Source organism: Macadamia integrifolia, chromosome 6 (assembly GCF_013358625.1).
Source record: "Macadamia integrifolia cultivar HAES 741 chromosome 6, SCU_Mint_v3, whole genome shotgun sequence".
Classification (NCBI taxonomy): domain Eukaryota; kingdom Viridiplantae; phylum Streptophyta; class Magnoliopsida; order Proteales; family Proteaceae; genus Macadamia; species Macadamia integrifolia.
This window is the reverse complement of record NC_056562.1, coordinates 22,952,114-23,022,015: the sequence shown is the minus strand read 5'-3', so window position 1 is coordinate 23,022,015 and position 69,902 is coordinate 22,952,114. Positions and strand designations below refer to the sequence as shown.

General features: G+C 37.1%; 8 protein-coding genes and 2 long non-coding RNA genes across 12 annotated transcripts; 8 read left to right on the top strand and 2 right to left on the bottom strand.

Moving 5' to 3' along the window:
• The first annotated feature begins 4,922 nt into the window (after positions 1-4,922).
• LOC122082361 (RGG repeats nuclear RNA binding protein A-like) lies at positions 4,923-9,669 on the top strand. Its single transcript, XM_042649866.1, has 7 exons — positions 4,923-5,374; positions 6,151-6,460; positions 6,578-6,643; positions 6,815-6,941; positions 8,301-8,459; positions 8,553-8,609; positions 9,309-9,669. The coding sequence occupies exons 1-7, from the start codon at positions 5,188-5,190 to the stop codon at positions 9,489-9,491; spliced, it is 1,089 nt and encodes a 362-aa protein (XP_042505800.1). The 5' UTR covers positions 4,923-5,187; the 3' UTR covers positions 9,492-9,669.
• A 2,841-nt stretch (positions 9,670-12,510) lies between these two features.
• On the bottom strand, positions 12,511-17,379 carry LOC122080735 (GTP-binding protein YPTM2-like). Its single transcript, XM_042647551.1, has 8 exons — positions 17,138-17,379; positions 15,269-15,341; positions 13,772-13,819; positions 13,640-13,687; positions 13,480-13,551; positions 13,225-13,380; positions 13,027-13,130; positions 12,511-12,848 (listed from the first exon to the last, which is right to left on the bottom strand). The coding sequence occupies exons 1-8, from the start codon at positions 17,149-17,151 to the stop codon at positions 12,752-12,754; spliced, it is 612 nt and encodes a 203-aa protein (XP_042503485.1). The 5' UTR covers positions 17,152-17,379; the 3' UTR covers positions 12,511-12,751.
• Positions 17,380-24,714: 7,335 nt separating this feature from the next.
• LOC122081384 lies at positions 24,715-26,041 on the top strand. 2 transcript variants are annotated; one of them, XM_042648489.1, is made up of 2 exons: positions 24,715-25,204; positions 25,751-26,041. In XM_042648489.1, exons 1-2 carry the CDS (start codon positions 24,955-24,957, stop codon positions 25,909-25,911), a joined length of 411 nt encoding a protein of 136 aa, XP_042504423.1. In that variant the 5' UTR covers positions 24,715-24,954; the 3' UTR covers positions 25,912-26,041. The 2 variants fall into 2 exon arrangements, with proteins under 2 accessions (XP_042504423.1, XP_042504425.1); XM_042648491.1 differs by having other exon boundaries at positions 24,718-25,204; positions 25,754-26,041.
• A 70-nt stretch (positions 26,042-26,111) lies between these two features.
• Positions 26,112-29,680, bottom strand: LOC122081385. Of its 2 annotated transcripts, none has more exons than XR_006141071.1 (5): positions 29,402-29,680; positions 28,054-28,130; positions 27,794-27,909; positions 26,354-26,965; positions 26,112-26,247 (listed from the first exon to the last, which is right to left on the bottom strand). It is a non-coding gene; the product is annotated as an uncharacterized LOC122081385 (long non-coding RNA). The 2 variants fall into 2 exon arrangements; XR_006141072.1 differs by lacking the exon at positions 29,402-29,680 and adding an exon at positions 28,730-28,932.
• Positions 29,681-30,916: 1,236 nt separating this feature from the next.
• Positions 30,917-33,625, top strand: LOC122082138 (disease resistance protein Roq1-like). Its single transcript, XM_042649622.1, has 3 exons — positions 30,917-31,182; positions 32,341-32,506; positions 33,419-33,625. The coding sequence occupies exons 1-3, from the start codon at positions 30,917-30,919 to the stop codon at positions 33,623-33,625; spliced, it is 639 nt and encodes a 212-aa protein (XP_042505556.1).
• A 670-nt stretch (positions 33,626-34,295) lies between these two features.
• Positions 34,296-34,656, top strand: LOC122081392. Its single transcript, XR_006141073.1, has 2 exons — positions 34,296-34,439; positions 34,531-34,656. It is a non-coding gene; the product is annotated as an uncharacterized LOC122081392 (long non-coding RNA).
• A 2,192-nt stretch (positions 34,657-36,848) lies between these two features.
• On the top strand, positions 36,849-40,122 carry LOC122082137 (2-oxoglutarate-dependent dioxygenase 21, chloroplastic). Its single transcript, XM_042649621.1, has 3 exons — positions 36,849-37,323; positions 37,398-37,660; positions 39,510-40,122. Exons 1-3 carry the CDS (start codon positions 37,174-37,176, stop codon positions 40,120-40,122), a joined length of 1,026 nt encoding a protein of 341 aa, XP_042505555.1. The 5' UTR covers positions 36,849-37,173.
• Positions 40,123-58,297: 18,175 nt separating this feature from the next.
• LOC122081561 (mavicyanin-like) lies at positions 58,298-59,444 on the top strand. The gene is made up of 2 exons (XM_042648740.1): positions 58,298-58,725; positions 58,916-59,444. Exons 1-2 carry the CDS (start codon positions 58,572-58,574, stop codon positions 59,323-59,325), a joined length of 564 nt encoding a protein of 187 aa, XP_042504674.1. The 5' UTR covers positions 58,298-58,571; the 3' UTR covers positions 59,326-59,444.
• An 895-nt stretch (positions 59,445-60,339) lies between these two features.
• Positions 60,340-61,424, top strand: LOC122080926 (stellacyanin-like). Its single transcript, XM_042647818.1, has 2 exons — positions 60,340-60,789; positions 60,922-61,424. The coding sequence occupies exons 1-2, from the start codon at positions 60,636-60,638 to the stop codon at positions 61,281-61,283; spliced, it is 516 nt and encodes a 171-aa protein (XP_042503752.1). The 5' UTR covers positions 60,340-60,635; the 3' UTR covers positions 61,284-61,424.
• Positions 61,425-67,222: 5,798 nt separating this feature from the next.
• Positions 67,223-68,035, top strand: LOC122080754 (blue copper protein-like). The gene is made up of 2 exons (XM_042647585.1): positions 67,223-67,414; positions 67,505-68,035. Exons 1-2 carry the CDS (start codon positions 67,252-67,254, stop codon positions 67,885-67,887), a joined length of 546 nt encoding a protein of 181 aa, XP_042503519.1. The 5' UTR covers positions 67,223-67,251; the 3' UTR covers positions 67,888-68,035.
• The last annotated feature ends 1,867 nt before the right edge of the window (positions 68,036-69,902 follow it).

The window sequence follows — 69,902 nt, the reverse complement described above, 5'->3', positions numbered from 1 at the left end:
TTTATGGAGTGTGGGTTGGTCCCTCCCATGTGCCATGTGTCTAGGCACAGGAGCCATACTTCCTCCTCCCCCTCCCCCTCCCCCTCCCCCTCCACCCGCTCCCCCCTCCAATATATATATATATATATATATGCATATATCCTTTCAATTTAGTAACCTGTATGGGCCTTGGTTGGTTGTAGCTGGGCATGATGCCTTCACTTAAAAAATACAAACCCGAGAAAAAAAGAAAACCTTTTTGGCTGTTAAAGGAAATGTTGGGCTCTTAGCATTGTGGTCCCGTAAATAGTCTGAGGCACCTTAGTTGGCAATGGAGTGGGTCCCATTATTATATTTGGTGGGGCCCACTGCGATGGGAGGATAAGAGCGACTCTGAGGTTAGTAATGTAAAAGTGTAGCTCAGTTGGATAGAAAGAGGATGGTCTAGATTAATTGCATGTCAAATTTTAAAGTCTAATTTAATCAAAAATAAGAGTTTTCTATCTAAGAGTGGACCCTATGCTCAGACATAGGGGGCATGGGGCACGTGCCCCCAAGAAGAGTATGTAGTCATTTCATGACCCCTATGTCAATGGCACGGGTAGTTCCCAGACAGAAAACTTTGTCCTTTCAATTAATTTTTTTTTTTTTTTTGGATATTGACAGACATCTATTGTGTGCAAGGTTTTAAAACTCGAGTTTGATCTTGGGATCGATCAAGGCCAATACCAATATAGATTGTCTTAGATTGGACTGTATTTAATATACTTAACTTAAAAGTAATTTTTTATTACCATTTGCCCCTTTGCCTTACTAGTTTATCGGCATCGGATTGGTAAGCTCGATACTCGATCCAAGTTTTAGAACCATGCTTGAATAGTTGAATGTCTATACATGTTTTCTAGTACTAGTACTCTAAAAATTGATCACTGTGCACTCTCTCAACATATGATTTAGATTAAAAAAACCCACCCATAAAAATAGATATTCACCAAAAAAAAAAAATTGGATGGCCAGATTATTATTATTATTATTTTTTGAAAACATCACCTTCCGTTGTTATATGAATAACTTTTCCTACCATAATAGCATCTTTGGTTTAGTAAAGTGGCCATGCAATAGGTTGAACTATTGAAGTATTTTTCTTGAGAAATAGACTATAGATTTCATAATTCATTCGAAGGATAATTTTGACTTTGCCAAATGATGAATTGAAGGAAATGATCTCACTGAGAAATAGACTATAGATTTCATAATTTCAGTTATTTCAGTTAGATGTAAAGACAAGCAAACAGGGTCTATAAATTGAATAAATCTTTATACGGCTTGAAACATTGTCTGAGCAATAGTATTTGAAATTTCACGACACTGTTATCTATCTCAAGTATACAGTTAATAAATTAAACAACTATGTTTATGTCATGAAGAATAGGACTAGGTTTAAAATATTATCCCTACATGTGGACGATATACTACTCATGTGAAATGATATAGAAGTGATCAATTAGATTAAATCTAAGTTAAGTTCCACGTCTAAGATGAAGGACATAGGTGAAGCAGCCTTGATCCTTAGTATTCAGATTGCTAGAGATAGAGAAAAAAAAAAAAAAAAAAAAGGTTGTCTCTGTGAAAAGAAAAGGTTTGGCATGTATAATTGCGGGTAGCATCAACTCCACCAATGGCAAATAAGAAATTAGTGGTAGGTCTTACGAATAGATATCAAAGTAATTCAACTTGTTCACTAAGATGCAATAAAAAGAGTCTTTGAAATGTCGTAAAGGAATGGTGCACCTCAAATTGACTTTCTAAACAAACGATATGAACATTTATGGTTATGTTGATATTGATTTCGAAGGGTATAGAAATGACGAAAAATCCACTTCAGTAAATATCTTCCTATTTGATGCACAATTGTTTCTTGATCAAAGTAAGAGAGAGGGGTATGTCACTAGACACAATCAAGAAGTTGACTTTGTAGCTTGTAGCACGATTGATATTCACGTTGTCTAGATTTGATGGTTCTTAGCTAATTTGGACTTTAATTCGATGGATGGTCCAATAAAGATTTTTGTCATAACCAAGTGGTTACTAGTTTGATACAAAGTGGAGTGAACAACTTCAAAGAGAAACACATTGAAATCCAATGCCATTAAACTCAGAGATGTATTCTGGACTCCACCCCATTTCCAATAAATCTATGGGTGAGAAACATAAGAGGACAACATTCCTTCTCCCTTTACAATTTTTCTCTTTTTTTTTTTAACTATGTGGATTTTATCTAGACGAAATCATTTTCCACACCATCATTAATAAAGTGTGAGAAATTCATCCACACTGGCGGCATGGAAAACCTCTCTCAAGTTTTTTATATTCTTACCCTTTTTTTTTTTTTTTTTTTTTTTTTTTGAGGTTCTAATGTAAAGGGAAAAACCTAAAGTCCAGGTACCTAGACTACCTACCAGTCTAGATTCTTTAAATTCACCACGTTTTCAATGTCAAGAAGATGGGAAGATGGGGATTGGGGGGCCACTTTTTGGTGTTGTGGGTCCAAATCTTTGGCCACCATGTCCAAAAGTATAATACTAGCCACGAAAGCCGGTTCTCCATCCCAAACCATGGATGAAGCTTGCCCCACAAAATGAATGGTCACTAGTCCCAATCGTTGATAGCCCTGGCAAGTGTCATCCTTACCTAAAAAGTTGGTTCCATCTAGTCCAACCAGCCCTTCCATCGCCCAGAATCCCTTTTATTCCCTTCCCCGCAAGCACCTTTGCAACTTCTCACCCCTACCCCTTGTATGTTTACTTCTCCACAACCCCATCATCGCTTTCAAATCAATGCATCAAATAAGGATTTAGCCAACGCGTCTCGTAATCGATTTTGGGATCGATCTTGATTCCTGTCATTCTGAATTAGATATTCCCATTAAGATTCCCCTGAATCGTTGGGTTTTCAGATCAAGTAGACGATTCTTTGGTTCTTGACCGTTGCAACTCCAAACACTCACGTCACACCCTAAACCACCCCCTCCCTCTATTCTCCCTTCTCTGCAAGCACCATTTTCGCTGGAATCACGATGACAATAGTAGCATCGCCATCGCAGGTAATCCGACTACATTCCAAAGCTCTGTACATTCGAGGTTTTTGTCTCTATTGGAAAACTGAGACTGCCTGTGTGTGTGTGTGTGCAGTTTCAGTTTGACGAGGAAATATAAACAAAAAAAGGAGGAAGCCTGGGGGGTTGCAGGGAATAGTTGGAGAAGACGGTTGAAGAAGAAGTTGTTGCAAGAGGAAGAGAGGGGGGATAGTCACGGAGATGGAGCATTGAAGCTGGGACCAGAGGGGAGGTGGGGGAAAGAGAGGAAGAAGTGGCAGTTATGCCTCGCTGGGGCTGAGATGCAGGGAAAGGTAGACATAGAGATAGGAGGCGGAGGGTGAGTATTGTAAGGGTAAAATGGTCCAAGAACATACATGGGTAGAGGAATTTTTCCTGATCTAGATGAAGATGAAGAAGGTTAATTATCCATGTATATTTACAGGGAGATGGTTTCTCAAACTGACAATGAGAGGAGTCAATAAGAGACCAAATCCACTATTGGACCATGACCTCTTGCATCAATCTTACACCACCCATTGGGTTGGCCCCCCCTACATTTTGGATGTTGTGAAATTGTTGCAAAAGGTCATGGTCAGGAGAGGATTTTGCCTCATCAATCACGATGTGAGAAAAAGTTTTGTCAACAAATGGGTCCACATGATCATGATAGAGATTTACACACTGCTGGTGCAGTATGAAATCTCCTAAGCAATAAGTAAATGGAAGCATGCAAAGACAAGGTTCTAAAACTCGAGAATAATCATGGGATCTATTAAGATTGATACCGTTCTAATATCAATCAAGATCAACTTAGATCGGATCATATCAGATAGATATACTTGTTTAAAAAAAAATCATTTTTTATTATGATTTTACCTTCTTTTTTTTCTTTTCATAACAATGATTTTATCCTTACACCATAATTGGGAGGGAGAATGTATGATACCGACACCTTGGCCATTATTTTATCTTGTAATTTATATAAAAAAAAATATATAAAAAATATTTTTTGGATAAAAGATTGCTATCTGATCATGTAACCTGCATCAACATTGAGGTCAGTGAGAGTGCATAAAAAGGCATATTAAGGATGGAGTTTTGTGATTTTACAAGAGAGGTAGTAATTTCACACCCTTCTGTGTCTAGGTGCAAAGTTCATACAACCGGTAAAATTTTTTTCCTAGAAAAAGGAAAGGTACTTGGTTGCACGGTCCCACACCCAAACATAAGGCAACAAGAAATTAATGCCACATCTCTTTTGTAATAAAAAATTCCAAACATGTTGATGCCCTTTTGCGCATTCTCATTGTCACCCTCTCCCATTGGTGCAGGTCGTATGATTAAGTAATAATCTCTTGACCAATCTTAAAATGATAAAAGAACCTTGCCTATCTGACGTAAGAAATGTCAAATGCATAGACCAATGAGAGTATAAATAGAAGCATCTTCGATGCACACAGAGGTGGGACAATGCAATAATTTCGCACTTATTGTGTTTGAGCATTTTCTATTCAAGGTTATTTTTCATTTCTTAAAATGTATAATAATGATGTTTATCCTCAAAAATAATAATAATAATAATAATAATAATAATAATGTAGAACCAAAAAACATGTTGGTTTCAGATCCCATGGTGTATGTATGGTAAAATGGACGGTCTGATCGATGACATGGCCCACTCATCAAGGTTTTATACTAAAACTGTTTCCAATGTTTGCTCGTGACCGCCGATGTTCAGGTGGCACATTCACAATTTTATGCAAAAGCAGTGGCATTTTCAAAAACATCTCTTTATAACAACAATAAAATAATGGGAAAAATAACCAGCAAGCGTCATCGTGAGATAAATAGGGTTTTGAGATTAGGTTTTTCAAGCTCTCACATTTCTTCTTTGTTTTGCTGGTACTTACTCTTCTCGTCTGCTCTCGTCTGTCATTGCGGCTAGGGTTTCTCTCTCCTTTTCTTCTTCATTTTTGAGGTGTAAGAAAGCTGGGTTATTGGAGGTTGTAAGCTAGCTATAGATCTATATTAATGGAATTGAGAGAGGACTAGGGGTTCGTTGTTGCTGTTGCGGTTGAATCGCTTAGGGTTTTTCTCGGTCCCGATCGGAAATGGCATCCGCGAACCCTTTTGATCTGTTGGGTGATGATGATAACGACGACCCGTCGCAGCTGATCGCTGCTCAGCAGCAGAAGGTCGTCGCCCCGAAGAAACCCGCAGCTGCCATCCAATCCACTGCTCAACAGCAGCCCAAGCAGGCTAAGCTTCCGTCAAAGCCTCTCCCGCCGGCTCAGGCTGGTCAGCCTTGTTATCTTATGCTCATTTCTATTTTTATCGTGTTTGATTCGATTCTGTTAAATTAGCTGTGATTGCTTTATTTGTGTTTCCTTTGTGCTATCTGCAAGTGTTGTTTATGTGATATCTGGATTTGAATTGGATAGAAATGATTGGCTTAATGATGATGATGTGGGTCCTGATAATAGATCAGTTGCTTACTCTATGTTGGGGTTGGACTCTTAGGATTTGGTAGTGAATTGTTGCATATCTGATGTATTCTTTAGATAGTGAATTCCTATCTTCTGCTTTCATCTATCATGCTGCATCTGGGTTAATTGATTTGATATTGATCTTCAGTTTCTGTTTCGCAAGTATAAGTTTTGGTTGTCTTTAGTTTGTGAAGCATTTGGTTTAGAACGGAAGTAATTCTTGATATGTGTATTATTGTATGGTAGTTGCTGGAAAAAAAAAAAGGTATCTTTGACTTCCTGATTTCCTTTTCCATTATCTCAGAGCATCATTGAGGTTCTTTGATAAAGTTGTATGTTAACCTGGTGTATAGGGAAGTCTGTTATTGAAACGTGTTCCCCCCCCCCCCCTTCTTTTTCCGAGGATTTGGGTTTTTAAATTTGTGAGAATTTGTTCATCTATGGTTCATGGTGTGTCTTTCCTTTCACATATGGTTGTGGGAATATGGTTTCTTATGTTAGAGAATCAGGCATTTATTCTCCTATTTGGATCATAATCTGTTATTGTTACACAGTTTTGGCGGTTAATGTGTTATGTCCCTTTCATAGTGAGGGAGACTAAGAATGAAGCTGCTCGTGGTGGGGGCCGTGGTGGGCGTGGATATGGGCGTGGACGTGGTGGATTTAGCCGAGATCGAGAAGCGGTCAACAATGAAAATGCATATGGCAACAATGGAGTCCCTGGAGGATATAGTGCCCCTGAAGATGGTGATACTGGGAGACCCACTGAAAGGCGTGGTGATGGTGGATCTCGTGGTGGCTATCGTGGTGGCCGTCGAGGTGGTTTCAGCAATGGAGATCTGGGTGATGGGGAGCGTCCTAGAAGGTTATTTGAGCGTCGTAGTGGGACTGGACGGGGGTGAGTATTCTTTGTTTCTGTTTTACTATTTATCTTCGGTGACATCGAAGAGTCTGCAGTAGTTTATATCTATTGTGTTAACACAGTGATTTTAAAACTTGAATTATGTTCTTGCAGGAGTGAATTCAAACGTGAGGGATCTGGTCGTGGGAATTGGGGAACTCCTGCTGATGAACTTGCTCAGTGAGTACCCTTGTTTTGCAACTTGACGTCAATTTCCATCGCTTTCCAGTATATTTTGGCATCCCTGGCCATATGATAGGGATGGAATTCTCTTGTCACCTGTGTTGTGCTGTGCTTGTTTTTGCCAGCATTTTGTTTATTTAACTTCTCCCCGCCCTCCCTTTTCTGTAGGGAGACTGAGGAGGTTGCCAACACCAATGAAAAGATCATGATCTCTGAGAAGCCAGTTGAGGAAGTTGCAGATGCCAACAAGGAGAATCCTGTGAATGAGACGGAAGAGAAGGAACCTGAAGAAAAGGTATCTGGTTTTGTGACTGTACCTGATTTATTCCTTTGCTTGAAATCCAAATTAATGGTTCTGATATTTGTATTTTGAATGGTAAGAGTTAAATATCAACTACAAGAGAGCCCAGAAGGTCATTTGCCCATGTATACAGTTGAAATAGATGACTAGATGAATTTATTTTTCCAATAGGTTGGCCTCAGCACCTTGAAGGGTTATTTCTAGTAACAAAAATATATTAATGTTCTAGATTGGCATGTCTACATGAAATGATTTTGAAGAATAACTTGCGTTTGTACTGACCTGATTGAATATATGAATCCCAATCCAAAGTAAAGAGAATGAGAAATTGTGTTGAATTATGCACATAATTGTCCCAAGTGGTGGTTTGTAGGCATGTAGCTGAGTAGGTTAATTTTCTAATTTGTTAAGTTAGCCAACAGATTACAACAACACTTGAAAGGAGTCCCTTTGAAAAGTAATCAGCTCAACACAATCATTTAGGAAGTGACCCAGCACCTTTCTAGAGCTAGTTTTGTTGAAATTCTTAAATAGACAGTTCTGAATACCTTCAATAGGTGACCTGCTCCATAAAGGGTAAAAAGTTTCAAGAAGAGGGAGGAAACATGAAGGATGAAATGGAATTCAGCTTTAAAAACATTGATGTTGTTTCCCATCTAGTACAGTTTAATTTTGTTGGTTCATAGCCGGTGGAACTGTGGTTTGGCTGAATCTGTGTATGTCGTGCAAGTGAATGTCACTTTTTTGAAGTCATTCATGTTCTTGTTTTTGTAGAAATGATTCACTCTATGGAGTGGTTTAAAGAATCGGATTGCTATTGAAGGAATCGTACAATTCAAATCAGAATTGGGATTCAAATCGGAATATGCCCGATTAATGTTTTTTTTCCAAACTATTTGGAATTTGCCATAAATGCAGCAGAAAATCAGTGGAACTTATCTCTTGTAGCATGATCTACAAGTCTTTTGAATAAGGAAAAAAAAATTTATGGAGGCTGATGTCATGTCCATTTCTGGGTTTCTGAGACCTTGCTCTGTGGTCATCCATTATGATCCATTTGTGTACTGCTGCAAATTCATATTTTTTTTCGGGGACTGAAGCCCATTTCCATATAGTTATTATGTAATTTTCAAAATTTTAACCATGTTTGTGAGTGGAAGCAATACATATTAGTGTTGCAATTCTAAAATACCAGAGGCCTTGCTTATGTTGCCCATAGTTGAATGCAGAATTGTCAAAGTGTGAATTTACGAGTTCACTGTGCATCATCTCCTGACTATGTCTTGTGATGGTTTATTCCGGGTACTTATCATTTGTTGCTTGCTTATCCTTTCTTTTTTTTGGTTTAAATAGGAGATGACTCTCGATGAGTATGAGAAGCTGCTGGAAGAAAAAAGGAAGGCTTTGCTAGCTCTGAAGACTGAGGAAAGGAAGGTTGATGTGGACAAGGAGCTTAAATCTATGCAACAGCTTTCCAACAAAAAGGAAAACAATGATGTGTTCATTAAATTGGTGAAGCCAACTTAACTTTCAAGAAATTCTGTTTAGTTCTTGTATTAATTGAGGTGGAAGCAAATATCTCAACTTTGATTGCTCGACTTGTAGGGCTCTGACAAGGACAAGCGGAAAGAGATGGCTGAGAAGGAAGAGAGAGCTAAGAAGGTATATGGGTTGAGTATGGACTTTGTCATGTATCTCCCCTGAAACTTAAAATGTAGCTTTTGGATGTGTTTGGAAATTGATTTCTGATTTTAAAGAAGCTCAGTTGGATCTTTCATATTGCTCCTATCAAAGATGAATCAAACTTTATTTACTTGTGACTGACAAAAACATTACTACCCTATGGATGTTTATGTTTTCTCATTATAAATTTTTATCAATACTTTCCCAAGTCAGTGGCCTGTTTCAGAAAACCTGAAGATTATCATTGTCTATTGACCCCATATTGGTCTTTTTGACCCACTGACTTTCATTTTGGGCATATTTGAACTTGGTGTGCCCATAAAACAGTTTACAAAATGTTTGTAAATAATGATCATACTTAAGCATCTAATGTGTGAAGCCTCTATATTACTAATGCTTTCTGCCTCTCTTCTTAGTTTGGATTTTTTTGGTTGTTACATTTGTTTGTATTGGTCATTGGTTGATTCATCAGTCTATACTCTTTCTGGTTCGGTTAATTAGATTGTTAGATGGAAATGCCTGTTTACGGTTAATTTTTTCTTGATGGACTATGACTTGCTACATATGTGGGTTGTCTGTAAGAAGTCCTCTGGGTATTGCTAGAATATCTTCTAGGTTGCAAGCTTCTTAATGTCAAATTCCCATTGGACTGACTGCTATTATTTGATGTGAATGTAGTCTGTCAGCATCAATGAGTTTTTAAAGCCTACTGAAGGTGAGAGGTACTACAGTCCTGGAGGAAGGAGGGGTGGTCGTGGAGGTCGTGGCAGAGGAGGTTATAGTGGAGGTGGCATGAATTACAATGCAGGGGCCCCTTCCATTGAGGATCCTGGGCAGTTCCCAACCTTAGGTGCCAAGTGAGATCTACCAATTTCTTCTGGACATCATCTCCTTGGTTTTTCCTTGTTTTGGGTTCATCATTTACTTTTGATCTTGAGTAGTACGAGTGGCAGGAATAATGAGGTTTCCTGTATCAAAAGATCTTTTAAACCCTTTTAAATTAAATATTCTAAAGTGTAAATTTAGGTTTTTTTCCCCATGGATTTGCTCATTACGTTCCCTCACCCCCCCTTTTTATTTCAATGCTAAACCATTTGAGAAGCATTAGAGGTTGAGCCTTTGTACCCTGATCAAGGTTTTAAAATTTGGGATCTGTCTCAAACAAATATTGATCAGGATTGGATTGGATCCAGATTGAGTTCTCTTATGGTTGCTATCAGTGGTATCAGAGTAGTTAATACACTGATACAGGAAACCTAGGGGCCACCTAGGGGCTTCCTTTCACACAGTAGAGGCAACCTGGGGCTCCCTTCCACGTGCTAGGGCCAACTTAGTGCCAGGTATAAGACCATGGGATGCTTAGTAGTGTATTTATAGTCTGTTTAAGCAAAAGTAATACTTAATATAATATATAGATTTTATTTTTTTTCTTTTATTAGTGAGGTCTATATAACACGGGGTATATTTGTTTATAAGTTTCTTTGGGATGCTTGTTGTCGGATTTTAGAAACCTATAAGGATTACAGGTTTTTAAAAAGTGAATGGCGAATGAAAACAGTTTCTTTAATATCTTCATCACCTTGCTATGGTCAAGTATCTTTATTATCTTGTTTTCATTTCTTTTTCTGGGCCCTTACTGACACTCAGCTCTTGTTGGAGCGAGAAGGGCGTTGCATGTTTTCAATTAGGGGCAAGTGAGGATTTAAAAAAGAGGGGGACTAGGTCACTAGAGGATATGATTTGGGAGATGGGATGAGGAAAGGATTTTTTGTTTTATAATTTGTTGTAGCTTATGATTCATCCAAAGTAAACATATGTTGTGAAGATAGCAAGAACATTTTATAACATTCAAATGGGAGAGAATGATGGCTAAATAGACTAGTTGGAAGGATTGGTAGGTTATTAGGTAAAGATTGTAAGGTTATACCAGATTACTAAGGGAGAGGTTAACCATGCACCACAAATTATTGGTCATAGATATGTATTTAAAATACTAAATCATAGGAAATATGAGATTATTTATCCTAGGATAAGATTGTCGAATTAGAAAGTTGTGATTTTGATGGAGATACTAATATGATGTGGAACGAGATGACTATTTATATTAGAAGCATAGTTAAAGAAGTTCTAGGTAAAACTAAATGAAAACAATATTCATCTTTGAAAATTTGGTGGTGGAATGAAGTTCAAACAGTTAAGGATGATAGATCTAGTTTTAAAACGACTCCAAAAGGGGGGGTTAACTCAGTTGGCAAGGTTCAACTCTCTTGGGGCCTACCTAAAAAAATATATAATTTTAAAACTTGGCAAAAGAATAAGATGGAGGAGGAGAATTAGAACGGTACAAATGCTACGAAAAATGAAGCTTAAAGATAATAGGAAAAGCAGGGACATACAAATGGGAGGATCTCTATAAAAATTTCAGCAAAAAAGTGGGAAAAGGTATTTAGAAATTAACTAAAATAAAAGAAAAGAAATACTAGAAATTTCAACCATATTACATTTTTTTTTTGGGTGATAGAAACCATATTAGATACATTGAAAGTAATAATTGATGAAGATATTAAAGGGACATGTAAAGGAAATTTTTCTAAAACTTACTAAAAAAACAATACAATTAATAGTGATTTAAAAGGTTGCAATAACCATCAAGGGACTATAAGCTTTATATACATACAAACATGTTTGAACCTTGAAGAAAAGGAACCTTTGAAAAATTTAAAGATAGATAATATATTAAGTCCGTCCTTATGGTATTCCAGTAAAGATGATGAGAACTTGAGAATTAGTTGAATAACTTAAAAGGGTAACAAGTTGTTCAATAAAATTCTTCGCACTAAAAAAAATATTAAAAATAAAAAATTATTCGAATAGAGAATTTGTGCAAATTCAGATTCAAGAATTATTTGAACAATACTTCTTTTGGTTAATTTGAAAATTCGGTCAAAAAACAGCAAGAAAAATAATTTTCAAGTTCAGATATAGATTTGAGAATTATTTTTTTATTAATATAAAATTCAGACATTAATATCACATTCTTAATCAATAAATTACCATATGCTCATGATCCACAAGTAAAATAAAATAGATTAAAGAAAATGAATTCCCCTGTCAAAACCACTTAGTTGGAATAAATCTGATTTGATTTAAAAAAAAAAAATTTGATAAAAGGTGTGTAGTAGCTTTAATTACAGGTCCCTATCATCAACACAGCGGCGGGGCACTCAAATCTGACGTCTAGTGTCCATCAGAAGTGCACGCTGTAACGTGAGGCCAAGAACAAGCTCTGGCGCCTTTTGACTTTAGAGGCCTTCACAGATCTTTACAATTTTACCAAAAAGACAGATCTTTACTACTCACTTTTGTTAAAGGTAATCAACGATTGAAAGCCTGTTTTACCCTTTCTAACCAACAAAGTTAACAATGATTTGTGGGACACAGCAAAACAGGGATGGGGAAAAACAGACGATTTTTATCCCTTCCTCTTAATTGAGAAATCTCTGTTTTTAGGGATTTTGAATTCAAACTTGGTCATGAGTTGTTTGTCAGAACCGGTTCCACTCCATACGGTTCGAGTCATCCATTGATCTAAACCGGATTTAGTAACAACAGACCAATCAAAACAATCTCAACCGCAGATTTAAAGGACACGTGTCGTGTTCTGCAGCTAGCAAAACACAGCAAAACAGGGATGGGGAAAAACAGACGATTTTTATCCGATATCCGATATATATAGCCACACGCTATGGTCCCAACATCACTGATGGCACCGTATAATTAGATGAATGGAGTAGAATTATTGTTCAAAGCAACAAGTTTACCTGGCAAATATAAAGAGTAATGGGACATGAGATTGGAATTGGAGATGGAGATGGAGATGGAGATGGAATCAAACAAATACTACTATTGACCAACATCCTGATTTGTACAGGGCCTTTTGAATCATATATCTGAAAAGAATTGAATTTCAGCAACATATCTCAAACAAGTGATGATACATAATCATAAAGAGGTTGGGAGGATGAGTCTTTAATTCAAGTAGAAGTTATGGGGAAAGAAAGCTAGTTTTTACATGCCATGGGCAAACCAACAGACACTACAGGTGCCAAACCAATACTCGTTTAAGAAGAGCAGCAGCCACCCTTCTGCGAAACAGGTTGCCCTTGGAACTGCACCGTTGGAGGCCTGGCATTGTTCATGGCAGGTTGGCTTGCCATCCTGCAAGTCAATAAAAGATGAGATCATTAGAAAGGGGGAAAAAACCTAGCAGAATTCTCAGATCAAGAATCTAATCCCAGTGGTGATAGACAATGATTGAGCTGTTCAAAAGTCCTTGAGATACCAAAACTCTTGAAACAATCACAAAGACCCGTGGGTAGATGCAAGGGGGTATAACCTGTTCTTGATCTCAGCAGCCATGGCCATGAAAGCCTGTTCCACATTAGTAGCACTCTTTGCACTCGTTTCCATGAACGGGATCCCAATTTCATCAGCAAATGCCTTGAGAAAAGGAAAAGGTGAAGAGAGTCAATAACGCAATTTCTACAAGAGAAGCTTGCCACTCGGCAACAGTGGTTGAACAATTGGTTTTTACCTTCGCTGTCTCATAAGACACCACCTTGTTGGCAGTGAGATCACACTTATTTCCAACCAGAAGCTTATTGACATTCTCACTTGCATAGCGGTCAATTTCATTCAACCATTGCTTGACATTGTTGAAACTCTCCTGGTCTGTCACATCATACACAACCTAGCAAAGATGTAAAACATAAGTGAACTTTGCTGATGAGATGTATATATCCTCAACGTAATGCAGCATATACAGAAAAAGATCAAAGAAATTACTTACAATAATCCCATGTGCACCACGGTAGTAGCTGCTGGTGATTGTCCTAAAACGCTCTTGACCAGCCGTATCCCACTGCATAACCCAGAAAACCAACAGGTTGCCATTATAGGATGTATGCGAAAATAATGATAGTGCAAGGTAAGGGGTAAAATGCACTCACAATCTGAAGTTTAATGGTCTTCCCATCCTGCTCAACAGTACGTATTTTCTGCAATAAAGGTGAAAATTACCATTAGAACTGTCGGTTCAGGTAAAAGAAAAACAAGGTAATGGTTAAGTGACAATTACTTACAAAATCAACTCCAATGGTGCTGATGTAACTCTCCAGATATGAATCATCCTGCATTTAAGGGATGAAAACATGATTAGTGCAATGGTAATGCCTGCATCTGCACCTGGGAATGAAAAAAAGTATAAAACCATCAACTAATAAATCAAATAGCACAAATGCATAGTGTCAATAAAAAGACAAATGAAACCATATGCCACATTCAAACTCCATAAGCAATATATTTTCAAATTAAGTATCTTTTCTGCAACACCATTGAGCTGCGGTGTATTGGGAACAATCTTCTTATGTCCAATGCAATAACTCTAATTTTTTTTTTTTAACTGCTTCGAAGTAATTATTTTCACTTGATCATGGGTCACTAATGTAATACCTACGTAGGGAGAACGCAATCTGTTGGCATGTCTCCACACATTCCACAATTCGCTTGGTTGCAAGGGGAACTAAAGGAAAGGGAAGTGAAATTTTCAAACTTTAAAATGAAATTTTTGTAATCATTATTCACATATGACTATATTGCTAACTCCGAATTATTCCATATTTGTTCCACTAAAAAAAAACATCATTCCATATTTTGTTATTAAATTTCACTTTACTTTGCATCAAAATCCCTTTGGTTTAAAAAGTGAAATAAAAATTACGTGTACAATGTATTTTACCAAATATGGTGAGAAATTGAAATAGGTTATACAACAACATGCGATAATGATTACAAAAGTTACAATTTTAGATATGAAAATTTTCACTTCCCCTACCTTTAATTTCCCTTGCAACCAAACATAGCCCAAAGGAAAAGCATACAATAAGACAAATGACTACATTAAGGAAAACTTCTGCAACCCTCAGTTTTGATTTGAAAAAATCAATACTACCTTACATCTTCATCGAAACCAGAACATTGTTAGCAGAAATGCATCAAGAATTATAAATTAATGCTAAGAACCATGGCACTTACTGTATGATGAAAGTGGAAAAAATAATAAGTACCCATATATAATTACTCTGTTAGATTTTAAATAGTTGGGACATTTCTGAAGAAAAACTAACATTCAGATTGGAGTCCAAGCTAAACTGCATTTTCCATTTGGGGCGGCTTACACATGGTTCATCCATCAGTCTACCACAAGGGTCTTCAGCAGTTTAGTGAACAAATTTAGGGCCAACAGGCCAGAAGAAGATTGATTTCACCATTGTTTAATAAGTAATACCTTAAGAGGGGAAATAAGAATAAAATAAAAACTCTTTACCAATCACACCCCAAGGGATAATGTTAATTAAAGCCAAATCAATTACCAACATTAACTACATATATATATATATATTTTTTTTGGGGTGAAGAAACATTTCCAGGATGATATTTCTTAATCCTTCAATTAGATTGTGATGATGGACATAAGCACCAAGCTCGTCATATTAGAAAATATGTCCACACAATTTCCAAGTTAATGCACACAATAACAATTAGGGAAGGTAAATTGCAAAACAATTCTTTGAACTCACAGCAAATCTCAAAAGCAGACATGACTTGCCAACACCAGAATCTCCAATCAGCAAAAGCTTGAACAGATAATCACTGCAAAAAAAAAAAGAAAAAACACGGATCATATAAGATTCCTCATGGAAAAATTGAGTTACAAAAGATGAAACAGTTCATTCACTTCAACCATATAAATTTTCCCAACACAGTTATTACACCCTTAACGTCACCAAAAAAAAAAAAAAAGTCAAGAAATATATTCACCTCGGAAAATTAAAAAGAAAAAGAAAAATAATTCACTTATTGGGTATCTTCCATTCCTACATATAAAATAATCCATCGTAATTTTGAGGTTGAAACCAAAAGAAAAGGCCAGCTTTTTAATCTCTTTCTGTTATTCTCATAACATATTTCACAATGTTAAATGGATTGGATCTCAAAATGAGAAGCAGAAAGTAACAAAGATATAGAATTCAAGCAGTTGGAAAGTTTATATTTTGATGAAAAAGGCCAGAATGTTTGTCAATGTGGAAATAATCATTAAAGAAATCTCTAGAGCACACTTGTCTATAGTTAACAGCCCCCTATCCGTCATTTCAGTAAAGCCAGACCAATTGCCATGATGTTGTTTGACCAGTATGAACATAGAAGGAGATGCACGCAAGAATCAAGTCATCGACTAGAGAACAGGAGTGAAATTCAAGTGAAAAAGGGGTTGAAGGCAGATTTTATAAAAACGGTTAACTACTCAGATTGGTTCTCACATCCCTGTGCCCAAAGGAAACCTCACTCTGCCTAAGTGCCTACACAGAGCAACACAATATCTTGTTTGGCTCATGCATAAGTCATAACAATGACAACGTACAAAAGCAAAGAGGCATTCTTATGAAAAGCATCTAGAAAATGATGGCACACATGTGCTCTGTCATTACATGCTCACTTAGTGTCATGCACGCAATTCTGTCTACACCTTTGTGATACATACAAACTAATTGTGCTTTGGCCATACAGCTCCTAAATTCCAAAATTTTCCCAAGTTGAATCCCTAATCTAGAAAGTGAATGTGAATAGGAGAAAAACCAAGCAGTGACAAAATTTCAAACAAATAAACAAAAACCTAATCTAGGAATGTTACAATATCCACTAACTAATAACCTTGGTTCTGCTCAAGCTCAAGTATATGTCATATTTCAGAAATTGAAATTGAAATTGAAATTGAAAAGTAACCAGAAGAAATTGAAATCGTATACAGTAAGCAACCATTCCTAGGTCAAACAACTACGAATAAGAGAATGGATGCAAAGCATTTTGAACAACTATAGCAACAAGAACATGGAGAAAATCAGAAGAAGAGGATCCCTGACTCATCCGAAATGGATGATATTAGGGAGTTTTTGAGGGCCTAGGTCACCTCGCAAGAGAGGCTACGCTCATTCAATATCATGGAATTCAACCTCGGCCATGATAGGAAACACAAAAGGAAGCAAAAACATATACATAAAAAAATTGACTATGAAATGGACTGCCAAACATGTAATTCAAACAAGTAACCATAGTAACAATTCCAAGCAGAAGCAACAAAAACGAATCATTGGATTTACAACCAAAGCACCAAGATCTTAGTCTTCCCGCCAGATCGCCTATCAGATTCCCAACATAAGCAGAAATTAAATCATATGCACACAAAAAACCAAAAAGAAAGCGTAACAAAGACAGATCCCCAATAAAAGACAGAAAGAACGAATCTAACTTCTTCCGCAGAACAAGAATCACAGATCTCGCGAAATAAAACCAAATCCCTCACACGCTGAGCAAGGTCTACAAAGATCCCATTTTTATCAAGCATTAGCGGTTTTGAAAACAAAAACTGAAATAGAATTACTGGAACTTACTACTCCTGATTCATGACTGTATATCGCTGAGGAGAACTGAACAACGAGCAACGACGGCGATAACGAAAGACTCCTCCGGTTCTCCGGCAAGAATTCAAAGCGAAACTCGTATCTTCGCCGGAAAAGATGAAGAGAGAGAGAGAGAGAGAGAGAGAGAGAGCGAGACGTTTGAATAGAAAAGGATTTCAAACGAAACAAAAATTCAGAGAAGAAGAGTCCCGGAAGCCAAAAAGCTCGGACGACATAAATAGGGGAGGGAGAGGTGATGTTAAAATAAAGGAATAAGTCAATTTACTTTAATGCGCCTACGCCTTTTATGAAATCTGTCATGAGTCTCATGACAGGTCATAGGCACTTACATTATTAATTAATTAATTAATCTTTAATTTAACTGGAAACGTGATCACGGATTCTCTCCAGTTACTTTTTTTTTTGGGGTTGAAGTTCTCTCCAGTTACTTGTAACCTTTGGAATGACTGAAGAGGAGTTTCTCTCTTGTTTCTACCCAAAAAAAAAAAAAAGGAGTTTCTCCTTTTTCTCTTTCACTCTCCCTGTCGGCGTCCACTGTCGATCTTCAACTTCTGAGATCCTTCGTGGAATTGCTTCTAAATCGGTTCATAAACCGGTCTTCCCAGCAACTGATGGTTCGATGGTTCGATGGTTCAACCAATCATGGTGAGCATAGTGGGCTAGGACAGTCCATAATGCACAGGCCCAATAGAATGATGCTTCATGGTTGGAACTGTTAATATTGGACTGAATTCTATTCATTCCCAATATATCTGATGTAAATGGCCTCATGGGTCTCAATCTAACCGGTTTAGTGGTTGATTAGGATTTGCCCACCTTCTTATGGCCAATGCCCATCATAAAAAATCTTTTCTGTTAATGAGGCAAAAGGAGGATGTAGGTCTTAGGCTGTGTTTGGTATGCGTTTTAGGTCAATAATATATCTTAAAAATCATATCAAACATAACCTTAATCTTTCACATTGATCTTGAACATCTGGAATTGCAATTAATTTAATATATATTTGTCAATTCATCTTCTTAACCTTAAAATTTCGTGGATCTCAGGCACTTGATCCCCAATATTTCAATCTGAACTATGCTTAAAGAAAATGAACAAAAGTATTTGTTATTGCATAGGAAATTTTTAAAATTAATGTTGTGTTTTATATGATTTCTAGGAATGCATTAATGCAAGATTAGGGTTATTGATGTGGAGTGCAACTTTAGCACCCTAATCACGTCATTTGGCATGTTAATTGGGAAATTCAAAGGTACCATGTGTATTATTAATTATAAACGTCAAATTATATCATATGGTTTACCTTTTCTTTACACATTTTTCTTCTATATTTTCATCTGTTTAGAATTTTTCTTGAAGTTTTATTTGCCTCTTAATTTTTCTATCAATATTTTTTTCTTTGTGCAATCTTTATACCTAGGTGAATTGAATTGGAGTCAAATTTAGTAAGTAGGGAAGGATGGGATCTACCTGGTAATAAAATTTGGCTCCCCTCCTGACTTGTGACATAGCAAATAATGTGATACATGATGACAAATGGATTTTAAAATTATAATTAATGGTCATGATAGAATAGCTTATTTAGTTGGATTTAATTTCATCTTACATAGTATTTTATGGGAAAGTGTTCCCTGGCTGAGGATGTGGATTATGCCAACACTCTCTGCATTTCCTATGTCATAGTGGAACGTGACAATATTCTTATTGTAAAATATTCTCAATCAGGTCACTACAAAAGCCCCTTGGCGCATTCAACTTATTATTAATGACTGTTTTGCATTGCTATAGCACTTGCTCTCTCTCTCTCTCTGGAGCATCTTTGTTCTGGTCTTATCCGTCACCCTTTCTTTGTCCCCTTCCTTTGGCTGACTCTGCGGGTGTTGCTTTCCCGTGCCTTGTAAGATTTTTTTTTTGTAATTAATGTCTTTTATTTACCGGAAAAAAAAAAAAAAAACTCTAACACTCTCTAAATGGGAGCATTAGTGGAGGTTATGCTTTCGAATAGGAATCATCTCCCCTATTATTAGTCTCGCTACGTAAGATTTCAAGACTAAAATGTATAAGTGGAGGGATAAGTTGCCCATTCCAATAGGTAATCCTTAGATTGGTAATGTATCAAATTCCTTGGCCAACTTGATCGTATGTCTTGCTATATACTTTTAAGAAGAGTGGTAGGTATGTTGTCGGTACACAATAAGCTAGCGGACAACACCAATGGGGATACATGATGGGGTATCATACACGAATGATATGGGGGTCATTTAAAAAACGAGAAGAGAGAGATAGACACAATGGGTACTAGTTTATGGTAAAACAGTGGCATACCTAACATTTTCCCATATTTTTATCATTTATTTCAAAATTTTCGAGTAAACATGTAAATAATAATATTTACTTTAATTGGAAAAAGTTTTGTGTTATATATATATATATATATATATTTGGTAAAAGGTTATGTTATACTAAAGGGGTAATAAGTAACATCACAAATTATTTAACACCTTGAGGATTATCAATAAGAATAATACAAAAATATATTGTCATGTGTGATCTCATTATAATTTATTGTATTTTTTAATTAACATATGCTTAGGACATCATGGTTGCATTTCCCTTTTTTCTTTGAAGGCTATATATATATATATATATATATTGGTAAACTTTGAAGGCAATGTCAACACTTCATCTCAGTTGAGTCCTATCGAGATATCCACTAGTGACAAAAGAAAAAATGTTTAAGCATTAATAAGATGTTCCAACTAAGATAATGACATATTTATGAAATAAAAAATCTGATATATTTAGCATAATAACAAGTTTATGAAAATACATATTAATGGTTCTCTTTATCAAAGGAGAAGGGAAAACATTTCACTTGAAGATTGGATCTTATTTATATATATATATATATATATATATAGTAAGGGATAGAAACATATTAGTATTTTCTAACAAAAAAATTTTAGTATTTAATTGTAGAACGTATTAATTAAGAGGGGGGGTTTTCCCCTTATTTGAAAATGAAATAATATATTACTTTAAAAAAAAAATGTGCTGTCGTGTAGGAATTTGTGGATCTTGTTTGTATAAACTATATACAACTAGACAAATTTTTTTTTAGATGTTTACTTATTATGTTAAAATATAAAAGTTTCACTTTTCGAGAAAAAGTAAGAAAAAAGAACACATCATGCCAATTAAATTATGCATGAACATGTTCTTTTTCTTGATGGTACTAAAGCCACTCAAATTGAGTAAAGATTTTCTAGGGTGGGCAGATTTCTTGAGTGGGCATAAAGAAGTAAATGGAACAAATACAGATCGGAATATTCCCTGATCGGATACGAATAACACGAAACAGATATGGATGCAAATCGAATCATGATTTTTGACTATCCATTTAAATACCTGACTTGTGTAACATGTCAAACCTTCAAGAACCCTAAGATCATTAGTTACTTAATTTTTTATTATTAAATTAAATATCTATTCAGATTAAATAGATTATAATCCGAATTATCTGATTTTATTTATTTATTTATTGTGAATTACAAGAAGAAAGAATGAAACAATTTTGCACATGGTACTTCCTTCTCTTGAAGGAAAAGTGTTTCTTTTTGTCTCTAGTTTTGCAGTCTTCCTGTTACGCCAACATGAAAGCCAGACCGCTAACTTAAAATCTAAATCAAAGTCTGCTAATACCAATAAAGAGAAAAGCCAGATCAGTTACTTAAAAGCCAGATCAAAGTGTGCTAAGTAGAACCAAAATCTCTCTGTCTAGGCTGAAGCTCTATTTTTTCTGTTTTACAATTTTTTTTTTCTAGTAAGGAGAAAAAAGGTGCTCAATAATAGTGAAACGATCATAGCCTTCAGGCCAAAATCCCTATACAACAAGCAATGCTTTTATAAGACGAATAAGTGATAGTGGAGTGTATCGATTTAAACCCACAATCAATAGATTCAAACGATGATAGAGCAAAGGCTTCATTTCCACTAGGCTACCAACCCTATTGACTTGTTTTAAATGGATTTTACTTATTTTAAAAAATAGAGCATCGATACTCTTGAGTCCACATTTCCTCCAAATTATTGGATTTATTTTCATTTCGATACCTCAAAATTTCAGTCGGAATGTGAATCTAAAACCATATTTAGTACTACTACCAAAATTTAGCTATTGTGTGACTATAAATGCCCTGTTTAGAAGTTTAATTACTTGCATATAGAAACAATGAAATTATAATACATCTACTATTGCTACAATACATTATCCATTTATCATCATAGAAGGTGAAAATTTCAGCCTCCATTAGTTTGATTTATCTTTGTACAATGAGCGAATTTCATCCTTAAGTCTATGAATAGGGAATCTCAATTCCTTGCTAGCGGGGCTTTAAATTTTTGGCTTTCAGAAACTTGGTGGATTAAGCCCCCATTTTTCCTAGTAAATATGTCCTTTCTTGGTAGGAGGTTCTCTCTTGCCAATTTTAGATAATGAAATTTTATTTTCTATCAAAAAAAAAAAACGAATAGCTGGTTTCTATTGGCTATTCTTACCATTTTGGGAGTTCCAAATCATGTGACATGAGTCTCTACAAATTGATGGGTCTGCCACCCGAAGAAAACCTATATACCAAATAAATTGAATTTGGTCTTCTTTTTGAAGCTTTACCATCAAAGATAAAGGCTTTGAAGCAACCAAATCACTAGTTTGAGGCAAAAAAGGAAATTGAGTTTGAGTTTGGTAATATGCTTTTTTTTTTTTTTTTTTCAAACGCCAAATAACAGCTCTCACAGTAGGAGTGTCAATTGATTCAATTCAATATACAAAATCTGAAAATCGAAACAAAACCGAAAAGAAGCTATTTTTGTTTTTTGTTTTTTGTTTTTTTAACAAGAACTGAACTAGCATTTTTAGGTTTCAATTCTGTTTTTATTTGATTCCTTATTCGGTTCACTATTCGGTTTTGATCAGGTTTCTAGTCTATTTGAACCCTATTTTAGGTTTTTAGGGAAAAAAAATCTACATATTCTCCTTTAAAAAAAAAGTTTGTTTGGATCATAATCAACCAAAATTTTTCCAAACATTAAAAGTAAAATATATTTAATATCCACATTGATTAGAACGTTAAAAATTAATAGAATTTATCCGATTCGATTCAAACGATGGTTTTAGCTTTGCAATCATAATAGAAGTAAACTAAAAAAGTTTTCATATATATATTATTTTGCTTTGGTTCGATTTTATATTACTGATTTTGTTTCGGTTCTAAGGCACCGTTTGATAACGTTTATGCTGTTTGTTGTGTCTAGAAGCAGCAGAACAAACAGCAGAAATGGCCTTTCATGTTTTCAAAAATAAAAATGGATTTTATAGTATTTAATAAACATGTTTCTCGAAACGTCTTTTGCTGACATAATGCTACTAAAAAACCTAATAGTCTCATCGGATGCCCAAAAGGGAGAGAGGGTTCGGTTGCCGCTTTTTAGGTTTAAATAGTTGAGAGATTTATCAGGCACAACAACCTTTTTTTCTCTCAAATTTGTTTCTAGAAATGACGAAATAAGTTAGACTTATTTCGTCAAAGATGTTTCTAGAATTGTAAATAGACATAAATTTTGATTTATATTTCTAGAAACGGGTAAAACAGAACAACTTTATCAAATTTTTTTTAGGCTGTTTCTTCGTTTCTGGGAACAAGAAAACACAGAAACGGCAGAAATGGAAGTTGTCAAATAGTGCCTAAATTGACACCTTAAGTAGGAGTGTTTAATTAAACAAAATGGTCACTAATAGGAAAGGGATTGAGACCTGGCTAATGGCAATCCATATTCTTTTGAGATCTAAAACAACCATTTGCATACCTACTAGCCATCTTCTTACTTGGATATAAAGCAAAGACTTCAGGCAAGCAAAAGACCTTCCCCACCTTATACATCTTGAGATTTTATCACTCTTAAAAAAGTTGGAGTCCCAAACTTATTTTGACCTCAAAAATTAGAATTAAGAGAGGGTTCTCTAAGCATCACAGGGAGCACACCAATGAAAAGCAATGAAATGATTTTGTGCATGGGAGGGCAAAGAGCTCATTTCACATGAGGAGGAGAGAGATAGAAAGAGAGGGTGTTAGTCAGCCAAAAGAATATTTTCCCTTCAATTTTTTTATTTTTTATTTTTATTTTGAAAATAAATACTTTTTTTTGGGTAATATTTTTGAGAACCTTATTCCCACATATTTGGAGACAACATTTCTTCATGTTCTTTTGTAATTTTTGAATCTCAAAAGGTTACATCACTGCAAAGGATTATTTAATTTTTTGACAAGCAATACCCCTTATAAAGACTTATATTACCACCAATTTACACTCTCAAATCAAATTGAGGGTTACAAAATGATCTATCAATATGTAAATATTTATTGATGGATTAAACTTAACTCTATTTTTGTTAGGCATATGCATTATCTATGCAAAATTTATTAAGAGATTTTCTTATTAACAAACTTTAATTTGTCAAATAATTTATAAATTTACATTTTTGATCCTTCAAGTATAATTCATATATTTTTTTCTTCTAATGATGATAAATTCTATCATTTCATATGTCCACTCCATAATGTGCAAAACATACAATGACATCTTTTGATTATAACATAATGATGAGTTATTTTCAATTTTCAATTAAAGCTCATTTGAGTGGCTTGGTTTCGATAAATTATTTGAAGTGGTTTTTTCTCATTGTGGCACATTAAACTATGATGTGATAATTTTGATCATTGGAAAAATAATACATGATTTGGGCTAAGGCACTTGTCAAACTTTAGAGCCTAATCAATCAAATATTTTCTCATGAGTTCCCATGTATGTCCCCAGGTGTCCATACATATTTACGATTCTTCAACCATTACTATGCACTTTCCCCAAGTCTTAAAAATTCAAGCCTCTCTTTTGTAATTTGGAAAACTTGTTAGAACTTAAATTTAACATGTGAGCCAAGGGTGTTTTTCCATCCTACAAATTTGGTCTCATACTATCATCTACATGCCACGATGGAAATATTTGAATAAGTTTTCCTTCACCTAATTCTTTAATGATGATGTGATGTTATAATTAGACAGGTTTATCATTAATTCCACAACCCCTAGTATTCATGATCTAATTATCCTTCTCCAGTCTTTATCCAAAATATAAATAAATAAATCCTTTCCAAGTCCAATCAATAGGTCAGGTAGAGTAAATGAAGAGATTCACCATAAATGGACCAAAATACCCTTCTCCATTCAATTGGTGGATCAAATAGGGTAGATGTAGAGATTCTCTCTAGAGAGTCAAAGGTCCCTAATTAATCATTTTTCTTTCCATGCCGACTACCCACAACGATGTGATCAGATCATTACCCAACAAAATCCCAAGATTTATAGCCAACCGTTGTTGGTAGGGCCCACCTTTCAATTGTTACATATTTCACCAATTTAAGCCAAGCTAACAATACGTGGCCGCAAATGAGAGGAATTATAGAAAACATGTTTAGCACATAAATCGGAAAAGTCAAATCAAAACGTGTTTGGCAGTCCACCACCACCTGAGCCTCACCCCCATTTTTTTCGCCCTCTGCTCCCCTACCCCATCATTCATTACTTCTTACCATCAGTGGATTCGGCAAAGTAGTATCTGGAATCTATCTACGGTCTCAAACCCTTTGTCTTCTTCGCTTCTCTTCTTCTTCTTCTCCTTCTTCTTCTTCTTCGTCTTCTTCTTCTTTCTTCTTAGCTCCTTGGTAAGAAAAGATGCACAGATCGTCGAGCACATCTCGAGCCTCTGAGGAATTCTTTGCTCACCTCTCCTCACCATTGCCATCGTCGAAGGGCTCTCAGGGTGTGAAAACTGCAGAGAACAGTGAGTTGCCTACCTATGATCCCCTGTCCGAGGCGGCGAAAAAGGAGAAGTCCCGTATTAAATTTGCAGAGAACGCTGTCCATCTAATACCTGTAGTGCTTGTTCTATGTGCCATCATTCTCTGGTTTTTCTCCAACCCAGGTATTGCCTTCAAGATCTTTATGAACCCATTTTTTATTTTCTTCTAAACACTGATTGAAATGGACGAACTTGATGTGAAAATGAAGTCTCTATTTCTGATTTTTGAATTGCTCTGTTAAAAGTTTTGGGCACTTTGAGATTGAACGGATGAAAGCTTTTTACTTCGATTGTTTCTCTTTCGGATTTCTGGATTACTTGGGCTTTTGTGAGGGAGATTAGCTCACTTCCAGTTCTTTTCGGAACTTGTCATGATTCAATTTATCAATTAGGGAAGCGTCAAAGCAAGGTCCCCTTGAAGGATTTGGATTTGTGAAGGAGGTGTGTTCATTAAATCATTTGCCTTCCTAGTGTTCATCCTCTGTTCATCCTTGGATACAAACCATAGGATGCATCCTTTCTTATTTCTCATTTCTCTTTGATCTATATTGTTCTTGTTTCTCTGATATTAAAAGTCAATCTATGAGAACTCTAGAGACAATAAAACAAGATGAAAATATTCAAATATAAACTTTATGAACTTCTCATGGCTGTTACTTTGATACACAGCAGTTGAAATGGTGAATAAAGATGATTCAGTTCTTGCCAGAATCAAGGGGTTGACAATCGACGGTAACATCAACAACAATGGTCAGATTGGCGTGCCAGCTGCCTTGGATCAACCAGCCCGAAAGTCAGATCAAAAGAAAGTTTTCAGGAAGAGAAACTGAGTGATGTTCTTCAAAAGAACCTCAACTCTCTGTTATTTGTTTTCCAATTCAACCATGACAGCTTTCAGATTGAGCTTGAGCATGTATTCCAAGTTCTTTCTTAATGAAATTGTTCTATTTCTAACTTGCATACATGAGTACCAATTTCTTGAGTGATTCACACATGCCATCATCTGATGAAACAATTTTTTTTTTTTTTTTCTACTTACAACATTAAGGTGTACAGAAGAGCAAGCTAGTTCCTGTCTGTTAACAATGTTGGGGTGAGTTAAGTCCACACTCACCAGGAGGTCTCAAGTTCGGGTACCCTGGCTGTTACCTTCACCTTCTCCCCTTCTATAGTTTACCCATTAAAAAAAAAAAGGTTCTTTCGTTCCTGTTCTTTTGCAACTAAAAACATTTATGTATTTGTACATGAAATCACAACTGAAATTTCTCTTACTCTGAAGAAGGAAAAGAGATGGATGGCCTTTGGTTGAGTGGCATTTGAGCTGTGTGACCACTGTCATAGATCTTCCCCAGCAACATAGTCCATAATCAGAATCTGACTCTCATCTGCCTAGTTCAAAGGCTCAAATTTGAAATCTGTTTGCTGCAACAATGGGTGCAACCTGACTAGTTTAGGCACAACAATGCTAATCTCAAAATCAGAAAACTAACGGAGAAGCTCCCACTGTACAAGTAGTGCTCTAACAAGGTTTGCAAGAATTTCAATGGAAAGACACGGGCCCATCTCTCTGTGCTGTATGAGATGTAGAACTTTAAGTGCACCTGCAATCTCTGTTAATAGAACCATGGCATACGGCAGGTGCAACAAGCTCCTTGCCCAAGCTTCGAAGTCATAGGGCGTGATGCATCACTTGCAAGCACAACTCCACCAGCTGATGCTTAAGGGCTCACAGTTGGCCACAGCTACCAGTTCTAGAGAGGCATCCAATGCAACTACGGAAGGTGTCCTCGACGCTCATGTCAATAACATTTAGCAACTCTGAAGGCCAGCCTTCGATCATCTCGAAGAAGCTCTTCAAAATAGATAGGTCACTGATCCTTAGACCTGGTAATAGGATATGTCTTAGTTTATTAGATAAACAATTCTACAAAACAAACATCTTTCATATAAAAAAGTGAGGTCCTAATTAGTACTTTATTTCTTTTGGGTACCGAAAAACAGGGTGAAAATGATAATTGCTCCTAAGATTCTCATATGGAAAATATCATTACACATTTGGTTTGACACATCATATACTGTAAAATTCATCCTCAGGAATTGAATCATCACCAAAATGTTAATTTAATAAAAGAGACAAGATCATTTTAGGTTTTTGAAAAATGATTCTTTTTTCATTTTTTTTCCTCCCCCTTCTTAATTAACAATGTGATGATGAGCTCAATCTGCAAAACTAAATAGGAGATTATTTCATTGAACACGGTTCCGAAAATAGGGTTACTATAGATCATTGGAGGCTGTTTGGGCTTCTTCTTTTTTTTTTTTGGGGGGGGGGGGGTGGGTGGTGGTGGTTTGTGAAGCAGGCATAGTGTGTATAATCATAACAAAGCCATTCTGATAGCCCCAGAACCAACCTAATCAAATGATCCTAACTTCTGAAAAACATTAGAAATAATACAAATAACAGAAAAAACATGCTTTTTAGGTGCAGATATGCCCTTTTCAATTGAACCAAGTTCAGTTTTTGAAAAAGGGGTATACAATTGAGCAGCTAGATCAAACTTTCAACTGATGATTTGTAAAGCAATAGAAAATCCGAACTTGAAAAGGTCATCATACCATGCTAATACAAGGTCTTCAAGATTTCTACTGGCTAAGGCAAAGGTGGTGAAAGCAAGCAATTAGTTCCTGTCAACATGTTCTAACAAAGTTTACCTGTTCCACTCTTTTCAATCTTTGCCAGCTTGGAAGAAAAAAAGGTTGAATCTGATAGCAACTGATTGGCAATAGACTCCAAATGTATATTCCTTTCCACAGCAGGGACTTCTTGGCTGTTCCAGTAGTTGAGTAATGTAAAAGAAACGAATGAGAGGAGCTTCAGGTCACCAAATGAGAGAAAAATGGGGGGAGGATTTCTAATTCACTAAATTCAAAACATAACACTGCTGAAAATAGGACAAACAAATATTTATTACCTTTCAGCTTCCTCCTTGAACTTGAAGGAACGCAGCAGCTTCCTCCCATCTTCTGATTTTACCACCATCCTGCAGAGCTGATACCATAAAGAAGTTGAGAGGAAAAAAAAACCCAACAAACCAAAGCACTTAATAAGCTTCTCTACCTATTTTTCCAGGACACAATGAAACAGAAACAGTTTATTGTTCCTGATGATAATGAAGCAAATCATGAATGTGTACATGATTGTGCATCTTCCTCAAAGGGGTTGGTAGTTGTTGCCACCAGAAATTTATCAAACTTTAGAAATCCTCCCCCCCCCCCCCCCCCTCTTTAGTAAGGGTCTTATTGAGCATGGGAGAACTATCATATTTGGAGAAGAAAATAACGGATCTATTGTACCCATACTTTTGCTTGCCTGAGGTTGAAAGAAGAACCCAGAATTTTTCAAGAAACAAGGAACTTCCTTTGAGTTAGTTGCACCATTTTCATCTTTTTCATAGAAATATCATGTGTAGCCTTGCTTTTATCTGCAATCAACCACCCCCCCCCCAAAAAAAAAAGAATTATCTTATACAAATTCCAAAGTTCCCTCCAATACGATAGAGAGCACAAGGCTTCCTACAAGAACAGGAGAGTCATCTCTTTATGATGATAATACGAGAATAATGAACTTCCTAGGATGGCATTACTCACACAAGAGGACTTTGGTTTTCAGCTATAATGTGGTGTTAGAAGTCTTGTATTCCGTCACAGTTTAATCCAAGGAATATTGGTGCAGGCGCCTCGATGAGCGCTGTAACCCTATTCTCCATTGATAGTGAAGCATGATCTCATCTCACCAAGGACGTAGGCATTCTTGCCAAACTTTGTAAACCATTGTTTATTGTTTGTTCTTGTTTTTCCATTATTTTCTTCTGCGTCATTTTAGTGTTGCATTTCTACAGTAACCACTTAAAATGCTGTGAAAAAAAAAAAGCAAGTGCCAATCCTGAGCAACTGAAAATGTCTTGTTGAGCTATTTAACACATTCCCTAATCTACTATGGTCAGGACTCAGGAATGCCAAATTGGTGAAGGTTCTTCCTAATTAATAAGGATCACTTCCCCCAGGAAAATGGATTGAATATTAAAACAGATAAATTCTCCAAAATGGGGCATTCAGACCTTCCAATTAAGTAGTAATACGGCTGATATTTCCAAAATCGATTCTTACTTCAAGAATTATTTTCATTTCACTTGGGTTTCAAGAAATTGGGTCCTGAGCTAATCCCCAACACAGATTGCATCCAACACTCTCTATCCATTATAAAAAAGAGGTTCAGGATCTCCTTTGTGAATCAAGCCATCAAGGGTTAGAGAAACTGACCTTGTGAACAGACAATGAGGTAACGAGACCTGCGATTCCAGCTCCGATGACAACAGCGACTTCCTCTCCAATATCCGGACTAGCTTCAATAAACGATAAACAAAGTGATCTATTTCTGGTTCGAGATCGAAACGAATATCTTCTCTGTTAAGGTATTGTATCCTGGGAGAGACAACCGCGAGACAGAGAAGAGCAGAAGCAGAGGAGTTGAAAAGGTTCTCGCAATAGACGATTTCTGCTTCAGTTACGTTGTGATCGTATGAGAAGAGTGAGTGAAAAATGAACAGGTCTCCGTGAAATCAAGTGGCGTAGGTGATGATCCTAGCCCAACCCCGAGTCTCCTTAATTTGGGGACCCGGTCCGGCCCTGACTCGGGGTCTGAAAAATTTCGACCTTGACCTGCCCACAGGTCTGGTGGTGTTGGATTGACCCTAGGGTTGTCAATTCTAGGCCCGCACCGGTAGGCCTGACTGAGCTTGATATGTTTATGGCCCGATCTTGATCGGCCTGATTAATAAACGTGTTCAGTCCTGATACTTGGACCATTGGGCACCCGATCTAGACCGGTCTATTTTGCACCAGCCTAGCCTGGCCCGGCCCGGTTGTAAGATACCTATTTTACCCCCATATGAAAGAGTTAAAAATAAACAATAAACAAAGAAATCAAAAAGGCAAAACCCTAGTCCGTAGTCGGTCTTCAACCTTCCTCTTCGTTTGACACTGCGCCGCGACCGCCGCTGTGGTTCTCCATTCTCCGTTGTCGCCGATTCGCCAAGCCCAAGCAATCTTCATTTCTATGGCCGACAGTCAACTGTTGTTGGCGGTTGTGTTTCACCATTGTTGCCAACTCCAAGCACTCTTCGTATCAATTTGGCCGACTGTTATTGCGCCGATAGCGCCGCGGCTGTGTTTCTCCATTGTTGCCAAGCATTTCTTCACTGCCTACAAAGGGAAAAGTGAAACTTGGTTAGTGCTGCCTTTCTAGGTACGTTTCTACTTGGATCTTCCATTTTAATTACCCTGTTCATTGATTTTGCTATTTTTGTATCTATATAAAGCCGATATTGCTTAAATGAAAAGATCGACTAACCTCTCTGGACCCAATCTTGATCTCCTGCCACCGCTGCCTGTTGAGTCCTCTCCCATTGTTCGGGTTGTTCTCAGGGTGTATCTGCACCTATTGCTTGCGTCGAGAGTCGAGACTCGAGAGAGAGGGTTATGGACTCCGTCCAAGTGAAATAGGAAAAGGAGAAGAAGGGAAAGAAATTAAAACCGACTAACCTCTCTGCTCCTTGCGGCTGCATTCGAGTTCCAAAATTGTATCCAAATCAATTTCCTGTTTGACACTTTTCTCCTCCCAATTCCCATTCATACTCAACAGGAAAGTAAGAAACAGAGCCGACGCTTTCTCCCTTAGTTATCTATTCTCTTCAATCAAAGGAAATCAATTCGCACTCGAATAGCCCTCTTTAACAAAATCACAATCACATCTCCCTGTCTGCAACTACAATCTTCATGGAGTCACATGTTGGATCTAAACGTTGTAGATATGATGTTGGATCTATAAGCTATGATGTGTTTATCAACTTCAGAGGTGAAGATACCCACAATACCTTCGTTGCCCACAGTTATAGTGCTCTCAAGAATCGTGGAATTCATGCTTTCATCGACAGCAAAGATCTATGGAAAGGAGAAGATATTGGGCCAGAGCTTCTAAGAGCAATAAAAGTCTCCGAACTCTCGATTGCTGTCCTCTCTGAAAGATATATAGAAAGCAAATGGTGCGTTGAGGAGCTCTCTCATATGCTAGAATGTCATCCTGCATCATGGAGGATGCAGACCCATCCTTAAAACTTGACTAGTGAAGCATAAGGTAGTACCTGACAACCAAGAACATGATGCAGAAGCTGTTGCAACACTGACAACTATTCAAGCAATTCGGCAGTGTTCATTTGGGTAGGTTTTTTGGTTTAACAAACCATAATTATACCATTTATTTGCGACAATTTAAAATGCTATAAATGAATAATCATGATCCAAATTAAAAGTTTGGTATTTAAAACTTGATGGCTGAATGTGAATTGTAACAAGAAAAGCTTATGATTTATTGTACCCAAAAACACCTATAAACACCCAACCCATAACAATATCAACTGTTCTCTACCCAAAACCCTAACCTCACGTCCTCACTCCACTTATTAGAGGTTTATTCCTTTTCCTTTTTTTCCTATAATTTTCTTTACTAATAAGTAAAGTAGCCTTGTTGATTATGCAAAGCAGTAACTAATGCTAAAGGTAGAGTACTAGATTCAACTGATGAACACTAAAATGTAAGCAATGTTTGTACTAAAATGCAAGCAATGTTTGTTCTTTTATTTAATTATTTATTTTTTCCTTTTAAGTAACTAATATTCTTGTTTGACCATGGATTCCAATTTTCTTTCAGTGTGGAATGCTTGCTTATTATATTTGTTACAGATCATCAAGCAAATGTTAAACTCTTACAAATCTTTATTATTGATTTATTTTTTACTGAATAAATGTTAAGTCTTATTAACGTGAATTTGAACAATATTGTTTTATTTTGAGGAAGATTCATTTTTATTTATTATTTTGCAGTATATTGTTGTTTTATTCAGTTGAATTGCATAATGTCAAATCAAAAAGATCAAGAAGTTCAGATGTCTGTTAATGAAGTAAACAGAGGGAATGGTTTTAGTCCGTCTAGTTCAAGAACTGCATCTGATCATAATACTGGACTAGTTGTTTCATCTGCTACAGTTCGTACTTTACCAAGAAAATAGGAGAAAAACTTTCATAATTTGGAAAGAGTTTATTAATATCCCTAAAGACAAAAATCCCGATGGAAGACAGAGAGCAAAATGCAAGGCTTGTGGGAATATATATCTGACTGATTCATCTATCAATGACACTGGCAGTTTGAGGAGACATCTTAAGTCTTGCCTCAAACGTAAAAATAAGGATGTTGCTCAAATGTTATTGGGTGGAGGTGATGGGAATATGACACTGAAAACTAAGAAGATTGATGCAGATGTAGTTCGAGATATGATTACCACACTTATTGTCAGACACGAGTTGCCCTTGGTATTCGTCGAGTATGAAGAGTTTAGGGCTTTGATTTCTTATCTTTAACCACAATTTAGTCCTATTAGTGGGAATACCCAAATGACTGATATCTTGAGGTTGCATACTAGAGAAAGCAAGAGGATTAAGGATTTTTTGAGTTCCTTTAATGGTAGAATGTCATTGACTACTTATTTGTGGACCTTTGTAACCACTTACTCCTATATTTCTCTCACTTGTCATTATATTGACACAGAATGGGTACTACATAAAAAATTATTGAAATTTTGCATCATGCCACCCCTACACACAGGAGCTAATATATGTGAAATTGCTTCAAATATGTTGTTGGATTGGGGCATTGAGAAGAAATTGTTCTCTATTACATTAGATAATGCCGGTGCTAACCTTTGTTTTATTGAGCACTTGAAAAAAAGTTTGGTATTAAAGAAGGCATTGCTATGTAGTGGTGAGTTTTTTCACAATAGATGTTGTGCTCATATATTGAACCTAATTGTACAAGATGGTTTGAAGTGCATTGATGAATCTGTACATTTTGTTCGATCGAGTGTAGCATATGTGAAGGCATCTCAAGCAAGGAAAGTAAAGTTTCTTGAATGCTGCAAACAATTGGATATACCAAGTCAGAAAGGGTTGCATGGAGATGTTTCCACAAGGTGGAACTCGACTTATCACATGCTTGATTCTGCCATCGTCTATCAGACTGCATTTCAATAACTAGAGTTGGTGGATAAAAACTTTAAAGTGTGTCAAAGCAATGAGGATTGGAAAAAGATTGAACACTTATGTTCTTTTTTGAAGCCTTTTAATGACATTATTGAATTATTGTCTGGGTCAAAGTACCCAACAGCAAATTTGTATTTTCATAATGTATGGAAAATACATTTGTCTTTGTTGAAAACAATAAATCAGGGAGAAGACTATGTGAAAAAGATGGCACAAGAAATGAAAAAGAAGTTTGACAAGTATTGGGACTCATATAACATCATTTTAGCTATTGCTGTTGTATTTGTTCCTCGTTACAAGCTAATCTTTGTTAGGGTTGCTTTTGATAAGATATACAGTTTGGATTCAACAGCAATGGAAAAGTTTAACCTTGTGAAATCGACCTTAGAATAACTCTTTGAAGAGTACCGGTGCATGGAGATAACTGAGGAAGAGAGGGGATTACAATCACATGCTATTGAGGACAATACAGTTGGAGATGTTTTAGATTGGGAGGTATAAATCATTATGTTTTTCCTTTTTATTTTTATTTTTTTGATTGTTTAAAACATATATTTTAATTCAATATATTACATTATTCATTTTGATTATTTTGTTTTGTAGGAGCTATCCATGTATGAGAGTTCTACCACTACTGTAATACAAGATAAATCCGAATTAGATTTATATCTAGAAGAGCCAAGGATTAAAGATCCGATCAAGCATTATGATGTATTGGTCTTTTGGAAGTCACAAGGAGCAAAGTATCGTGATCTTTCTCGGATGGCAAGGGATGGGTTGGCTATTCCGGTATCAACTGTTGCTTCTGAATCAGCTTTTAGTGCTGGAGGTAGAGTTATTGACAAATACAGAAGTAAGCTATTGCCTGCAAATGTTGAAGCGTTGATTTGCCTTCGAGATTGGATGTTCAGAGTAGACTTTAGAGATAATTTCAAACTATGTAAATATACATTTTTCATCCGTTAAACAAATGTTGTATCATCGCATTTTTTTTGTCATAATCTTAATATCTTACATGTCATCTTCCTCATTTCGTACACTTTTAAAGCTGAACCGATTGATGATGCCAGTGATTTGGCTAATGCTTTGGGGAATGTGTTGTCTTTGGATGTGAGTGGTGATACTAATATTACAGTAGAACCTACACAAAGATCTTTTAATGCCTCTACTGCAGCTAATGTTTAGTCTGTTAGGTGAAATTCCACGGGTAATATCATTCTTCTTCTTTGATTATGACATATTCGCTATCTTTTATCTTTACATTTACTAATGGTTATGCTTTATCTATTTTCTATTAGGTGGGATTGATGTTGAAGCACTCCAGATTGGACGGAATCAGGATAATTTTGGGTCATGTAACTAAATATTTAACTTTGGGGATGTTTGGATACGAATTTAAGATTTTTTGTGATATTTCTAAATATTTTAATTGTGGGATGCTTGGATAAGGATTTAGGACTTTTTATGATTCTAAATATTTTAATTATGAGATGCTTAGACAAGGATTTAGGACTTTTTATGATTCTAAATATTTTAATTGTGGGATGCTTGGACAGGATAAGGATTTAGGATTTTTTATGATGTTTCTAAATAATTTAATTATGAGGATGTTGGATCAATGCTTTGGATTTTTTGTGATGTTTTTAAATATGTGACTTGGAAGAGAGTAGGTTCCTTGGATCAATCAATACATTTATTGAGATCCATATGTAGTTATGGGCAATCCCACATGAGAGCATTCTCATTGCATTTTCATCCAATCATCTCTTTCCTTAAAATTTTATTTTGCAAAATTAACCTTGTTATTCCAACAGCTACTGTACATAGCATGGATTATGAAATGTCCATCCAGTTTGAACTTTTTGCTAGAAGATATTTTCACTATAATCATCTGATGGTATGATTGCCAGAGCCATTGCGTTGCTTTCCTCTAGCTCTGCAGCTCTAGGGTGTATCTCATTCATACCCTGCAAAAGGAAAAACAAAAGGCATTATAAGATGAATATATTTTCAATAAATTTCCCATCCAATTGTAAAGAGGGAAAAATTGGGAACATTAGAAACTCACGAGCAAATCTCTCGTATCTGGAGCAGATTCCACTTGGGGAGCTTCAACCTCATTCTCAGGCTGAGGTTCCTCTTCTAGTTCTTCAATTAGATTTTTATCCTCAGCCTCAGGTTCTTCAACAGGTTTTACAATCTCTGGAGGGGAAGGTTCCTGTTTCTCCTGCACTTCATTTTTATCATGATACTCCTGGATTAAGAAACAACCAAATCAAAACAAATAAAAGAATAGCCACAACCAGATTTAGACAATGAAGAATAGGAAACCAAACCCCATCGTCTGTCACAGCGTCGTTGCTCAGTCATGTTAAAAAAGGCCCGTTTAAAAACCGGTTACGCCCGTTTAACATTAAACATGTCCGTGGCCCGATTAAGGCCCGACTAAAACCCGATTAAGGCTTGATTTTAATAGCCCGATTATAGCCTTAGACCGACCGATCGAATATAAAGTGTACCATGCCCTAACTAACTAAGCCCGATTAGTTAATTGGGCGGACACGGTGCAGTCTTTAAAAGTCTTCAAGCCCGATTAAGCCCGACCAAAACCGGACCGACCCGACCGTTTGACACCCCTAGTACACGGTGCAAGGGGTAAGCCCAATGGACCTCCCGACGGGCCCAGCCTGTTTACAAGCCCGACTCAAACCAACACGTTTAGCCCGGCCTTTTATATAGGTATTTTGATTTTTTTTGGGATAGAATAGGTATATAATGATATTTTTTTTTTATCAATTATTGACTCTAATTAAGTGTAATATCTTTTCAAAATTTTTCATAATTTAACAAAATAAATTAAAGTATCTTAAATCTAAGAAAATGAAAGACCGTTTAAGGCCCGTTCAAGGCTTTATTGGTACATTGCCCCGTTTAAAGCCCGATTAGCCCGATTAAAGCTCGGAACTCAATCGAGACAGACTCATTTCTTAAATAGGTAGGTCATGGTCTAAGGACATAGGTCCGCTAGGCCCGATCGAGACCAGCCCGGACCGAACGATTGAAATCCCTAATTGACCCTGATTGACCTTGATCATGAGAGGGGTGAATGTAGAGATGTAGGGGAGAAGAAGAACAAGGTCTGGTTGAGCCTAAGCCCTCAATCCTACCTCAGCCCTGCCTTGATTCAAAGCTAGAGATTCCCAACCTAACCACCCCTTAGGGCTAGGGTATTTCAGCCCAGATCCTATTCACGATTAGGGCGGACTCGATAGGACCAAACTTGCACCCCTAATTCTTGCAATAGATGATTTTACTCTTTTGCACTTAATCTTTACCGAATATTGAATAATCGAAGATTTGGAATCTCTGCCAATACCTCCACGATCTAACACAAAAATCTTATGTGGGGAGACCATGAATGATAGTGAGCATCCACCCAACCGTTGGATCCTCACTGCCACTCACCGCTCATCGCAAAAGATTTGAATCCGTCCGATCCACTACCGATCCATAGAACCGACTCATGGGTGGTGGCACTAGTACTATTATGTTGCTGTTTCCGTCCCAAGTCCCAACACTTTTCGTCTCAAACTGGAAAGAGAATGGGTGAGGAAGAAGCTTTGTTTACTATTCACACCTCTTAGCCGTTGAAAACTTCTACTTTTGGTATCTGTTATGGCCACAAGGCCCACAACGTCATATTTTGCATGCTCTCTTTGGACTGGCACAGCCTTCATTCTCCAGATACCAATTAGAAGCAATTGATAGCAATCCACAATCACCTGGTTCTGTCTCCCATAAAAAAAGCATCAGAGACTAGATATCTTCAATTCATATATATATATATATATATATATATAGCTCTCTCTGGTTAAACTCCCTCAACCCTCAACCCTCAACCCTCTACCCTCTTCTTCTATCTTCATTATCTAAGCTCAGTCATGGAAGATTATGAAAAAGGAAAGAAAGCCCAAGAGATCATAGCTGAAGTACCCATCATAGACCTTGCTGGTTTGAACCAGAGTCCTCACCAAAGGTCCTGTATCATTCAACAAATCAGGAAGGCTTGTCTGGAAATGGGTTTCTTTCAAGTAAGTAAACGTACACAGTTAGTTACTTTGGCTCATTAAGTGTTTCATGCTATACATGTTTGCTTATAATACAGATTATCAATCATGGGATAAGCCAATCGATTATTGAAGGAACCCTGACGTCGGCGTCGGATTTCTTCAATCTTCCGGCCGGTGATAAAAACAAGTTCATGTCAAGAGATGTTCACAAGCCGGTGAGATATTCAACAACTGTTACTAGCCTGACGGACGGCGTAGATAGTAACAGAGTACAGTTCTGTAGGGTCCTCCTCAAACACTATGCTCATCCTCTTGACAAATGGGTCAGCTCTTGGCCAGCCAAACCGCCTCATTACAGGTGGGTCCCACTTCTTTCTTTCTGCTTTACTAATTAAACTAATCTTGTTTAAAGTATCAGTTTGTATCGTATCGATATTAATTGAAATCAGTACGATATATTTATCGATATCTTTGAAAATGTTATTATTATAAAAGGTTTAAAGTATATCATATCAGTATTGATAGGTATTAATATAGAGACGTCCTAAGTTCAACTCCCATTAGGCATACCTTGGGCATTCACACGAGGTGTTTAATTAGTGTTCTTCATTACTTTCAGTAAAAGTTGAATGGTTCTCATTCAACCTCGGTATAACTCAGTCCATATGGTTGGAGGGTTAGTATGGATCCGCGAGACTAGTCCTACTGAAGACCTAGATACCTGTCGTAAAAAAAAAAAAAAAAAAAAAAGAGATAAAGGGTTAAGAGTTTGGATGGACTGTGTGAGATGGGCAAAACTATAATGAAATTTCTTTTTTTTGGGTAAATAAACTATATTGAAAATTGGGCCTTGGGTGTGTGTTATTTTGGACAATAAATGGCCAAGTGATCTATCTATCTGTATGAGAAATTCTGGAGCTGGAAGAGTTAATAATAAGTGGTTTCCAGGGTTTCTACAGATAAATTCTGGAGCTGGAAGAGTTAATAATAAGTGGTTTCCATGGTTTCGGTTGAGATAAGGGACTTCAACTCCTTGTATGGTGCCAGGCCATGAATTGATGATTTGATGTCCTAAACTCGTCGGTTTCTGTCAGTCATTTACCTACATTTATTGTTGTTGCGGTGTCAATCGGTCGGTTTGGTTTTAATTCAATCTAATTCGGTTTTTTATTGGTTTATTGTTCTCGATTTGTAATTGAGGCACTACCAGGTTCAATATGGTCCTGTTTCGATTTTACATGTATATGGAAAATCGAGGGCAAAGTGGGCGTGCCTGTGGCACAACTGTTAAGTTGCACTATTGCAACATGTTGGTGACAGATTCAAAACTTGGAAACAACCTCTTCTGCGAAGCAAGGGGTAAGGCTGCATACAATTGTGCCTTCCAAACCCTACAGTAACGGGAGCCTCGTGCATTGAGTTGCTCTTTATGGAAAATCAAGGGCAAAATTCTGTTTTTGGGGGGGTTTCTAGTGTCTTTACCTATCACTATCGGTCTAATCTTGGTTTTTTTTACCAGGTTAGTCTATTGTTTTCGATCGTTGCATTAAGTCGGTTCGATTTGATAAGGACTTGATTCGGCTCAAATTGGTCGATTTTGATTGATTCGAAATATTTGACACCCTTAGTTGTTGTTGTTGTCACCCATACCCTCCCTATAGGTTCTATGCTTCTAATTTTTCAGCTAATCATAAGGTTTCAAATCCCTGAATCCAACAGGGATCAGTCTCCATTGATTCTGATTTGAGTAGGATTACAATCAATCGAAATCTTATGCAATGAAATTAGGAGGAATAAGCGAAGATTATCAAATATATGTAATTTTTAAATTTTTTATTCAAAAGTCTTGTAAATCTTACTGCATCCAAATGATCATAAATGAATATCTAAGTGCATTCAGGACCATGGTGTCAAGTATCGGTCTGATATCGGCTGAGATCGATCCCTGATCGATTCGGATCAATTCAGGGGTAAAATAGTAAAAAATCAGTACTTTTTTATAAAAGCCAAGGGCAAAATCGATTGATACCCACCAATCCAATCCCGATCTGAATCGATATCAGCCTCCAATACCGGTACCATCCCTTAAATCCTTGATCATGACCGATTCAGAAAAAGGGTTTAAAGTGAGACATATTAGAAACAGGATTGGACCGATTCTTTGACCCTTGATTGATTTTGACATTTCATTCCTTTCTTATTTGTAGGGAGAAAATGGGGAGATACTGTGTGGAAGTACAGAGAGTAGCAACGGAAGTAATGGGGGCCATCACAGAGAGCCTAGGCTTGGGGCCAACATACTTGAGTGAGAAAATGAACCCAGGAGTGCAAGTCATGGCCGTTAACTGCTATCCACCTTGCCTCCCACAATCAGATATTCCAGTACTGGGCCTTCCTCCTCATTGTGACTACAGCTGCATCACCATCCTTCTCCAGAGTTGCCCAGGTCTCCAAATCATGGTCCCTCATGAGGAAGATGATCAGTATACCTCTACTTGGAAGCTGGTCCCTGATGGAGTAGTTCAAGGAACTCTACAGGTTCATGTAGGAGCTCATCTTGAGGTCTTAAGCAATGGCTTGTACAAGAGTGTGCTCCATAGGGTTACCCTTAACTCTCAAAGGACTAGGTTCTCCCTTGGAAGCCTCCATAGCCTGGCCATGGATGAGAAGATGGAGTGTGCAGAAGAACTGGTTGATGACCAATTACGTCCTAGGAGATACAAGGGAAGCAGCTTTAGAGATTTTCTGGACTTCCTCTCTGCCAATGACATCGGTGAGGGGAAAAGCTTCATTGATACTCTTAGGATCAAAGATCAGTAAGATCAGTAATCTTGTTTCATATAAATATGTGTAAATATATATACTATGGTGCGAGTTGTGCCTCATAGCACATGAGCTTGGATCCTTTGATTCCATGCATTTTGTGTCACCACTTGTGTTGCTTCAATGACTTAAGATACCCACTCTCCTTTGGCTAGATGTGAAGTTAAATGAAGTAAAACAAATTTATTATTAAAAGAAAATGAAATTAAAAAAAAAAAAAAAAAAAATGATGGGCACCCCTCTTCATGTTTTCAAGTACCGGTATTGCATCGGTCGTATCATATCGAAATCAGCTAAGACCAATCCTTGATCCATGAACGATTTGGATCGGTTATCCATGTCGTTTCAAGGGTAAAACAGTAAAAACATTGTACATTTTAAGAAAAATAAGGGCGAAACCGATCGTTACACGCTGATCCAATCCAATTTGGATTGGTATCGAATTAGTATCACGGATGATGATACCGATACTATCCCTAAATGCATGCCCCTCTTTCCCCTTTGAAAACCAATTGCTTGTTGCATATGATGCTCTGTCCCATAGCCCCATTGGCACGACATCCTTTAGTGAATTGCTTGTTTAATATGATGCTCCATCTCATGCCCCCGTTGATGCCACCCTTTAGTGTGCGGCATGCAAGTGGGGTATCCCTCTTCGAAAAGAAAAAATAAAAGAAAATTTTGATAGGATATTTGGTTAGAAATGAAATTAGCAAAAACATGTGGAGAGTGGGGACTAGAATATGAAAATTATAATTAATTTAAAAATATTTCAGTTTTATTGATTAAAAAAATATATATTTAGATAAGAGATAAGGTTTTCTGAGCCCTTGGGAAGGATACACTAGTACCTTTGTGTCGATCTCTCTCTTTATAAAAGGAAATGATCTTGCTCTCTGTTGTTTGATATTGTCTTATCGCACTTCATGTGCTTCACTATGCTGCTTACACAAAAAACCCTCTCATTTAGATAACATATTATGAAATAAAAAAATTACATGATACTAGAAAATATTGGATGTTCCATTCAGTGCTATATCATGAAAGATTCACTAAAAATTTTGAATTCCAATGGTTTAAAGTGGGATACTTTTTTTTTTGGTAAAGGTTTAAAGTGGGATACAAGGCTTTATATATAGGCTACCGGGTAACAGAGAATTCATATTCCTCATACGTGGCAGCCACGTGTACATTCCTTAGGTTTCCATTTGATCCCCGCTTACCACCTCTTTATCTATAAGATAAGAATTTGTTGGTTCGGGGCGCGAATCGAATCTCTTCATCACACGATTCAATGAAATTTTTTGAATTTATGTCGTATTGGTACAGTACATATATCAATCAAATGAATCTCGTTCTGATTTCAAGTTTCGGCAGCATCATATTGGTATTGGATAAGATCGATGCTAGGTACTTATTGATCCAGATCACTTACCCATATCGTTTCAGGGGTAAAACAATATAAAAATAATTTTTTCTTCAAAAGACACGCACCGATTTGATTTGATCAGGATCAATATCGCATCAATATCGTTAGAGACCGATAGCTAAGGTTGAGGATTTTGGGCCTAAGGCCGGGTTGGGTTAGGCCTAGGTTGAGGTCTCAACCCAACCCAACCCAGTTCAACCCAACCTTGTATATTAAGTATATAATAATAATAATAATTATTATTATTATTATAAATAGGTACCTATAGAAAAAGGTCCACAAAAAAGTCTTTCATTTTCCATAATCGAAATATATACAAAAACTTTGGTCTTTGGTCTATGTAATGCATCAAAATCAAGCAACCAAGTAATCAATAATATTGGGCTAGGCTGAATTGGGTTAGGCTCAGCCCAATCAAGGTCCATCAAAGCTGGGATGGATTGGGTTAAACTCGAGAGGATTGGGCTTGGGCTGAGATATCCCAGGCCGACCTAGGCTGAGCAAGGCTTGGGTTGAGTGAGGAGACCTTAGGGTTGGGCTAGGGTTTTAAAAAATCGAACCCAACCTGGCCCATTGACACCTCGACTCGCAGTCATGATTTCTCACGTCTATTAGCAATAGGAACCCCACCCACCGTCACCGATTGAGTTGGGCTTGGTGTCAGTCTTGTGGACCAGAATTAAGTCTTGAGTTGGGTTGTGGTTTGGCCCATTAGGCCAGGGATTGTGAATCTAGTCTTACGCAGCCTAGTATCGGCCTGGCTATATACCTGGGCCGAACATTCCATATTCAAATGATTTTTCAAAAATCCAAAAGTGGGGTTGGGCTAATTGCCCGTGTGAGGATAGGTTAGACCCACCCTTGGCTTGACCGATCAAAGCCGTACAATGGGGATCCTGAAGCACGTCTTACATGGCTACTACAATTGGGCTAAACAACAACAGTCAAGCCTAACCCTAACTTAATGTGGTTGGTTACATGGATCCAAGTACAGACAAGGACAAGCAAAAAAACAAAAAACAAAAAAACAAAAACGAAAACAAAATAGAACACAATTAAATGGGATCAGCTACTTGAATTCTAGCCCTTGAATCCACTCTATTCAAAATAAAACAGTAACAAATTATTCAAATTGAATAATTCTAATTCAGATAAATGGAATCCAACGGACGATCAAGCAAAATCTAATTTAAATCAAAGAATCAAATTCAGGTTTTGGCTGCCCCAGTCCAATCCATCAACCAACTTCATTCAACAGGCCCCAAGTGAGGAGTTGTTTTCGTATATATAGCTAACCCTATATGGTATAGGGCTTACTTAGGCTATTGCAAGCCTAGGATATTGAGATATAAAATTTCAAGATTGGATAGATGGTTATATTTTTTTGGTAAATAAAAAGGGTGTTCCACGATAGTAAACTATGATTATAATCACAAGGTCAAAACTCTCATATAGTAAACAACACTTCCACAGAACTAATGAAAGAACCCACAATCATGGAGCACCCTTTTCAGAAATTATGATTTTTGTAGCAGGGATGATCCCAAAATGCTAGTTAGGAGTTAGGACTAGTATATCAATTGATTACAGAAGTCTGCATAATAATAATAATAATTAAAAAAAAAAAAAAACCAACATTATTAAAGAAGTAAAAATAAAACTAGAAAAAAGTCAAGGATTGAATAAAATTTAAATTCACAAAAAATTAACCGAAACATAGTAGAATCTAATGATGAACTATTTATTCAGTCCAAAAAATGATTAAGAAAAGGGGAAAACAAATTAAAAAAAGATAAAAATAAAATATTGATTTTCCAATATAAATATTGGGAAAGGGTTCTCTGAATCTAGAGCATTTTCATTTTCTATATCTAAGGCTAGTCCCAATAAGATTGCCTCCACAACCCTTCTTCTTCCTCTAAGTTTAGGATAGCAAATTTGTGTGCTCTGGAGAGGCATGGATGTGGCAAGTGGCATCTTAATTCTGCTCTTGGTCGCTCCGGCCGTCTGTGCCACTGAGTACACAGTGGGCCGCAGTATTGGGTGGGCAGAAGGTGTGGACTACAACAGATGGGTTTCTGGAAAGACTTCCTATGTTGGTGACAAACTAGGTAATTTTATACCTTCTAATCTTGATCTAACAGATACACCATGCATGCATCTTGCATCTCTTCTGCTCAAGCAAATTTTGTTGGAGTAGAGAGAGAGAGAGAGAGAGAGTTTTTTCTCATATACTTGGTACGAATAGGAATTGCAAAGATTTGTGTGGTTTGACAAGATTGTCAACGTCTATGGTGAGATGAGGTCTATTTCACTATCGATGAAGAATAGGGTTACAGTTGTTTGTCTTCAAAACACGTTTAGATTGATTATAAAGAAAGACCCCTTGCTACAAATTTATAGTAAAACATATACAAGTAATTTATTGAAATATCCATATAGCGATAAAGAAAATTTCTTTGGGGTCTTGCCACCCCAAATCCCCGCCATGGACCTGCTAGCTCGTCAAGGTCCCATTGACAAAGATAAAACACAAGATGCGTCGATTCCTCCAACCCTTGAGCCCTCAACCTCTTAACAATCTTTTGAGATTAGCCCACTTATGCAAACTATGAAATACAAGACCTCGTAGCCCCAACAATAATGATTTTGACTAATGCATGTAAGTACTAACCATCAAATTTTGGTTTTACAAAACCTGCAGTGTTCAATTATTGGTGGGGTCATTCTGTGGACATAGTGAGCAGTAACGACTATCAAAATTGTGTGACAAGCAGCCCTCTTGGAGATAGGATCCAATAGCCAACACCTGTCCTTCTTTCTGCCATTATAAGAATAAAAAAGAAAAAAAAATTAGAAACAAAAATGACAGATATTGGATGTTGACTGTACAACCAGGTGATTGTACGAGCAACTAATCCAGTTTTTGCCCTCTTGTAACCTATAGCAGTGGAAGAGACACAGTCATCCTTAGGTCAACAGGCACAATGTACTTCTTATGTAGTTTATGCCCAACTAACGATGACTGCTTCCAAGGGATGAAACTTGTGGTCAATGTCTCAGCTGCAGAAGATCAATGCCCTGGTTCTTGGGTTGGCGCTTCCGTTGTCTATTATACACTTATTGGTTAGGGCAAGAGCAGGCAGTGCAGCTCTATCCGATTTGTTCCTGCTTTTAATGTAGGGTTTTATTGATAAGCTGAGATGAGAAGTTCTAGATGACTTATTGAGCATATTTGATAATTTAGGAACTATTGTTTTCTCCTTTGAGTTGTTTTCTTCTTTCCCCAAGCTTTGTTGTTTCATGTTTTCAGTTGTTTCTTTCCATTCCTGGTTTTTGATATATCATTCTTATATATGATGCACAAGAGCCACACGCTAAGCATAAATCGCAGATGCACAGATGAGGAATCGAACCCGGGATCTTACGTCTATTCCCACAATTCCCAATTCGTTCTAACCATCTAGGCAACCCATGGATGTATGAAACCTACAATTAGAAATCATGAAGCTAGCTAGAAATTTCGAACAAAGAAACTCAAAATCTAACTTAAGATCATGGTTCTAAGAATTGGTACCGAATCGATGAATATCAGATGGATTCTCAATTCAGACTGCTTCACACTTCGAAGATCAGGCTTGGAATTGATTGCTTTGATTCCATCAAGTGCATGCTGACCATGAGCTATTTTCTAAAGCATTTAAGAAAGAAAAAAGAAAAAAATAAAAACTTTGGAAGAACCGAGGAAGACTGAAAGAGGAAGAGGGAGGGGCAAAAGAGCCGGAGACACTGAGGGAGAGATGATAGAATACATAGATCCAAAACAACAGGCATGGAGATCCAAATATATGAGTATGCAAATCAAATGAATAGCCATGTTTATGCGTACTTGAATCCGTGGTAGAAAATATTGGCTATACAAACGTTCTCTTTTATTTGACGGCCATTGACTTTTACTATCCTTTTCTCCTTCCTGAACTCTAGGGTTTCTTCTTCATACGTTTAATAGATCAATGTGGAAAATATATAAAGTGAGGGTAAAGATCAACCTTGCAAAGGGGAGAAAAATCTCCTTTTTCATTAAAGGATAATAAAATAATATCCATACACATACAAAATATTTATACTAATTAAAGTGTATCAAAATATAATGTCTTAATATGCGATCACTTTTCAGTATTGAAATCAACAAACCTACAAACCTACCCCAACAAGAGTCAACACTTCGCTAATCTAGGTTTAGAAATGAAATAATTAAAGACTATGCTAGTTCACCAAATTAAAATTGGATTGATGGCATTTTCAGATGATAATTGAAGGCCAACTATGGGATTTTAGGTCATGATAATAAATTCCATTATAGTAAAATGTTATATTGAAAGTGAGTTTAAGTTAAAGGAGTGTATCTGCGTTTCTCCACAATCTAACTTCATTGTGGATTGTTTAAAAAGAAAAAAATATTGTGAATGCTGACGCTTTCAGAGTCAAAATATTATTATCATAAAAAAAATAATAATAAATAAATAAATAAAATAGACCGAGTTTTCCATCACACAAGGTGAAAATAGGATCTCCTAATCCTGGGGTTGTAGTAGTTAAATGGAACGAATCGGTTTTGAGGGACCCCACTCCTCAAGTGACCCAAATGGGCCTCACAGTGAACAGATTCCTGAAACTCAATCCTAAAATATTTAGACCTCTTTACCTTATACCTAAACCCTAAAAAAAAAAAAAAAAGGATAATGTTATCTATAAGGATAGAGGATAGAGGATAGAGACAGAACCATTGGCCCAATCATCCCAAATCATGCGGGAAAATTCACTCCAAAAGAGACTTTACATGCCACAGGTAAAGCTCTCCATTTTCTCTTCAGCCTTTTTTGACCATCTAGGAGATTGCTACTTAAACCTAAATAAAGTCCGCAGTTGGATCTGAGATATGAATTGTTGCTGGTGTAGACGATTAGGTCCTCTACACACCTAACCATGGTTCTAGGTATTATGTATCTGAAGCATGACCAATTTTCTTTTCTTTTCTTTTCTTTTCCTTCCCTTTCCTTTCTTGACATCCAAACATAGTTACTGGACAATTTAATTTCCCACCCCATCAATGGTGGAAAATTGCACTTTGACATCACAGTGATCTCTCTCCCTTTCTTAATATACTAACCAATTAGGTCATAAAAGCACTTCGAACAATTTTATGCAAAGTAAGTCGAAATTGACTATTGTTTGGACTTGGAATGATAGTACATTATTAGGGAGAGGGTTTGCTATAATACCAAGGTGCAAATTTACACAAATGAAATGGGTGGGCTTACAAAATATCCAGTCTGGGATGGGGGAATTTAATGAAGAGAGAGTGTGGGATCCACAGATGGTATGTGAGAAGGTGCTTCAAGAAATCCGCATTCTGGCATCATGTGATTCTTTTTCCTATATAATTTAGTTCAATTAAAAATTTAAGTTTTTAAGAATTAATATTTCTTGAGTGGATGGAAAAAGAGGTGCATCAAGATTTTTTTTTTTTTTTTTTTTTTTTTTTTTTTTTTTTTTTTTTTTTTTTTTTAAGTATGGGATCAACATGGATTGATAGTCATTAAATGGTGGCCATGTCCAATTGGAATTATCAAGTTCTCGTACGAGGACTTGATCTATTCTCATATGGTGCCTGATTAGGACTTGTACAATAGAGGGTTTCTAAAAGTTAGTGTGGCATTTGCATTAGCGCAGGGGCTAATGAGAACACTAATAGAAGCATCAACAAGGTTGGAAATACACCGCCTTTTTGACTACTTTTTCACTCTATCTATTTTTTCTTTTTTCTTTTTTTTTGGGGGGGGATGTGTGGAGGGAAATAGCTTCTGTGAAGGATTGTGGCCCCTGCACCCAGGCACTTCGCCCGACTCTTTCCATAAAAATGAAAATAACACTTTTAGATACTTTCTTGTGCCCTTTAATTGGCCCTTGCACACGTATAGGGAACAGCCCTACCCCTTCCCCTTTAAAAAAAAAAAAGAAAAAACACTTCCACTTTTCTTTTGGGTAAACCATATATAATAATTTCTAAATATATATATATATATATAGCATAATGAATTAGTTTCTCAACCTATGAGGTGTATTGAATTGAAGGGTGAATCTATTGACACGTGCCCATAAGGAATGGGCTGTGATATAGCTAATATTCCAAAAAAAATCAATACTTCTCTTTATTTATTTATTTATTATTATTAATTTTATTTTTTTTGATATCCAGGGTGTTCAGATCTTTGACCCGACTAATCACACAGGACCGGTCAGTCTAAGATGGAAACTCTAGTGTAGTGGCCCGAAGAAGTTATGTGCAACAGTGAAGGTTTGATCTGCAGTGGCCCGAAGAAGTTAGGTGCAACAGTGAAAGTTAGATTGTGGGATCTCGCTTTTTGAAGAGAGTACTGTATCCCCTCCAAGCCAACTGTGCTAATCCCTTGAGGTTGGCTTCTCTTTAATCTACATGTGTGGGGCCACATTTTTTTTTTAGAAAGAATCCGCACATCAACACGTAAGCACCGACTAATAGATTTGAACCCCAAGAGCGGTGTATAACTAATTAATGGATCAACAAAAAGAATCTAACAAATAAAAATAGTAAATGTAGGTGTTGGAGGCCTCAACTTAAGAAATAGAAGAAAATGTGAATGTTGGAGGCCACAACTTCCTTAAAAAAAAAAAAAAAAAAAAAAATGTATTTAATGCATGAGGTGTCGATTACTACGGTGTTTAGGGAGAATCATAATATACAAATCTTATCACCGTTTCATTAAAAGACTGTTTCTTAACTCGAACTTGCAACTGTGGGTCCTAATAAAGCAACCTTATGTTTGCGATGATACCACAACTTCTTACTTCTAATTAAATATTGCTTCAGCCATATTTTTCTTAGTTGTTTGTCCATTATATAAAAGTTTAGGAGACCCTTTGCCTCTTTCATAACTCTTCTCCCCCCAAATCTAGTCCCCATTGGCTTGCCTCCTCCTTAACTCTCCCTCTAGTTCTAGTTCAAATTTGCATTAGCAAATTGGTGTGGTGTGCCTCAAAGAGGCATGGATGTCGCAAGTGGTATCTTAATTCTGCTCTTGGCCGCTCCGGCCGTCTATGCCACTGACTACATAGTGGGCGACGGTAATGGGTGGACACTAGGTGTGGACTACAACACATGGGTTTCAGGAAAGACTTTCTATGTTGGTGACAAACTAGATAAGTTTATAACTTCTAATATTTCTAAGCATTGAGATAGAGACTTTGTATCTTTTCCATTGGATATATGAATAATATTGGAGAAAGCTTTCTTTCCGAGAGTGGCCCTACACCACAGACGTAGGGGGCATGCAATGGGATTCGGTTTATCTCCTGAGTGTTCATCGCCCAGGTCTTGCTCATAGCCATCTGGGCGAGCGACAGCGAGAATCCAACAGTTCTTAACGCCTCATTCTCCATGCCTTTTTTCAAAGTGTTGAATCTTCGCCTGAACACATGACACTTGTCCAAGTAACTATGAGCCAACCTAGGCAATGGGCACTCAAAAGAAGAGCCGAATGCACATGCAATGACTAGCGTGCCTTTGTGTCAAGGCCACTCCTGAACAGAAAAATCATAAATTTGCTATTTTTTTATCATCATTATTATTATTATTATTATTATTGAATAATTATTTGCACATCATAGTGTTAGGAAGAGGTAACCATCAAATTTCGGTTTTACAAAACCTGCAGTGTTCAATTATGCGTCGAGCGAACATTCTGTGGATATAGTGAGCAGCAGCGATTATCAAAATTGCGTACCAGGCAGACCTCTTAAATCCTACAGCAGTGGAAGCGACACAATCATCCTTACCTCAACAGGCACAATGTACTTCATATGCCCAACTGTGTATCACTGCTCCTACAGCATGAAACTAGCCATCACCGTCTCAGCTACAGGCAGCATCCCAGCAACTCCTCCCACCACTCCACCACCACTGTCACCACTACCACCACCACCCATGCCACCGCCGTCACCACAATCACTCGACCACCACTACCAAACCACTACCACACCACTGCCACACGCTTCCCATCCTTGCCCCCACCCCCGCCACCACCACCACCATCTCTGGAAATAAATATAGAAAATCTATTCTTAAAAATTGAACTACTAAATGAAGTTTTTTTTTTTTTTTAATATTTCAGATTGATACAATCATACAATTTTAATTTCTTGAAAAAATTCTCTTTGTTGACTATTTCATGAAAATCAATATGAAATTAAAATATAAATCATACCAAATCAAGTCTATATCTTTCTCATATGCCTGCTTATATGAATAATATTGTTGACTAATCCATGAAGTAGAGACCATCAAAATTTGGTTTTATAAGACCTGCACACAATGTTCAATTATGGGGAGGAATAGGATCGGATTGGTATCGGTCCTGTTCAATCCTAATTCTCAATGGTTGCCGGATCATTGGATCAGAACAGATAAAGGACAATAAGATTTAAAAAAAAAAAAAAAATTGATTTTTTAATGACAACTAGCGATATTTCTGTCTGATCCAAATCGATTCAGATCGAGATTGGGTTAGTATCAGCCATGTCTAATTTCAAGACCTATTCTGACATCTTAAACCATGGTACTCATCAAGTCATTCTGTGGACACACCGACACAGTGAGCAGTAACAACTACCAAAATTGCATAAGAAGCAAACCCTCTTCAATCCCACTGGAAACGACACAATCACCCTTTACACCCCAGGTGGAACTCTGTTGGCTCAAAGGCATTGTGACCACGTGTAACCCGGGGTATACCTTTGAGCTTGAACTGTAAAATCAGACAGGTTTTAAGGGGTTAATTTCTTATTACCACCCCACCCCCCCCCCCCCCCCCCAAAAAAAAAAAAGGAACTTACCCAAAAATGGACTGTTTGCCTATAATCGGTCTGATTCATGATAAATCAACACATCCGAAACTGAATATTTCTGAAACTAAATCGGATTACGATTACTATAACTCTACTTGAAACTTTAAACCACCCAACCTTGAAACTTCAGACGTCTAACCCCTTTGAACCCTAGTTCGAAACAGGGTTTCAAGAATCGGATCGGATCAGCCAAATCGTCTAAGGCCGATTCCAATTCCAACTACAACAGGGCGGCTGATCCATAAGCCTTTTCTACAGTTAGAGTGGAATCTGATGATTTCTGACTAATTCTGGCCGATTTAAAATCGGAATCTAATGAGATAAAAGTGTCCATTGAGCCTACCCGATAAAAGATCGGGTCAAAATTAAACTTCAGCTTAATGGTTCGGTTTTAATCGGGTCGGTTTGGTTTTGATTGTACCCATTATTAGGCCAAAGCCGATTCAATCTCATGGAAACCGACGGTTTTGACACCCCTGATGGTAGAGCAACAACTGCTATCATTATGATTTATTTAAAAGAAAAAAAATCATCTGAAAACAATTATGGAAAAAGATCCTCTTCAACATCAATCATTTATCTCTCACTTATCTAACAGCTTGGACTAGGGGTGTCAATCGGTCGGGCCAGGCCGGTCTTAGTCGAGTTAGCCATGACCACTTGGAAGCCTTGCACCATGAACGCCAGTTTAAGTAAACGGGCCTAGCTTTGGGGGGCATGGTACGGTTTATAATCAGGCCGGTCGGTGTCGAGCTTCAATCGGGCTTCCTTAAATGGATCTTAATCAGGCCTTAATCGGGTTTCAGACATATTTAAGTCTAAACGAGCTTTAAACATGTCCACCATAAAATTATTTTCTTAAGTGGGTTGAAGGCCCAGAAATATGTGACGCAACTCTTTAATCAATAAGAGAAGTGATATGAGATTATGGTTGTTCTTTAAAAAAAAATAAGAAGAAATTATGACCATTATAACTTACAAAACAAAGGTTAATTAAATCAAATCCTATTACAAAGAAAAGGGTAAGAAAATTTAATTAGGTCCCTACTAATAGTGGCAAAATAGAAATTTTATATACTATTAAAGGGATCGGGCTAGGTCGGGTTACAACAAGTCGGTTCAAGTAGGGCTTATCAATTCAGTTGGGTGCCCGACGAGCTAGCTACTTGCACCGTGAACGCCTTTTTAATAAACGTGTCTAGCTGTAAACGAGTCGGGCTCAGTCGGGCCTATCGGTGCGGGCTCAGAATTGACACTCCTAGCTTGGACAACTAAAATACGCATTCTCAGATGTTAGCAAGTGTTGGGGATGTGTGTCCAAGTCTTACCGACTATTGGATTGATGGGAGATAAATTGTTTGACGTCGAAGTCATTAGAGAGGAGCCGAATTCCCTAAATTTTAGAAAAATACTTTGCCAATTTAAGCAATTCCGCAAGCTGAATTTGAGTTTAGAATGAATACAAATATATCAAGAATGGAAAATGGTTTTTGTGGGAAGAATGTATCCTTTGCACCTAAACAAATGAGGGGCAAAATGACTAACTTGTCCTTAGGAAATGAAAATGACGTCTCTATTGATGCTTCTTCATGTGTTTTCCTTGACCCTCGCGTATGCATAGGAGCCGTATTCTCCCATTAGTAACACTTCCCCTATTAAGTAACAAGAAATATAGCCAAGCTTTATTTATTTGTTTATTTTTTATAAGAAAAAAAAAAAAAAAAAGAAACAAAGAAAGAAAAGAAGAAGAAAGTGTAATCTTTTGATAAGCATCAAAGTGACAATTTGATACATGCATGTGACCGGGCCAGTTATTTCTTTGATACATGCGACCGGGCCAGTTATTTCTTATATGAATCTCAGTTGTAACTTTATGAGTGAGATGGAAGCAGGTGAAGCAGGCTGGGTTAGGTATATTTGGACTAATGTTAGAAACCTAACAAAGAGATGATGCCATTATATTACCCAAACCTGTCAATTCCATGGCTGATGGTCTGTAAATTTACAGGAAAACTAAAGGACAATACAAATAATAAGATAAACGAAAAAAAAATTTTAAGAAATAAAAGTTGGATTAGTGGTTTTTTTCAGGTTAATAATTGAAGGTCGTCTAAGATATCTTATGTCATAATAATAAACTCTACTATAATAAAGTGCGGGTTGAGTTTTCTGCCATAGTGTGTAATGTAAGCTAACGCCTTTTTATTTATTTATTTATTTATTTTCTCACAATTTGAGCATATATGTTATTTCATAGGAATGCAGAGAGAGATAGACATGGAGAGACGCTGGCATATATTGTGTGACCTAGCAACGTTCATTGAAAATTGAGGTAGGTGAAAGGAATCAATCTTTGATTCTCCACAACTATAACTGCCATTTTTTAAAATTAAAAAAGAGGAAAAGATTGCTGCCCGATTGCTTCCCCTAGACCCAAACACATAGCCACATAAAAAATCTCATTCTGTCCCCTGTGTGGATGCTCATGCACACACTTGAATTGACGGTGACACAAAGGAAAAGGTGTATTGAAATAAAGGGGTTAAAGAATTTTCTTTTATTTAAGTTTTTTTTTAATCAAAAACATATTTAAACAAAGGAAAAAAAATTCATTGGCCCTCGGTGCAAAATAGAAATCTTTTTATGCAATGGCACAATATTTCACATAGTTTGAATTATTATTCTTTTTCTAATTACAAATATTCAAAATGTCCTCAAACTTGCAACCTTGTGTCCAAAATGGCCCCCCAGAGCAAATCATTCAATATGATTATACCAACGAACTATTCCTCCCTTAAGTTAAAATAAAATGTAACTCATAAGGTTATATGGGAAAAGTGAAAGAGAAGTGTAGGATTGTAGGGGTGTCAACGGTCCGGGTTGGTACGGTTTTGGTCCGGTTCCATCGGTTTCGGTGTGACTTTGGAACTGACCGAAACCGACCCATTAAGGATTTATCAGTTTCGGTCCGGTGTCGGCTTCGGTGCGGTTTGGGTTCGGGTTGGTACCGATTTGAATTTATCAGGTTCATTTCGGTTTGGATCGGTTTTTTAAACCGGTATGGAGCCATTAGGAAACAACCAAATGTTGAACTGTTGAACTTCGGTTTCTTAAATCGATTTGTAACCGGGTTGGTTTTGGTTTTTGGTCTAGTTTGGATTCGACTTTCCATACAAATGTATACAAAACTATGCAAATTTTGATTTTTTTAATGAATTTTAGAGTGTTTCGGTTTCTTACCGGTTTGATTTTGGTTTCGGTCTGGGTTTTGAGCCGGTTTCGATTTGGTTTTGGATTCATCCGGTTTTTGGTGCGGTTCGGTTTAGTTTTGGGGTTGCAATACTCGAAACCGAACCGAACCAATAAGGCTTCGGTTCGATTCGGTCCATGTTGTTATCGGTTCGGTCCGACCGGTTTTACCGATTCGGTTTAGGAATTGACACCCCTATAGGATTGTCAATCGATTGGTTTTGCCTGGTTTTGGTCTGGTATTGGGTCAAATCAATTCAAAGTCGATATGTAAGGAATTTTGGTTTTCAGTGGTTTTCGTTCAGTTCAGTTTGGCTTTTATGTAACATACGTTAGCATCTCTATTATGCCTATTTCTCCTTTCTTTCCACGTAAGGGTAGATATATCATTTCATAAGAAAAAGGAGAGAGATAGACATAAGGAGGCGCCCGTGTATGCTACACAGCCTCCTAGTATTCCTTTCCTTTTGTTCAAACATTAAAGGGAAAGAACTTTGATCTCTCCATCTCTCTACTCCTCTTTTCAAAATACATTTATGCCCTTTGTTTGATGGAGATAAATGCTACATAGCCTAGAAGCATTCTTTCTCCTTCAAATTTTAAAAGGAAAAGAACCCTGACCATAATGGACATAAGGAGGGCTGGCGTAGGCCGTCCTCCCAGACAGAGAACTATTTCCTAACATTAAATAAAGTATCCATTTTTTTTATGCACAACCGTGCACATGCAAATCGTGCATAAAGCCTTTTACTTAAATTAACTAATAAATTTGAAAAATACAATTCTTTTTCTTTTTTTCTTACATTATATTCTTCAAGCCAATCTTCAAGCCAAAGAAATCCTTGAGTTATTTTTGTTGCAAAACAGGCTTGGATATAAGATTTTACAGGATTGGATAGATGGGTAATCAAAGTGAGAAACTACCACTCCTGTTGCAGGGATGATCCCATGATTGCTATTAGGATTTTAATTATCTAATGGATTGAAAAAAAGTAAAAAGTAAATTAGAGAAAAATTAAATGATTTGAAGTAAAAAAAAAAAAAGTAGAATATAATGAAGGAAGAATTTATTCAGTCAAAAAAGTGATTAAGGAAAGGATAATAACAAATTCAAAAGTTGGATGATTGATTCTTCAATTTGAAGATTAGGGAAGGGTTCTCTGAATCAAAAAAACAAGGATTGATGTTTCAAAATTAGGTTGAAGAAAGTGCAAGAAACTGATGAAAGAGTTGAAAGAGAAGTTTAAATTAAGGGGAGAAAGTCAAATGAAACTAAACAAAATCTGATTGAAAGCAATGTCCAAGCTGATTTCTCAGAATAAAATTAAGAAAAATCAGCACAAGGGGGAATACCTATAAAAATCACAACTTACGTAAGTACTCCTATGGAACATTTTTTTTTGGCCGGTGGGTGTTTGGGAGAGGGGGTAATAATAGAACATCAGTCATACTGTTTTACTTTTTCCAAGCCAGGCCCTTGAAAAGGATGGGTTTTTACCCCTAAAGTAATAGCAGTTTGCAAGAAGAAAAGAGGAAAGGCTAATTACAACTTCCAAGTAAGGGTATTAAATGGATTCGAAATCAACCGTTCATGATCGAATTGAACTGGGTTACAAAGAAATGATTCGATTATGATTTCATAGGTTCTCTTCTCAGTTTGGTTTTAATTTGCACTGAATTCAACAATTACAAATCGGTGCAGAGGTGAAATCGAATATAGATCAGCATTACAAACTGCATGTAAACTTAATCTGAAAACTGGAATTAATATATTACAAATTAAAATTATAACCGATTTTTCAAATTTGGCACTACAAACTGCATGATATTGGATATGAACTGGATAACGAAAATCGAATAGAAACCCAATAAATCGAATCGAATGTAAAATAATTTTGATTCTGATTGATTTCTATACAATTTAGTTTTGATTTACACCTTCCTTTTTTTTCTTTTTTTTTCTTTTTTTGTTAACAACGGGTATCCAAGGCCAAGCCTTTGGTCTTACTAGTCCCGCGGGCCCATATTGACTCCACAACTGCATGGACCGGGTCATTCCGAGGTTGAACAAGAACTATTCAACTTTCACTAAAAGCAATGAAAAACATTAAATACCCCTAGTGAATAGCCTCAAGGAGGTAAGAGGAATCGAATTATGAGTAGCCTCAATGAGGTAAGAGGAATTGAATTCAGATCGATTGACACCTTTATAGACCAGCAACTCTTTTTGTATTATAAAAATCAAATGAACAATTTCATTCCCTTGAAAGTGAAATGCAAAAAGTAATATTTACAATGTATGTTTGGTTGGTGGTAAAATGAAATTAAAAAACAAAAAAAAGTTGTTGAATCTTCTTTCCTTTTCTTTCTTTCTTTCTTTCTTTCTTTCTTTCTTTCTTTCTTTTCAGTTTTCTTCACTCACTTTACTTCTATATTCATAATTTTTAGAATATAAAACTTTTTCTTGGTAGAAGTCAAATAAAATAAGCGATTCAAAGAAAATCTAAATAAAAACTAAATAATAATAATAATAATAATAATAATAGAAGTAAGAAGGTTCATACACATCGAGGAAGGGAGAAAGTCTTTTTTTATTATTTATTTATTGGTAAAGAGAAGAGGGAGAAAGTCAAACTGATAGTGATGAGTTTCCTTCCTTCCATAATAGAGCTGTTGTCGTGTGTAATTCTTCTTCTTCTCTGACTTCAACATTAGAACCTCTGGTGACGTGGTCACATGTCAATGCTATCGTGACTCCTACACCCATTAGTGCTGTTTGGATACACTGTTATGGCTACTCTATTTGACAATAGGCTAGCTTGAGGGGAAATTTCTTGTTTGTCTCCCAACATGATCTATGAATTCAGGAGTAGAATAAGCCCCTTCATACTCCCCACCCCTTTTTTTGCCTTATTTTTTCCAACAATTTCTTTCACATCTAGGTAGAACGGAACCGTGTAAACATTATAGATGAATGGGGACAGGTCTAGAGAAACTTGCATGACTAAAGAAAACCCACTCTAATACCATGTATGTATCCACATCAAACACACGAGGGGAGTAGAAGGCCTCAAGGATAATTGATATAAAACTATTCTTCCAACACAATGCAAACAACAATAGTTATTAAATTGTTCCCCCTTTTTCAAAAAATATCTAAAAAATAAGACTTTTTTTTCATTATTTTTGTGATTCTCATTATGAGCAGTTTTATTTAAATATCCTCTCTCTCTCTGCTCTACCTTGAGCCACCACTCTATCCCGCAACTACTCAAAATTCTCACAGGGGACCTCTATGAGGCCACCATGAAGAGGACTATATACTTTTCTACCTAAAAAGGAGAAGACTATATATTTACCAAAATGACACAGAGGCAGGGAAAATGACTGCCCCGCCCCCATGAAAGGTGGAAATACCATCCAATTGATGCTTTTAGGTGCCCTATCATTGGCCCTTGTACTGATGCAAAGACACATGGCCATGTTTCCGGACAGAGAACTATTCCCTTTTTTTCTTTATATAAAGAAGAAAAAGATCTTTTGACATTATTAACAATTTAATTATCTATAAGAAAGTACCATGATATTACATGAAAGACCACTGAAGATCAACTTGACTGGCCTGTACCAATCATTTCGTCAAATCTTACCCATCCGTTTATCTGACCATTATTTGGTCGGTTCTTGATCCATAAAAAAATTAATAAAAATAAATAAATAAATAATTTCCCGATATGGCAATCTAAACAGCCAAGGCCTAAACATTAAGAAAATTAATTTCTCTACACTTGTACCTTACAAAAATGAAAGTCTTTAACAACTATGCAAACTGCTAATTATTAACTCATAGCCAAAGAATGAAATTATTATCATTTAACAAAACTACCACCTTTTGCTCTGTCTTTGTTTACCTAATTTAATTGATTCTATTTTCATATTCTATATATGTTTAAATAATAGAGAACAGGTCATGTCATGGGAACTAAACAGAATAATTATTAAGTCTTTATAATCTCTATTCATCTCATCTTATCTTGGCTTATGAACAAGTTCGGATTGAAGGATAACCAAACAGAATTTTGATGTGTCAAATTTTGTTTCCATTAGATGATTCTTGTGTGGACCCATCTGCAGATCAAATGGCTAAGAATTTTCTAAAAAAATGAATTCAATTTCCTTAGATCAGGAGTGATTGATTCTAAAAATATAGTCAAATGAGAAGCCAACCTACATTGAAGATGACAGATAGGGAAGTTTGGATTACTGCAAATTAATTGGACTAAGAAACAAAAGTCTCCATTCTCTACTTATTAAAGTGATCAATAGGATGACATCTTTCCATCACCTAACCACAATCATCCAGCCTTACCTGCTCAGTCCACAGCCCATGTCTGCTACAAGGACTGTGCCTAGGATCATATTTTAATTGCCCAAAAGCTTAAGCTTGATTAGGTATCAAAAGCGATTGATGCATCAGCCAAACACATAGGCGGCTCACCAGTCAAAAGTTTAGAGTTATTAGGTGAAGAGGATACGTGAATTAGTAGAAAATGTATAGAAATTTAATGGGTCAGCAACAAGGAACTTAAAAAATGAAGAACATGGGGATGTTGCAGGTAGCTACTTCTTCCTTCTTATAAAATATTGCTTCAGCTTGATTAGCTTAGTTGTCTATCTATATAAAAGGTTGTGAGACCCTTTTCCTAATTCATAACTCTTCTCCCACCAAGTCTAGTCCCAATTTGCTTGCCTCCTCCTCAACTCTTCTCCCTCTTAAGTCCTAGTCCCAGTTAGCATTAGCAAATTGTTGTGCCTAAAGAAAGACATGGATGTGGCAAGTGGTATCTTACTTCTGCTCTTGGTCGCTCCGGCGGTTTATGCCACTACTTATACAGTCGGCGACTCTAATGGCTGGGCACAAGGTGTGAACTACGACAATTGGGTTTCTGGAAAGACTTTCTATGTTGGTGACAAGCTATGTAAGTTATCTTGTATCTCGCAAGATACCCCCCCCCCCCCCCATCTCTCCATACCACTTGTTAGGAACTTGGATAATTCAAGTAATTATAATAAGTCTTCACATAGGACTACTCACATCCAATGAGGGATTATTCTTCGCTAATGCATATAAGTACTAACCATCAAAATTTGGCTTTACGAAACCTGCAGTGTTCAATTATGCGCCGAGTCTACATTCCGTGGACGTAGTGAGCAGCAGTGACTACTCAAGTTGTACATCAAGCAATGCTCTTAAATCCTACACCACTGGAACAGACACAGTCACCCTTTCCAAAACAGGCACAATATACTTCATATGCCCAACTCCAAATCACTGCAGTGGAGGGATGAAACTAGCAGTCCCTGTCTCAGCCGCAAGCACTACACCAGCAACTCCCACCACTCCATCAGCTACACCTCCTAGCAGCAATGGGACTACTCCATCCACATCCACACCCTCCACCACCAACACCACCACCACCTCCTCCCCAAGCGGAGCGGCGAGGAATTTGTGTAACAACATCAATGCTCTGGTTATTGGGCTTGGGGTTTCCATTGTCTATTATGTACTTATGGTCTAGGCAAGAGGCAGTGCAGCTCTTTATTCCTCTTTGTTCCTTCTTTTCATGTGTGTTTTGACTCTTTCTCAATGCTTGTATTCTTATCATTTAGAATGATAGATGAGATGAGATTATAAACAGTTAGTTCTATAAGAAAGTTACCTGTTACAATCCCTTATCAGTCATATAGGGGTGCTGATCCCATATCGGTTCGTCAGAAACTTGGTGGAGGTTGATATGGCCTTGGGTTCCCTGACCTTGAAAGCTGATTTTTAGGGGTGAGCTCTCCTGTTGTACTTATCAAAAAGACCTAAACATAAAGGAAATTGATTGTTAAATGTTCTACACTTCATTAACAAAAGTAACACATTTGGCTCTGTCTACCTAACTTAATTAATTGTATAATCATACTCTGCATTTAAATAAAAGAGAACAACGCAGGTCATGGGAACCTAACATGTGCTCGACGACACGATACAGAGAAAAATTTCGAAACATTTAGATTTGAAAAATACAAAACCAAAAAAAAAGGCAACTTGATTGCACTCTTAAGCTGGCCAACCAGTTGGATCAATTGATTAACAATCCTTAAATTACCAGATTTTGGAATTTTAGATAAGAGATTTGGAGCATTTAGTAAGGTCTGATCCTAAGCATAGAGTTAGAACATGGGTTCTGATCCTAATCTGGATTTGTTACAGTAGTGGGGCTGAGGATACCACCAGTACAGGGTCCTCTGTTCCTGTGGTTTTAAATCCCTCGTCCATATATTCATGAAGCCATGTAACCAAATCCCCATTGGTTAAATTCTATGCTGAGCAGGAGAATTCCTAGTCCTAGTTCCACTCCTGCTAACCATAGATTTAGAACATGGGGTCTGATCCTAATCTGGATTTGCGGATCTTGGCCTGTCCTAAGTGGAAAAAAAAAAACCCTACTAGAATTTAATCCAACTTTAAAACAGATTATTTATGGGAATGGGAAGTAGTTTAATGTATAACTAATTAAAGGGTCAACAATAAGAAAAGGAAGAAAATGTGGGTGTTGCAGGTCGTGGCTTCTTGCTTCTAATTAAATATTGCTCCAGCTTGATTTGCTTAGTTGTCTCTCTATTAAATAAAAGGTTGTGAGACCCTTTGCCTCCATAACTTTTCTCCCTCTAAGTCTATTCCCAATTAGCTTTGTCTCCTTCATAAATCATAACCCTTCTCCCATTTAGTCTAGTCCCAAATAGCTAGCCTCCTTCATTACCCTTCTCCCTTTAAGTCTAGTCCCAATAAGCTTGCTTCCTTCATAACCCTTCTTCCATCTAAGTTTTGCTCCGGAAAGGCATGGATGTGGCAAATGGTCTCTTAATTCTGCTATTGATTGCTCCGGCTGTTTACGCCACGGAGTTTACAGTTGGTGACACTGATGGATGGAACCAAGATGTGGACTACACCTCATGGGTTTCTGGAAAGAATTTCAGTGTTGGTGATACACTATGTAAGTTTATCCATCTAGAATTCTAAGTATTGATCTAACTGGTTAAGAGTCTAATATATAAAATATATTTGTTTGGATCTCTTCTTCTAAAGCAAATTGTGTATGTTTGTGTTTGTGCATTGTAACCACTAGTGTTTCAGTATGGGCCAACTCATTCTGTGGACATAGTGAGCAGCAGTGACTACCAAAATTGTGCATCAACTACTCCTCTTCTATCATACAGCAGTGGAAACGACAGAGTCACCATTAACTCAACAGGCACAATGTACTTCATATGCCCAACTACATATCACTGCTTCCAAGGGATGAGACTAGAGGTCAACGTCGGCGGCAGCTCCTCGGCAACTCCCATCACTCCATCCTCCTCCCCCACCACCTCCAATTCGCCGTCGTCGGCGATTAGAGTGGCCGGGAATTTGTGTAACAATGTCAATGCTCTGGTTCTTGGGCTTGGGCTTGGGATTTCCCTTGTCTATTATGCAATTATGGGCTAGGCAAGAGGCAGTGCAGCTCCTTATCCCTCTGTTTTTCCTTCTCGTCATGACTCATGAATAGATGAGATGAGTTATTGAGCATATATTTATTTATTTTGTGTTGATACTTGATAGTTGAAATACTTGTAGTGCTACTTTCTATAGTTTTTTTTCTGCTATCTCTTAGTTTGAACTTTCAAATCTTTTTGAAAAAAAAAAAAAAGGGGCATATCAAATGCATGACGCTTTAGCATGTGGGAGATGAGAGACGAGAACCATGCAGTCTTACCCAAAAAATGTCGAGAACTTTCAATTCTTATCGGGTTTTGGTGCATTAAGGTGTGGGTTTGCATTGAATTAAAAATGCAGGGAGGAAAACAGGGTGCCAGTGGATCGGGTTCTCTTCTGAGAATCATTCTTATACGGATTGATCTACATAGATAAAATTCACCACAGAGTTGATTATTGGATAGATATGGATAGATATACAGACCATTACAAAAAAAATCATTCTTACAGGAGGACTTGATCCACTCCCTAACTGAGCGTACTTGATGCATGAGGTTCTCGCCATTTATCAGTGCAGGATCTAAGGTGTGAGGGCCATATGTTACTTTACCGTGTTCTGCACTTCTGCGAGAGAATGGTTCCAAGAATCAGAATCGGATTGCCGAACCCAATCTATACTGCTTTACTCTTCGGATATCGGGTCAAGTTTGGAATGTTTTGATTTCGTCTAATGTATACTTGCCGCGTGTCATTTTTCACGCATTTTTAGAGAGATAGAAAACAGAAACTTCTAGAAGAACCGAGAGGGAGGGAAAGCCAGATCGGGAGGTAGAGAGGGAAGGCCGGAAAGGAGGGGAGAATGAGTTGCAACGGTGAGGAAAACTGAAACTTGTCGGGGTGACGGTTGCGGAGGTAGTGGTGGCGGTGGTGATAAATAGTCTGCGATTTTTTTTAAGTAAACGGAAATCTTTTCTTTTTCCCAAGAAAAGTCTCAATTAAATTGATTTTTTTTTTTTTTTTTTTTTTAAGGTAAAGTCAATTCAATGATTAATGAAAGAGGAAAGAAGAGGCAGTGAATATAAAATTAAGGTGTTTTTACCCTTAAAATAGGCAGGTTTGAGGGTTTCACGTTAAACAAAAAAAAAAAAAAAAAAAAAAGATAGGCACTCCACACCTAGAGCTGCATTAGGGTTGGGTTAGGTCAGGTTTTGTAAAGCTCTAATTCAACCTGAAACTTTAATCCTACCTTGGATCCCATTAGTTGGGTCTAAACCCACCCTGAATCCTGACTTAGGGCCTAGAAATTTCAATTCAAGCCCAACCTGAATGGCTCAGCCCAACTTAGCCCAAGCCCACCCTAATTGGATAAGGCCAGGCCGGGATGTTCTTGATTGGCCCTGATCCTAATTTGTCATCTAGAGTTGGGCATACCCTGACCCTAATTTACCATCAAGGGCTAGGTATGCGCTGACTCTCGCCCTACAAAATATAAAATAACTAAAAATTCATTTGATGCCACCCTTATTTTCAAACCTCACATGAGATACCATCCTAAATTTTCAAAAATACCAAACGAACCCCTAAAGTCTAACACCGTTAGTTTAGAAATAAAAATTACTCTTTTGACCCTAAAACCAAATATGAAGAAGCATCATGACTTGAACCCTAAAATGTGCTAAACTATACACAGAGAAGAGGAAGAAAATCCTTGGGCAGGGGAGTTCAGAGAGGTGAAAGCTACCTCCTTTCTGTTGCACATCGGAATTTGAACCAGAACCATGGGGAAGAAGTCATTTGCATTCCCATCGCTGGATTCAATATCACCATTCATCCATTTGGGGGGATTGGTCTGATTTTGCCTCAATCGGATCTAGAAGCAACCCAACCATTGGAACAAACGATCAACACTCTGTATAAGAGAACAATACAGACATTAATTGGCAAGGAATTGGAGAGTTGGAGCGAGTTACTCCAGCCTGACCATGACCCATTTAGAATAGAGAGTTGGCATTTTGGGACTCCCGACCTGCAACTGCAACAGGAGAAATCAGAAATGTTCCAGCATGTGGAGAAATCGGAAATATTTGTAAAGAAATCAATATCGGAAATGTTCCGGTAGGATTTCACCCAGTGTACGTTGGGAAGTCTTGCCGGCGGTACCTTATCAGGTCCTATATCATTGACCACCATCTATTTCGTGAACTTGTGGAGAAATCGGAAGAGTCAGAATCGATAACCGTCTGGTGCGAAGTGATATTGTTCGAACACATGCTTTGGATGCTAAAGAACAGAGAGCCACAACCAAATCATTAGATGAGCTCATCGAGTTCTACGTTTGCTGATGAAGGAATGAGAATTCTATTCTTCACCCACACACACTATAAATTTGTAATTTTTTTTATCTGTACGGTAATAACAATGGAAGTAACAAGTTAATTTGAGTCCCCATTAAGTGTGAACTGTGAGGATTAAGATTTAAGCCATTTCATATCTGCTAATATTAGAGGACTTGAAGTCTTGAATCTTGATGGGGATTTGGTGGAATAGTCCAAAAATTCTCTCATTCAATTATTTACAGGCTACCGAAACAGAGTAGAGAGAGAGAGAGAGAGAGAGAGAGAGAGAGAGAGAGAATAATAGCTCAACACGTCTTCTATTTCAAAGGTAAACTTATCATTTGAAAAATACCTATAGCGGCGCATCATCACTTGACGTTTGTGAACTAACACAATGAATTTAAGAGTTATTATTTTTTCAAAACAGGTATACATTATGTATTTTTTGAAATTTAGGGTGATATCTCATATAAGGTTTGAAAATAGGGGTGGTACAAGATAATTTTCCTAATTTTAAGTAGTTTATACAACAGTGGTGGATAATGATTACCAAACTTACAAAAGTGACAATTGAACATTCAATAAATCAAGGTCGACAAGGTCAGGATAAAAAATAAGAGTCGGGCTCAAGGATGGTCGGGTAGGTTATAGACATCAACTCTTACCCACCTTGACCCTAACTCAAGGCCAAAATTTCCAGTGCCAGAATTTTCGAGCCTAGCCCCATGCGAGCTCGTGGCAGGTTCAGGCTCTAAGGCTAAACTTGGACCCCTAGCCACACGCTCCAAGAAAGATAACAATTAACGTATAATAGGCACATAAGAGGAGGGGCAACAACAAAGGGAGGAGAGTGGAGTCTTTTCACTAGGAAGGGGTAGAGAGGCAAACACAAGCTCCAGCACCATGCATGGCAGCACGCTCAACCTTTGCTCATAGTTAATGGAAAAACAACGCTGCATGCTTAGGTCGTGGTTTCTTTCCTCTAATTTATGGACAAGAGAAGCTTCTCATCTTGCGTAGCCACTATGCCATTGCACAGACTTATTGGAGCCCGTGTCGAGACATCCTGCCAAGGGTAGGCACACACAAGCAGGCAGAGTTCTTTTCTCAGAAAAAAAAAAAAAAAGGGAAAATGAACTCTAGCGCCTCCCTAAGTTTGATCTCTCTCTCCCCAAAATGACATATATCCCTTTATTATGAGAGGAGAGAGAGAGCGCTTCAAGAAGCACTAATATACACTACGCTCCTAGACAAAGCACTCAATCCCTAGCTTTATAACCACACTGAGCTTCAACAATTTTAATGGTGTGCCTAAGTAAACGGTGGTTGTGACTTGTATTATGATCTTTTTTTGTCTCCATTCTCTTTCTCCTTCTTTTTTTTGTCGATTTGTCTAAGTGTCTAAGTAGCAGTAGTAAATTGGCAATGGTCGCACAACTCTACATTAGCATGGGATCCAATGGGAGCTCGTGCAGGAGTATTAATATGAATGAAACTTTTTATTCACCAAGGTGGAGTAGTAATTCCATATGCCCCTACGTGTCTAGTTGCAAGGACAATGTTCTTTCTCCCCTCTCCCCCGGGTATTGTTAGATTTTTTTTTTTTTTTTTTTGAAACTCTCTTGTTGCATAACCCTGAGAAAAGGGATTGAACTGTCCAACTGTGTTGTGTACGCTAACACCTCCCTCTATCTATCTATTTCCTCCCACAATAAGGGGGTAGATGTGTCATTTCATAGGAAGGAGGAAATATAGACAAATGGAGGCAATAGCAAACGCTATGTAGCCTTGCAGTGTTCCCCCACACCCAACACACCCCCCCCCCCAAAAAAAAAAAAAACTCTTGTTCCATGTTCTGGTATTACGAGAAACCTTGTTCATTTTTTGTACGTGGGTATTTAGGATCTAAGAACACAAACACTTCTTCCAAAAGCAAATTTAGAGAGAGAGAGAGAGAGAGAGAGAGAGAATAAAATCTGTTACGCAAAATGAAATCAATGTATTTCATGAAGGGTAAGTTTGGTTTGTGATAAACTATGGGCACTATCTCTCAACTAGCCTACCAGATTTTTTCACCTTTGTACCTTCAGTACTTACAACCATTTTTCTTCAATCTAGGTTGTATCTTCAGCCATTTCTCGAAGCTTCATTAATATACAGTTAGTTGATGAGTCTAAGCCAACAACCTATGCAAGTAACATCAACCCTCTACTGTTGCTTGACCTGCTAATCATGGGCTAGCCAGTGCATGGTTCTTTCCTTTTTTTTAGGATCGAGTTTCCTTAAGGCCATGGTCTGTTCATCATGGTCCAAATGGGTTACTCAAGGGAGGCACAGGGTCTCTCGATCCTTCACATTTGTTCTTTGGTTATTACTGTTGTTCCTTTTCCACCACACCTTTAAGTAAAATTTTCAATTTCCTACAGGGAGTTTGACCCATTAAGTAGTTTTAAGTTAAACTAAACGCGGCACTATTTGATTGCAGAAAGGAGGGCCAAGAAATGTAGGACTAATTGCTAATTTCAAGAGGGAGATACCTGTTATTCAACTTTTTCTAGTATACAAGGGAAAGTAGATAGACCTTTCCAACAACCTTGGAACAAAATTTTTTAAAAATACCTAAGCAACTGAAGCCTAGAGAGATCATATTGCACAATTCCAGGCTTCCAGCTAACAAAAAACCTACACCAGTTCAGAGTTCTATGTTGCTCAATCCCATTATTTAACATGTGAGAAACAATTAACCCCAAAGAAACTCCAAATAGATATTATATAAAAATTCATCATTTATCTTTTAGTGAGAAAAAAATAAAGAATTTAACCTACTTCTAATAACCACCCTTGCCTAACGTTTGCCAACAAGCAGAAGCATCCAAAGGGGAAGAATTAAGGGAGAAGGTTTCATACGACACCAGAGTGCAATTTGAGACCAATAGTAGGTATGGATTAAGAATCATACAATAGGAGGTTTTATTGAGGTGGGAAAGAGAGTGTGGGGCTCCCTTTTTTTTTTTTTTTAATGAGAGTGTGTGCTAAAGTATCAGCATGACAGCGTTGTGCAAATCCTTTCCTAAGGGTTGTACTATGTGGAAAACATATAATCATCAACTTTGTATACATATATCCGATCACACGGGCAAGTCTAAAGTATTGACTGAAATTTTGTGGATACATAGATCCCAAGGCTCCCCCCTAATCATCGCCAAATTTCAGTCCAATGAATAGAGATGATCATCAAGTGGCAAAGAGAGCTTTATAAAAATACAAAGTTGCAAAAAAAAAAAAAAACTTAATCTAAGAGAGAAAAATGTCAAAGGTTTAAAAGGTGTTTAACTGCCTTACCAACGAATTCTAACTCTTAACAAAACTATATATCAAATCTTCAATAACAATCAAAGTCTCAAGAAGACAAATCTGTTATAAACACACCCTAATGGGCAGTTTTGCACCATCAATCTTCAGTGAACAACCAAAGACCATGTGATAGCAGAACGAAAGAAGAAACACACTTTAATTTGAAAACTAATAAGTACACGTAAAGTTAGGTAATCCACTCATCATCCAACCTTCATATATTTATCCAAAATTCATAAATCTTTAGCCAAACTCTCTCCTTCTATTCTCTGATTTGAATTCCTCCATCAATGGCTAAGTTTCTCTTCTTCTATGTTCTTGCCTGCCTCTTCCTACAGGTTCTAACATGCAGTGCTACGTTGTACACAGTAGGGGATACCTCTGGTTGGGATGTAAGTACTGATCTTAACTCATGGGTCAAGAACAAGACCTTCAATGTTGGAGATTCTCTCTGTAAGTACTAAATATATATTGTTCTTTATCAACCAATCATCTTCCTTAAATGGGTTTTTTATAGCTGGGTTTTTATGTTTCTGTTCTCAGTGTTCCAGTACTCATCTAGCTATACTGTGAATGAGGTTACAAGGGACAACTTCAATGCCTGCAATGTGACTCGGGCTCTGCAAATATATACTGGAGGAAACACTACGATTCCGTTGACGAAACCCGGGGATAGATTCTTCGTCTGTGGTAACAAGTTATATTGTCTAGGAGGGATGAAGCTTCAAGTCCATGTTAATGGAGATCAAGGGGCTAGTGGTCCTGCAAGTGCAACAGGGTTCGCACCACAAGCTTCCAGGAACAAGAACAAAGCCTCACCTAATTTATACACTTCAAATGGGTCTCCTCACGGTGGAAGAGATTCTCTAATATTTGCAACTTCTCTTGGGGCTATTGTTATTCTTCTTTCTATTGTTATTATTTGAAGGGATTTTCTTGTTTGGCACAAATAATTTGTTTTTTTTTTTTTTTTTTTTTCCCTCTTTAGTCACACACATAATATTTTTTCAATGAGTGTAATAGTGTCATTTTACATGCAGCCTCAAAAATATATACAACAATAACACTTTTTGATAGGGCCTAGTCATGCTTGATCAATTTCTAAGGCTACATCGAGCATTGGCATGGTATGGTAAATAATCAGGCCGATCGGTCTCGGGCTTTATTCGGGCTGCCATAAATGGACCTTAACAGGACTATAGACCTATTTAATTTTAAACGGACTTTAAATGAGTCCCTTTAAAATTGGTTTCTTAAATGTACTTGAAGAGGAATATCAATAAAATGAGACATATATGGGATAGCAAAGAAAGATCCCATAGTTAAAATGGATTATGCCAAAGATGGACAAAACAACTAAGTTACTAAGGTACTCTGTCTTTAACCCACGAAACTCAAATCAATTAAACTATACCCACACAACCCAAGTTAGCAAGTTCAAATAAATTAAACTATGCATAAAAAAGATGAATGTTCATATAACAATTACCACCGTCTCAACTATACATATCACATAGCCTTAATTAGCGCCAAAGACAAATAGTGTTAAAAAAAGTACAAGTAGTATTAAAGGGGTCGGATTAGGTCGAGCTTAAAGGAGTCGGTTCAAATCGACCTTGTAAATGTGTCAGGCCAGTCGGGCGCCCATCGAGCTAGGTGCCTGCATCGTGTACTATCTGTTTATAAATGTGTCAGGCTCAAGCCGAACACATTTATTAATTGGGTCGGTCTAGATCAAACCATAAACGTATCAGGCTTGATCGGGTCTACCGGTGGGGACCTGAAATTGACACCCCCACTTTTTTATGATAATGTCTCTTTTAATTTAGTTTTGATAATAATGACTCTCATAGAGAACCCACCATCATCTCCGTTAACTTCATCCCCCAAAAAAGAATTGGGATTGTTCAACCGTCCAACTAAAACCTTATGATATGACGACATCAAATCTATTACATTAATAATAATAATAATAATAATATATGGGTTCCACCTAAAATATATATATATATATGGGCAAATTTTTTCTATCACAGAGCAGTCCTGCAGTTAGACACACAAGGACAGATGACCCATGAGGGGTATGGTGGTCTTTTCACATTCTCATGTATATGTGACGCAGGGTTGCTTGGACAGAAAACTTATAAACAATAACTAGGGTACACAAGCCACATGTATTACCACCCAATAAAGGGGGCTACAAACCTACACATGAGAAAAAAAGTGTTGGGAATATTCTTATGGATAAATGGTTTTTATCTAAAAGCGTGACCCCTGCACCAATGCCCTGGTTAATGAGAGAGCATACGCAAGCATTTACCAAGACAGGCACAATGATCATTTGCGCCCTTGTGTTTGGGTGCAAGGGCGCATACCCTAGTCTTGTAGTGAAAAAAAATTGATACTAAAGGTCCCCCCCCTACAGTTAGCCAAGAAGAAGAAGAAGAAGAAGAAGTAGGGCGAATTGGGGATTGTGTGGATAGGCATACAGGTCCCAGGTTCTATTTTCTATCTGTACATCAGTAATTTAAGTGGAGATCGTGACGGTGGGTTGTTGCTCTAGTCTGCTCGAGCATTAGTCGAGGTGCGTGTAAATTGACCCAGACACCTTGGTTAAAATTATTAAAAAATAAAATAAAAAAATAGTAAAATAGTAGGAGAGAGGAAATGATAAGAAATAGGAGGTGGCATGATAGAACCGATTTCTTGATGAAAATGAGGGGTAATTTAGGAATTTAAAATGAATAAGGGAGAAAGGGATGCAAAAAGTTCAAAAACAAGAAAGTATCAATAAAAAAAATTAGTAAATATAAACTAAGTGTAGGAAAATGATAGTAATTGTCCATATTTATGCCTCCCTTAAGTCTTGCATATTCATGTCATAATTTAAACTTGTTGAATCCCCCCCCCACCCCCCACCTTTATATGATCCACCCTTACG

Bases quoted from the DNA above. Each gene is read 5' to 3' on its own strand.
- LOC122082361 (XM_042649866.1), top strand. From the start codon at position 5,188: ATGGCATCCGCGAACCCTTTTGATCTGTTGGGTGATGATGATAACGAC. The intron at 6,461-6,577 runs GTGAGTATTCTT...ATGTTCTTGCAG, and splicing joins CGTAGTGGGACTGGACGGGG to GAGTGAATTCAAACGTGAGG. The intron at 6,644-6,814 runs GTGAGTACCCTT...CCTTTTCTGTAG, and splicing joins CCTGCTGATGAACTTGCTCA to GGAGACTGAGGAGGTTGCCA.
- LOC122080735 (XM_042647551.1), bottom strand. The intron at 13,552-13,639 runs GTGAGTGCATTT...TGGGTTATGCAG, and splicing joins AGACCATTAAACTTCAGATT to TGGGATACGGCTGGTCAAGA. The intron at 13,131-13,224 runs GTAAAAACCAAT...CCTTTTCTCAAG, and splicing joins TGTCTTATGAGACAGCGAAG to GCATTTGCTGATGAAATTGG.
- LOC122081384 (XM_042648489.1), top strand. From the start codon at position 24,955: ATGCACAGATCGTCGAGCACATCTCGAGCCTCTGAGGAATTCTTTGCT. The intron at 25,205-25,750 runs GTATTGCCTTCA...TTTGATACACAG, and splicing joins CTGGTTTTTCTCCAACCCAG to CAGTTGAAATGGTGAATAAA.
- LOC122082138 (XM_042649622.1), top strand. From the start codon at position 30,917: ATGGAGTCACATGTTGGATCTAAACGTTGTAGATATGATGTTGGATCT. The intron at 31,183-32,340 runs GTGCGTTGAGGA...TGACACTGGCAG, and splicing joins AGATATATAGAAAGCAAATG to TTTGAGGAGACATCTTAAGT. The intron at 32,507-33,418 runs GTATTCGTCGAG...ACAATAAATCAG, and splicing joins TCAGACACGAGTTGCCCTTG to GGAGAAGACTATGTGAAAAA.
- LOC122082137 (XM_042649621.1), top strand. From the start codon at position 37,174: ATGGAAGATTATGAAAAAGGAAAGAAAGCCCAAGAGATCATAGCTGAA. The intron at 37,324-37,397 runs GTAAGTAAACGT...CTTATAATACAG, and splicing joins TGGAAATGGGTTTCTTTCAA to ATTATCAATCATGGGATAAG. The intron at 37,661-39,509 runs GTGGGTCCCACT...TCTTATTTGTAG, and splicing joins GCCAAACCGCCTCATTACAG to GGAGAAAATGGGGAGATACT.
- LOC122081561 (XM_042648740.1), top strand. From the start codon at position 58,572: ATGGATGTGGCAAGTGGTATCTTACTTCTGCTCTTGGTCGCTCCGGCG. The intron at 58,726-58,915 runs GTAAGTTATCTT...CGAAACCTGCAG, and splicing joins CTATGTTGGTGACAAGCTAT to TGTTCAATTATGCGCCGAGT.
- LOC122080926 (XM_042647818.1), top strand. From the start codon at position 60,636: ATGGATGTGGCAAATGGTCTCTTAATTCTGCTATTGATTGCTCCGGCT. The intron at 60,790-60,921 runs GTAAGTTTATCC...TGTAACCACTAG, and splicing joins CAGTGTTGGTGATACACTAT to TGTTTCAGTATGGGCCAACT.
- LOC122080754 (XM_042647585.1), top strand. From the start codon at position 67,252: ATGGCTAAGTTTCTCTTCTTCTATGTTCTTGCCTGCCTCTTCCTACAG. The intron at 67,415-67,504 runs GTAAGTACTAAA...TTCTGTTCTCAG, and splicing joins CAATGTTGGAGATTCTCTCT to TGTTCCAGTACTCATCTAGC.